This window comes from Sturnus vulgaris, chromosome 1 (assembly GCF_052056855.1).
Source record: "Sturnus vulgaris isolate bStuVul1 chromosome 1, bStuVul1.hap1, whole genome shotgun sequence".
In the NCBI taxonomy this organism is placed as follows: domain Eukaryota; kingdom Metazoa; phylum Chordata; class Aves; order Passeriformes; family Sturnidae; genus Sturnus; species Sturnus vulgaris.
In genome coordinates this window covers 144,131,661-144,203,749 of record NC_142243.1, presented here as the reverse complement: position 1 = coordinate 144,203,749, position 72,089 = coordinate 144,131,661, and the positions used below count along the sequence as shown (strand labels likewise).

At 41.9% G+C, this 72,089-nt stretch overlaps 1 protein-coding gene and 1 long non-coding RNA gene across 2 annotated transcripts; one reads left to right on the top strand and one right to left on the bottom strand.

Annotated features, from left to right (window-relative positions):
* Positions 1–44,790: 44,790 nt before the first annotated feature.
* LOC148225570 (uncharacterized) lies at positions 44,791–45,381 on the bottom strand. The gene is made up of 2 exons (XR_015808446.1): positions 45,099–45,381; positions 44,791–44,938 (listed from the first exon to the last, which is right to left on the bottom strand). It is a non-coding gene; the product is annotated as an uncharacterized LOC148225570 (long non-coding RNA).
* HAS2 (hyaluronan synthase 2) lies at positions 44,829–64,288 on the top strand. Its single transcript, XM_014870126.2, has 4 exons — positions 44,829–44,968; positions 53,880–54,506; positions 59,052–59,153; positions 61,170–64,288. The coding sequence occupies exons 2-4, from the start codon at positions 53,880–53,882 to the stop codon at positions 62,100–62,102; spliced, it is 1,662 nt and encodes a 553-aa protein (XP_014725612.1). The 5' UTR covers positions 44,829–44,968; the 3' UTR covers positions 62,103–64,288.
* Positions 64,289–72,089: the final 7,801 nt, after the last annotated feature.

Below are 72,089 nucleotides of genomic sequence, written 5' to 3'. Positions count from 1 at the left end.
AAGGGAGCAAAGCACCTTGCTAACATCTACCTCTGTCACGGCTGGAGTGATTGGATAATTGGAGTGGAGAAGTAATTTGAAAACGGGCTGAAAGTTGGAAAACGATCAGAATATCCAAAAGGAAAACAAAGTTTGCATGTAGGCCTGGGATCATGGAGAAGGGAGAAAGTTTGAGGCCTTGGTGACGAGAATATAGGAGTGGAGAGGGAAGGTGATGTTGGAAGAGGCTGAGGAATGGGGATTCGAATGCACTGAGCAGAAAATGGTCCCTGACTGCTATGAGCAGGTAATGGTCACACTGCCAGCTCCTGAAGGGCAAAACTGAGCAGCCTCTCACTACAATAATTCCTTCCTAGGATCTTTCTTTTTCTTTGGATACTTGAACTCTGATGAATATGCTTTATTTCAAAGGCAGAGAATAACCTGAGCTCTGTATTAATCAAGATCATCAGGGAATTTCTGGCAGGATTATTTTTGCTTGGAAGAAATATTGACATTTATTCAGGGAATTTTTTTTCTACTGGGTTCAATCAAGAATTTCTTGTAGGCACTAGAGACAGGCCTGATATCACTTGCTGAGGATCTACCTCAGATGTATTCTCTTACATGGCAAATTCTGCAATATATATATATATATATATATATATACCTGCTTATATCTATCTAGCAAAACAAATTGGCAGCCTGTGGCAAGGTTCCTAAATAAAATTTTAAGATAGTTGTGTGATGCTCAAAATTATTTTTCCCTTTGCTATCTGAATAATTCGAGTTCAACCACTGCCTGGTTTCCTTCTAGACAACCAGTCAGAAATAGCCCAGGCTTCTTATGTGTCATCATGAATGAGCAAAAAGTCAGCAGCAGGCTAGGAAATTATTCACAAACCTTGAGTTATGGTCTCTTCCTCTCTGCTAAACCAGAGAATGATGAACTCAAGGGACCTTCTGCTTGCTGAGGATTGTACAGTGAATGCTGGTATGCTGTGTCTGGCTTGGTGGAATCCTCTGTAGAGCAGACACTGAGGATTTAAGAATCTTTGATTCACACTTCATTGGTGGTCACAAGTCAGTCTCCTAACTTGATATAAATGGTCTCCATAATTCCAGGTTATTAAGCCTATCAGGAAACAATGTTTTTGGTTGTTTTTTCTTGTGTATGTGGCTTGGTTTTTTTAAAAGGATTTGCTTTGATCATTAACCAGATGCTGGAATGTATTTGATTTAAAGTCTTCATGATAGCAAGGATTGATAATCTGAGTTTTCTTGCTTCTGTCAAGGATATTTCTAAGTCAGCAAGTTGTGTCTGCAAGCTGTTACCAGCTGGTGATAGCTCTCAATTTGCTATGGGAGGAACAGGACTTTGGCAGGCTTCCCCACAACATGGAAATGTAGTTATGTGGCAACAAGGATGTCAAGAAGTGTCTGTCCCTCTCCACTTGGTGTCGAGGACATCAGCCACTGTGGAGATGGGGAGTGGGGGGCAGGAAGAGCCAGGTACCTGGGGAAAGGGGAGAGGAGGTCAGCAGGGAAAAGGCTGGGGATGGGATGAGAAGGGTAATCAGGGAGGAGGACGAGGAGGATTCAAGTGCAGAGACAGATAGGAACTGATCACGGGAGAGAGTCAGGGGGGCAGGAAGAAAGGAGCTCATTACCAAGATGCCAGAGGAGTCTGCCATCCTCCAGGCTCCATGAAGGGCTGAATCTCAGCTGAAGAGCACCTCCCAGAAAAGGAACAGATCCTCTGCTCTTACCTTCTGACATGAACAGGGTTCCCTAAAGTCCACAGATTATTTTACTTACTGGTAAAAAAATGAGGCCAGATTCTGTCTCTGACTCCTCTACACAGCAACACAGAGAGCTGGCTCCAGGCCACCCATAAAGTTCCATCAACAGTGAGCCATAAAATTATACCAACTCAAGATGCAGGCTCCACATCTTGCTCTCATGATGATACACCATTGTGGACATTTGCAAAAAATTTATTTGGTGGCTGCAGAATTAGCTGTGCATGCTGAGATCACATACATTGGTCACTGAGATAAAAGTAGTGGAAGGAACAATGAGAAACCATGATTTCTTGAAGTCCATTGTGCAGAATGAGTTTCTCTCAACATCAAGAAAGAAGCAATACAAATTCATTAGTTTAAAGTGGGGAACCCTAAAATTTCATAGCAGAAGAAGCTTTCTATTGATACTGCAATTGTAACATGATGCAAGAGAGTCGATATCCCTGGCAGGTAATAAATAAAAGGACCTCTTGATAAAAGTTTTCTTTGGTGACTCTGAATGATGTTACAGCTCTGGCCTCACTGTCAGCAGCAAAACACCTTCCCAGTGCTTTGTAAATGGCAAATCTTAACTCCCTTTTGGATACTATTAGAGAACAGATTTACCTTTTGCTAATTTGCAGATTGTCTGCACATCTTTGTCCATGTTGTCCAATCCAGTTCCACTCTAATCCTCCCTTGGTGATATTTCACAAAAGTCTTAGTCTGATCATGTCCTAGTATCCAATTCAATTTGGGAGACGTTGCTTTTCAGACTTCCCCTACATTACAAAATGTTTTAAACATTATGTTTGGAAAATATTTAGAAGCATTTCTCCTTTCCTACCAAATAACTTCACAATTAATATAGCTTTTGTTTTCTTTTAAATCAACAATAGAGTTTCTGCAGGTAAAATACCACTGGTGGAATGAAAACCATCTCATGCTACAGGCAGAGAAAATTTTAATAATTTATTGCTTGATACACTTGTGTGGTGCACAGAAGATAAAGACAAGAAAATCCCAAACTTGCTGTTTTAGGTTTAATCTGGTATGTGACTACAGTTATCTAAGGGGAAAGAGCAAGGAGCTGTAGAAAGAATGAATTGAAGTGGAGAAAAAAGGAGAAAAGGAGCTATAAAACCTTTTGCAATCTACAGAGAGAAGTGCTGGCTAAAAGCACACAGGAGGCCTTTCAGGCCAGCTCCCAAATTCCTCCTTCTTTGAACATTTTGTAAACAGATGTGGAATCCTCAGCACAGCAAGGGGTGATGGATGAGAAGCACTGAAGGCCATGAGTGGTTTAGGAGCCAACAGCCCCTTTAAAGAAAGGATCTAGGCAGCCAGAAGAAGGCAAGCCTGAATTTTTAACAGATTTAGATATCACCTGGTAGAACACAACAATGTATAAATCCGATGAGCCAATGCCAAGGGGAATTCCCAGTGCTATGTACCCTGGCTCCACTCTATCTGACTCTGGGGAGTGCATGGGGAGAATTCAATACCTGTAGAGGGATCTGTTGGGGCCTGGCCAACTGTGCTGGGAACTACTGAACTAGCCACAAGCTAAACACAGTGAGCCAAGGGCTTCATTTTACACCCAGCCCAAAGCACTGCTGCAGCAGCCAGCCCTGGGTCCTGCCCTGCTCTCGGAGTCTGATGCTACAAACCTGTGTATGCCACTGTCATCCCTCCTCTTGCTACCAGTTTGTCTCCTCCAACCTCTCAGGAAGATGTCAAGTCTTCAAGAGCTGACAGGAATACTGAGACAGGCTCATTCACTGCATGTCAGAAATCCAGGCAACCAAAATCTTATGCTTAAGATGCCTGTTTTTCTTGCTGTTTCTTTTTTTGACATCTTCAAGCTATTCCAGACATTTGACCAGTCACGCAGATGAAAACAAACAAAAAATAATCAAAGCAACCCAAAGACCTGTTCAAAGTAGTTTGCAGGCGAAGGTTTGGGTAATACAGTTGCTGTTGCTAATTCTTTATTTTCCTCTCATCAAAAGCAAGTATGTTCTTTATCTTCCCAATGCCATCAAAGCAACTGAGATAAGAAGGAAGAACCACTCTTTACCTTCATACACATCACAGTGAGCTCACAGTATTGCTTACAGTCTGTGGAGTCAAAGGGATCTATGAAAAAAGATCTCTACCCCAAGCAGGTATCAACAGAGTTTAGACTTGTCAGACATGGAGATTTTGGGGGAGGAGGAGACAATATTATTCACTTTGGAACTCTATTAAATTTGAAAGCATTTATATTATACCAGCAGGCCTATATCTGTTAAAAAGAGAACTTGAGGCCAGGCAACATACATGGATAAAACCCTTGCTTAGAGTAATATGTTGACAGAAAACTTCATCATTTTGGTATAGTTCATTTTGTTCTGTAATATGCTAGGCCAATATAAACAATTTGCCACCAGTAGAATTGCCTGTTCCCTTGAGTATCTTCTGTGTTGCTGTTTCAATTATACCACTGTAGTTAAAGTGGCAAAACTATCAAATGCAGACAAGCCTCTTTAGAGGAAACTCCAACTGCCTGCCAAATAGGGATTTGTATTGCTCAAATAAACTCCACACAGACAAAATATTCAAAGGCTTCCAGTCAATAAACGTCAATGATATTAGTTCATAGACTGCCAGCCAGTGTGGGCCAGCTGTGCAGGGGCAGTCAGGGGCTCAAATAAGGAGGTGCAGTAAGTGGAGTCAGCAAAACTGCCTAACCAGTGCAGGAGGCAAAGTGCCACCAGCTGTCCCCAAGTGTGTGCTGTTACACACCTGACTACCTTTGTACCCCTCCCCTAAGAGCATGGATTTCAACAGACTATGCCAATGCTCTGGTAAAAGCAATTTACCACCCTAATCCTCACAATTGAAAGTATTCTGAAGTAAAATACAAACATTATTTGAAGGTTTCTAACACTAACCAATTAAAATTTGTATTCATTTAAATTTCTAATCCATTTAAAATTTCTCATCAACAAAAATGCTTGGGTATCAACAGAAGGGCCATACCAAGCCAGGGAAGGTTTAACAAAAGGATATGACTCAGCTTAGGTCAAGTCTGGACTCTCCCATCCAGCTCCCACCTCCTGCTCCCATCTCCAGGCCTTGCATGTGCTCCTCTCTTCCACACTGAACCATCTGCAAGGCAAGTCTGAGAGTCAGCCTGGGAGGTCCTGTCAGGACACAGAATCTGTGCAAACACTTCAGTGCAAGCTGCAATTTCAGGTTGGGAAGGGCACCTCAGCTGAGTAAAACACAGAGGATTAGGAGCCAGGCTTAAATTAACACAGAGCTGCAGGCTGCTGTCCTGTGGCAAATGTTGCACAGACTGGCATATCCTGATGCTTGAAGCAGCTGAAGAGAACGAAGCAATAAAGCATTAAGTTTTGTGTGGGATGGACTAGGTATCCCCTCAGGGATCCTTCCAATCCTACTCAAGGATTCTCCACTGTGAGAAGTAAATGCTGGCACACACAAAACAAACCCTGGGCTGTATTTGCTGGCAGAGTCTGAGCAATCCTGTTCCCTTCTGTGTAACAGCTCATGCAGTCCTGACAGCAGCACTGTGGTTCTCAGGTCCCAGATGTAACCCAGCATTAGAGGTCACAGTAAGCTTTAAACATTGAAGGATCAAAACAAAACCTTGACTTGAGGTTTATTGGTTTTTTTAGAAGGTATTCTCACTGGAGAGGTGGATCCCAAGGGCAATTTTTTCTCATATATTATGTTGTGCATTTTCTTGGGGAAGGGGACCCAGACTGAGATAGTTCTAAAAAGATGTTCTCATTTTTATCCTCATCTGATGTTTTTTTATTTGCCAATTCCCCAGAAAATTCTGTGGTCTGAGGAAAATCCTGGCCTCTCTTCAGTAATGGATTTGGAATTACTGAAGATCTGCTGGGAGATTTTTGAAGTACACTGATTGAAATGTTCTTTGTGGTAATGGTTTAGCAAGAGTATAGCTTTACCTTTGCTGCACAGCTCTGAAATAGAACAGACTCATTCTTCTGCTACAATCTCCTCATAAAGCTGGCATCAGGCTCTTGAGATAAAACACAGAAAATACTTTTTCATGAAATCATTCTATGTTGCAGGCTTGCATGTCACATTAGTCACATTAATATTTCATGTTGTAACAGATTTAGAATTTTGATGCAAATCTCATCATTACCTCGTACAGCAACCTCAGGTGGAGTGATTCAAATTCTGTTCACTTGAGGCTGGGTTGCAAGAGATTGTTCTGGAATTATCTGCTCTGGTCATTCTGTGTGCTGTAGGGGCAAACTATAGCCAATGTCAAAAAATTCCCCTAAATGCAACCAAGTGTAGGTATCAGACCCTGAAATATTTCATCGTTTCACCCATTTCTGTTCCAAGTGGAATCTACTCCATGATATTACAGACACTGCTCTTCTGGGGCTCCACTGTGTCTCTCCTATTTTTCCCACTCTTTCCATTTCTATTTGTCACACTCTCTTTAATTGCCATTCATTGAAAAGCCTAACAAGCAGATTTGATTTAAGCAAGTTTTGTGGAGTGATAATTTCTGGTGGGTTTTTTTGGTGCTAATTTTTAATATTTTGCTTTGCTTTAAAATAAATTTTTCAAATTATTACATTTTCACCTTTTTACTATAGTTTTTAGGCACATATTTTTGTCTGATTAACTCCAAGTCTTTTAATAACATAATTGCAAGTCTGATTTTAAATAATTTGCAGTATTAAACAGTTAAGGACATCAGTTATATGAGAAATGGAAGTACTCAGGGGACTCAAATGACTTCTCTTGAAAGAAGATTTGGGGCTAAATTGGAACACTTCTGCATCCCACATATCTGTAATATTTGATGACCCACAATTTTAATCAGGTTAGGGAGAACATGGGCCTTATCTATGAGTGACAGAGAATATTTTCCTCAGACGCACCAGTGGCAAATTTTAAACCACACTCAGTAACACAGAAGACGTTTTAAAACATAATTTTAAGTAGAGACTTCATCCTACTTACCCTTTGGCAATTAAATTAGGAATTTGAGAATTCTATGGAGAAAAGGAACCCATGTCTCCAGGTAGCACTTTGGCCATTTAAAATCCAAATCACCCACTGGAGATGCCCATATTTCTTAGTGGAGCACTCTGCTGCCCACAGCAGCCTATCCACTTGGAAATACAATGACATGATAGACTTGCACCAACAAGAAATAAATAGTTTTCTTTTTTGATACAATATTGTCCTCTTTTTGTATAGTAGTAAGGACAACAAAGTCATTTTGTCAGATATGTATTCTGTTTACTTCAGGTTTACTTCAGACTGCATATTATCATTCAACAAATGATATTACAACAACAGTTGGAAGAGCTTTAAAGTTTGGGGTTCTTTTTCTTCAGGGATTTCCAGGGATTCCTCAATGAGACCTTTTACATTAATTCCTTCTAAACAGAAGTCAATGCTGCACCTTTGGGAATATTCTTCATGTCAGAATGAGAAAATACCTACCAAAAAGATATATCCTTCTGGGAACACCGTGATACTAATGGAAAAGTGCTTTCTTGCAGGAGGCCAGAGCCTAGTGTGCCAGGGTTCTGTTCTCCAGTCTACCAGAAAAACTGGTGTGACCATCTGTGCTTAATATATTCAGTCTTGGAAACACACAGATAACTGACCATTACTGAAGGCTTTGACTCGAACCTATGATGTTTCAATTACTCTTGTGTAAAGTGTAACTAACAACACTTCTCTACATAAGAAGGGTGTTTTAAGTAGTTCCATTCCTAAGGAGAAAGGGCAGCAACATTTAAGTCAAGGAATCACTCATTGCATTGTGATTGCGATATTATGACTCCATAGCTGACAGACATAATAAAGATCTACATGAAATTTGACTGTGCCTGCCAACATTCATTCAAGTTGAAAGTGAGTTGCAGTAGCATTATCTGAATAATCAAATACTTATTCTTTGGCATTAAAACCCACTGTGACTTAAAAATATATGTTTTTCTCAAGACCACCAAGAGAGCAGGATCTGCATGAGGGCTAATTACTGATCTCTGACACACACAATTGTGCAACAGCATCTCAGCAAGGTTAGCCAAACCTCATGCTTTTATATGTTTCAAACAGTGCCAGAGATTCCTCTTCCAAGTCCAAGTTTGGCCTCCTCTTTATTTTACAATAATTCTGTGCTTGGGAATCTGAACAAAGGCCACCAGAAACTTGAAATCCAGAAATGAAGTCCAGAGTAAACAGCAGACCAGAGTCAAGCTCACTCACACTGGCCTGTAGCTGGAACAGACGTGTCATCTCATTTGCAAGAGTCCAGACCACTGCAGATGCTCTTACTTCTTTATTGCAGGTTTTAGGTATGGGTATGCCTTTCAGGATTGTTTTAGAACCAAGATCATACCCATGATTATTGAAGGAGTTTCTAAGAGACTGAGAATTGAACACTTTCTTCTCATAGAAAAGTCTTTCTTTCTGTGAAATGCAACTTGCAGAAAAGCTGGCATATAATATTACAAAAAAGTCAGTGAAATGTCCTCTGTCCATTATAAGATTCTCTACCTACCTACTCCCTTTCCTTTTCTTTATCCTCTCTCGAAAATTACATAATTTAAATCACTGATCCTTTCTGGAAAGTTTTGACACATTTTATCAGATGAGTCAGGCCTTTCACTGCACTTTCACTGCAGACTGACACTGAGGGATCCTCTGCCTTACAAATGAGCCAATTCAGTGAACTCATTCAGTGAATTCTTACAATTCAGTGTAAGATCTTGTCAGGGCAAAGCACATTATGTTTGCATCAAACACTCTTCCTCACAGGCACTTCCAACTTTCCCACCATTCCCATCACAGCAGATACATTTAGCATCTCCTCCCTAGAAGCTGTTTGTTAAGAAAATAAGTATTTTCTTTTTTTCCAGAGGGTTTTGAATGGCCTTGTCCTACTGAATGCATTGCAATGGTCACACTACTAGAAGAACAGAGGTTACTTCCTTTTGCACTTCAACATCTCATAGCTTATGGTCTGTTGATAAGAAAGGTATCTCTTTCCTCTGCCTGAAGCAGCCATGGGATTTATTTTCAGCCTAGGGACAGAAGTGGCTATAAGGAACTTGACATAGCCAAGAGGTTATTTGCATCTGGGTTTTTTTGCTGCTTGTTTGTACAGGGTGAACATATGAACCTACCACCTTTGTATCACAAATCCTGAAAGAACGTTCACCTTTTCCTCTTTCCTCAAAGGAAAAAGTGGTTGTAACAATTAACTTATGTAAAATAATGACTATATTTGTAGACAAGATCACATTTTCATCAGTGTAAAGGGCTTTGAAGCTGACATGAGAAGAACCTAACTGAATGCATAACACTATTGCTGTATATTAATGCATCACCTTTGCTGAGTAAAAGTTTTATTCCTTACCTGCACCAATGCTACTGGTCAGGAAACAAGCTAAATGGCAAATGTTTTCCAACAGCAATTCCAAGGTAATATGTGTCCATCTATCTTTGCAGAACATTTTGGGCAACATCAACATGATGGCAGTAGAAGAAAAAACATCAACTGATAGGCTTAGCTGAGACTGAGAAAGAAAAGCTCCAAATCTCTGCCAAAAGCAGAGCATTTTGTGACTGCAGTTCACAAAATATTGCCAGGTGTTCTAAAACTATTGCATTTTGACACAACTAAAAAATATAATGGAGCTGAACTTAAATTAGGACTGGTATTCCTTCATGTTTGCTTAGGAAAAAGAGAGAAAGCTGTTCAGAGCATTTGTATCAAGTCAGTGTGACAGAAAATTGAGTTTGACTAAGAGAAATGGCCACAAAAGTCATTGCTGACAGCAGGTACTTTTGTATTGTTCTACATCCTTTCTTTTTTTCAAACTGTACTCCTAAAGAATGGACATTTTCCTATTTGTCTGAAAAATCCCTTATTTTGATTAAATATCCCTGCAAATTAAGACACACCTTCACATACTCACTACATCAGCTTTCACATACTTAGCTCTTACAACTATTCTTTGTAGAAACATTCATAACTTTCTGTCTCTAGTACTCCTCCCACTGTAGTGAGCTGAACTGATTCTATACACGTTTGGCTCTCACTGATTGGTTTAGCAGCCCAATTAGTACCAGTTAGCCCAAACCTGAATTCTGAAATCCTCATCCACAACCTCCAAGTACTTCTATGAGGAGATGCCAGGTCTTTCTTTGGTTGCTCTTCCCCATCAGTGGCCCTTTCCTCTATCAGTCAGGTGTGGGAGCCACATGCTTGGGTGATGTCTGCACATTTTTGGACAACCTTAGCACTAAGCCTAGCATTCCCTCATGACACCTGTCTGGTGTCATGACACAATACCTGGACTGGTTGCCCACAAATTTCTGATTTCACAGAATTCCACATACTCTGGCAGGACTCTCTATAGATGTAGGAGTCTTTCCTAAAACTATCATGATGATTAGCAGAGAATATGAGAAAGAAGTCTTGTCATTCAACTTTGTAAATACTTTTGTTACTACTAAGAGGAGCTTCAAATGTAGAAGTCGCTCTGCCTGCAGCTCTGTCAGGACAGTGTAACACTGCTGTTATGTTTTCCAGCACAGCACAGGTACTGCAGCAATGCACCAGTGAGCCAGACACCTTAAATACAGTACCCAGAACCTTGCCCCAGAACTAACTGGAAGGAAAACAGGGTAGCCCACCAGTGGCAGCCACTGCAATTGTACTGTTGTGTTGTCAAGATTTCCCTGGGTCAGGTGAGCAGTGGTCTGCTCCATTGCATGCCACTGAAAGGGATGGGAAACCCGAGGTGGGGAAAGGCTGGGATAGCTGCAGCATGAGGCTGCTCTCTCAAAGACTCTGGAGAGCAGCACTACCAACAAGTACTGGTGAATATATGATTAGCTATTTACTGAAGCTATGTGAAATACTTTCCAGGCTGGTCCTACAAAAACAGATGGGAATATACCATAATGGGAAAGATATTAATTTCATTTAATTAATTCAGTTCACTGAAACAGACAGAGCCCATGAGGAAAGACTGCAGAAACAGCCTGTGCCATCCTGTGGGCTCCTTAGCACAGGTCCACAATCGCTGAACCCTCTAACTCTTCTCTCTGATCTCTATGGATTAAACAAAGCTCATCAAAAGATGAAAGCATCCAGAGGCCCGTGACAAGGACAGAGCTGAAAAGAGGCCACAGCGGGTTCATGAACCCTGTTTGTGTCTGCATGGTAGCATGAAGAGGAAATCAGCTGTCACACTGAGACAAGTAAAAACCCTTATTTCACTCTGGCTTTCCATTTCCAGAATATGGGTAGTACTGCTCATAACGACTCTCCCTTAGCTTTGCCCTGGATTAAGCCAGGCAGCTGCATACATTACATCATTATCCACAGAAAAGCAAGATTCTCCATGTTCTAATAATATATTTTTAATAAATCCACCAATCCCTCACCAAAGGACCTAAGCAAAGATCTGACGAATAAGAAGACTTATTTCCACAAGACTGACTCACATGGTGGTATGCCTTTTCAGAGAGGGCAAAATGTTCAGACATGAACTAATAAAGCAATTCCTGAAACTAGTAGGACATGCCTATGTGGTCCTGGGCTCATGAGGACACTGGATATGGGTGGAGATCAGCAACAAACCAGGGGTGAAGGGACGGGAGAAGGTGGGTAGAGGAGAAATGTCTCGGTGACAAGGCAGGAGACGAAATTCAGTTGCAGAAAGACAAAAGAAAGAGCAGAGCCCTTGCCTCTCCATCATTCTTCCTACATTTCTGATTATATTTATCACTGAAATATCCAGCTGACAGCATGACAGGAAAATCCATCCAGTTAACTCACGGATCTCTGTGACTTGTCACCCAAGGGTTATGTCTGCACTTTTCGAAGGTGTCACTTGAGTTCCTGATGCCAAGCCCCAGAGCCTCTGCCAGCATCATCAACACTTCCAGGTAGATGGGGGCTGGAAAAGCTTGGCAGCTCAGCTGAGTGTGCCTGCTGAGGTGAAACATGCAAGGTTCAGGAGCAGTAGGGATCTCGCTTTATCCCAGCTGCAAATGGTTGGAGAAAATGTATCTCTTTCCTTTGTAGTTCTATAAACACATGAGAACAACTGGACATACTCACAAATTTTCCTCTCTCACCTCCAAGTTCAGACTCACCCCACTTCCAGCAGACTGGCTTCCATGAACTGAAATAGTGATGACAACTTGGGGCTGAAAAACTTTGGGGTTTTTCTCATTACTAATCAGCCCCATCCATGGCACAAATTGTCTCGAGGAAGATCCCACATAGATTTCCTGCACAGCTGGTCAGCTAAGGCACAACAGTTCCCCAAATGTATCAACAGATGTGTCCTTGCAGGCGTACACATAACATCTTGGACATTAGTGTTTTGTCTTCAAGGAAGTAAATCTTCTTTTAACAGTCTTAGGTTGGATAAAAACAACTTTAAACTGGATTAAACTCTATTTTCTCTAGGAGGCAGCCTCATCAGCTCTGTAAGCAGTTAACTCATTCACTTCTGTGATGCCTTTTGGGCTAAGGTTTGTTATTTCTTTGTGCTGTTAATTAGCTGATAACAGTGGCAAGGAGCTGAGGGTGCCGAGGACTGCATTTCTCATGTATTTGTGAGAGATAAAGTCTGCACGGCTCTGCTGAGGCAGAACAATAAAGCCCCAGAGCAATTAGGGAAATCCGATCAGTCCCACGAATATAAGGTGCAAGACCTCCTTTTGTCCAGGGCTCTGGTAAGTGTTTCATGCCTTCATTCAAGAGAATCCAGTGGGGAAGCTGTCACCTCAAGAAAATGTTTATTAGTTGAGCTACTGATGTTATGCCTGAGTAACATCCCTATTATTCCCCCCTAAAGCAAAGGGACATAATTTGCTAAATTAGATCTATGGATTGGACTGCCAGCTCCTAGCAAACATTAACCAGCACCCAGGTTCCTCAGGCAGCATAGACTGCCTGGTTGCACTGGTTACAAGGCTGTTTCCATGACCTGACAAAGGTGAGCTTCACTTTTCCCAATAGCATAATCATATTTAAACAAATGCCTTGGGAGTGTTCAGATTCTAGGGCTGCAGTCTTCTTCCTCTCTGTTAAAAAATGTCTCAAGCTCTCAGGACAGAGTTCAACACCTTCCTGCAATCCACTCCGGGAAACCACCAGCATGTGGAATATCAAAAGGTGGTAGCCCAAGGTTTATTTGATCTCATCCAGCTCTTCAGGTGAAAGACTCATACTTCACAGCCCACTTTCTTGTGGTATTTAGTCATTAAAAGCAGACAATATTAGAGGATTTCTTCTTAAGTGTCTCCAATTCCCTCAGAAAGTTATCTCTGACGTTCAAATTTGAAAACTTACACAACTGTCTCATTCTAGTTCTTGGAAGTAAACCCTTGTGCATCACAGCTTTTGTGCAATATATACATGCTAAAGCAAAATTAATATCCTCTGTTTAGTCTGAATTCACTGGCTCAATGCCTAGAGTGACTAAGGAAAGAGACAAGCTTTTACAGAACAAAGCTGGAATTAATTTTGCTAGGGAAATGGACTGTGTTGAGAAAAAGACTGTGAGAGGTGGAGAACAATGGGACTCTCACTATCCAGAAGTCAAGAGTTGTCACATATAAACTGGAGTCTGGGAAACAGAGAGGACATAACATGCAATAGCTCAGAGAATAAAGGATCTGATCCAAACTCCTTGACTGCCACTGGAGGTTTATACATTTCTGAGAATGGGGCTCAGATAACATCTGTATACATTGAGTTTTTTACAGTTGCAGGGCCAAATTCTATTTTCATTCATCCTAGTGTTCAAACAGAATTAATCCATCAGAATATAGACAGATCCACACTTCTTACCGTGGGCCAGACAATGAGTGGCTCCCCTTCAATCTGTGTAGCTGTTCATACCCAAGAGGATGTTCCACCCCACCCATTCAGAGTGAAGGAGAAGAAAAAATTGCTTGATTTATCCATTAAGTCCCCAATATATATCTATTAAATGTTTTGATTATGATTTTGAAACATATAAATTCAGTTTGAGGATTTTCATGGCAGACATTTTAAGGCTGTAGTGAAGACAATCTCACTGTAAAGTAGGTCAATGCTGGCAAATAGCTTTTTGCTATAACTTCAGCAGCAAAAAAAATTCACATTCCCAGAACTGGAAAAATGTTTGAAAGAGATAGACTAATTAAGTGCTGCTAATATTTAAACAGCTTAGGGTTGAAATACTTTTGGGGTTTAATAATGAAAGAGAATAATGGATATTATGATTGAACTTGGGAACAGTTTAGCTTGAAGGAAAATGGTCTAGATTAGAGGGTGCTTATACCTGTCTTGGAACCAAAACTTAATCACTATTCCTATAGTAAATATTTCCATAAACTAATCACTCCAAAGTGGTGAGCTATGTTTCTTTGGAGTAAAAGAATGATATATGAAAACAGCAGCAATACAGAACAGCCCACCTACTGAGGGCAAACTGTTTTAGACACTACAGGCTACAAGACAATCTGTCTTGATGTTTCCATTTAGACAGACTGACTCAAGAGAATGTGATAATTATTTATTAACAAACTCTGTAGAATAAAGGGCTTTCTGCAGAAATTAATATAACTCATTGTTATATAATATAACATAGTTAACTCACTGACAAAAATGGACTGCTTGATTGCTCATAAATCGAACAGATTTAAATCTTGCTTTCCTGTGTGGCCATATCTTGTTGGAATCAGAGTGTTTTTAAGAGCAATAACAGTCAGCAATGATAGCTTGGGAATTTATAATTGAAAGAGTTTAAAAGTTTAGAAAATTGGTTAAAGACATCCCTCAACCCTTGAAAAAGTTGATAAACAAGACCACAGGTAATTTTATGGCTCAAAAAGGAAAGCAAATTTGAAGGAAAGGTTTAACCATTCATAACCAGTTTGAGCAGGTCATAAAATTTCACCCATCATTAAGCTTTGATATTGCAATTAATAAAACCACTGGGCACCAGATCTCAGTGTCAGTAAGACATTCCATGGATGCTGTTATGGGAAAACTGTTTCTAGGTCCCAAAATTATGATTTTCGGGTACTTTGTTGTTTGCTATCAGTAGTTTAAAATTATGTTTGTAGAGATGATAATATGTGAGGCCTAATTCTTTTCAGCACTATTTCATAAGTCTGTAATTACTGATTTATGTATTTGTTTCCCTCTTCTCCCCGCCCAAAAAAGTGCTGGTATTAAAGATTAACAAGCATTAATAAATCTCATTTCATTAATTTTCAGTTATCAATACAATGTGAACACTGATGAAGCAAAACTCTATATAAAGGTAGATTTACTTGGTAGTTTAATACTTCCCATTCCTTTTTAATGCCTTGGGAGGAGGCTTCAAGAGAAAAAATACTGCCATAGGAGATATATGCCCCCAAGGAAAAAACTGCAAGGTGAAAGATGGCAACTCAACAGCATCACTGATGCTGCTGTGGGTGGTAACTGCCAGGCCACCTTCAGGTGTCTTCTAGGGGGAAATGAGCACATTTATGGATGCTTGCTACTTTTACTTACCTGTCATGCATTATGCAATACTTCTTACTCCTAAATTGTGTAGATGCTGTTTGCAGAGTCTCCTGATGCAGAGTGAAGGTGGTTTGGACAGACATGACCCAACAAGCAGAGAGAGATGTCTGCTCCATACCCTGAAGTAAGTTTACTCAGTTAACAGAATATTATGGGCATGATGTGGTTTGTCTGTTTATTCACATGCATATGACTTGTTTCCTTGCATTTTACCAAACTATTTACAACTGACAGGCAACTTTGGGCAATTTATTTTTTTAATGAAATAGTGTGGGTAGTTTTGCCAGCTTTCTGACATTTTACTTACATTATAAAGCAATATATTCCTCATTTACTTGCTGAGCTTGTTCTAGAATGCAGTCAGTCTGTCTTTTCATGGGTAGTTTGCTGCCCTACCTGTTTCTGTTCTGCTGCATTCATCTTGGCATAGCTTGTTTCTTCAGTCTTTGCTTTCAGCACAAAAGCCAAAAGCTTGCTTGCATGTGAGGCTCATGGTCATTACTGTCATAGCGTTAACTTTTACCTTGAGTTCTTGCAAGAAGTCTGAGATCTGTTTCCATTTGCTGTAGTGCTTTGGCAGACAGTCTGTTTATTGCCATGACTAAAGTGTGCATACAGAATTCACTCCTAAAAGATTTACTGAACTCTCCAGATATACTTAATTCACTTGTTTTAAACATAAATTGAGTTCACATAAGTAAAGTGTCTCCAATCCATTTCTTGAAACTACCTAATTTCATTTAGCACCTTCAGACAGTCACACTCCATTGATTTAGATTTTTCTTCATCAAAGACTGTAGAACTGTCATTTTTTCCAGACATATTTTTTTATTATGATGATCATGATTATAGTAATTGATGAGAGAGTTTAGCAACTATAGTCTCACTTCAAATCCATTTTGTTCATCTCTGTGAAAGAATAAAAAAGGGAAGGTTATGATTCGTTAATAGCAGAAGCTAGATTAACTGAAAGGATTTTTGATCCAGCCATGACAGTTTAAGATATTGTGTGCATCGTCAGAGTAGTGGAAACTGCATGTTTGTGGATTGAGTTACAGCAAAAGAAAGGGGAATTAGGAACGAATTGTCATTTGTTCATGGGGATGAATAACATTAGCACATTGCTGTCAGCTCACTATGTCTTAGCTACAAGTATTGCACAAACATTTACTGCCAATAAGCTCATCTGCAGGAACCCATTAAACTGAGATAACAAGTTGTCTCAGGCTCATCTGCCTGCTCTGATGTGACATACCAATCTTGAGATAAATCTCAGTAGTATATACCATCATTTGTAAGCATTCAAATGCATTGCAGAGATCATCACCATACAAATGGAGCTCAGAAGCGTTTTTACTAGCTCTCAAGTCAAATAAAGATTTGAGTCAATGGAGTTTGCAATTTGAGCCCACAACATATATCCAACACTTTTTATATCTACATTAAAATATTAAAAGGAAACGCTGTGATGTGAACATGAACACAAATCTCAAGGGCCATATTTTACTAGTGGTGTCTTTTCAGTGATGTCTGAAGCATTTAGAAATTCTTCCCAGGCTGAGTCAACTTTGAAAGTAGGCCCAAAACCAAGAAGAAGACTGCCTGCCCTAACTCAAGAAAGGATAAGCAGGACTGTATTCACTAATGAAAGATGACAGCCATAGGTGGATACTAGAGATAACTGTGACCTTAATGATGGTCACTAACAGCCAGGGCACCCAACCTCCTTGTATGGGACTGAAAAGGAAAATTCTGAGCCAAAGCTGGGAAAAAGGAGTCAGAGTAGGGCTGCATTGCCTGCACAAGCAGTCTGAACTTGACAAGCTAGACAAGTGTAAAGTAATAGCAGTCCTGCATTTTGTTATGGCCCCAAACCAAAAAGGCTTCTGCAGAAAATAGCAAGGTTTGGGGAGCAAGGAGATAACCTTTCTGCCAGAGATGTGTTTAGACTTGGAGGTGGTCCTAATGCTGCTTTTGGAGTCATTTTGGTCAAGCAGTTTGTTTTTCCCAGGCCTCCCTCTTTCCCTGGACTGCTTTTTTAGAAGACAATGCAAAGCAAAAACAAACTGCAATTAAGTTCAGGTAACACTAAATGTCTGACCTGAATCCACAAACACAAGGGGTCTTTCAAGCTGAAGCTGGAAACTTCATCCCTATGTCAATGGTCTCAGTAATGCTTCGAATGCCAGCTGAGATCATCTAACAAAGTGAGACCACAGGTAATTGTGTAAAGAAAACAAGGTACCCTCAGGATGGAGTCGGGACTTTAACTCTGTGTGGTCTGGTTTCTATTAGTTTAAAAAAAAATTACAGTATTTCCTATGCTTATTGCAGGGTCCTGAAAGGATCGGTTATAACAAAATCTTTTCCTAGTTCGACAAACAGATTGTAATACCCAGCTTTGAAACCTGGAAAAGCTCCATCTTTCAGGTGTTAACTGTTCAAACAAAAGATCAGATCTTAAAAGGTGAGCTTATACTGTTCTATTTGCTGTAATTTGCATAGGTACAATGCAGGGGAGACTTTTCCTTATGCTACAGGAAACAAGGAGTTTACATCAAAGAGCACTGAAAGGTGTTCTGTAAGTTCACAGAGCAAGAAACCCCTTTGGTCTACATATCTGGATGGAAATCTCATGAAAACAGGCTCTTCCATAACATTTCCAGTCATTTCTAATCCCAGCTGGCTCAGAAACATCAGAGTGATAACATTTCTCAAGTTATTTCAGTAGCCCTGGTTTTGGTCAAACATGGGAAGCACGTAAACTTCACAAACAAACAGAAGTCTGACAGACAGAGGAAGCCTCAGAAGAAAGGCTTACTTCAGATTTAGTTCATCTATGGGTAAAATTTTTTGTAATATTAATAAAGATGCTTTGTACTTTCATCCCAGAATCATGGGATACCCCAAGGCCTTGTCTGTGCTTCAATTTTTAAACTATGCAATTCTGTAAACTCAGAGCTCCTTACTGCCATGGTTAAATCTACTTTTTCAGCTGCTCTACCTATGTGAGACATTTTGTCCTAACATAGATTATCTTGTTTCACTGAACTAAAAAAACTCTATCTGGAGTAGGCTGCTGTGGCTGGAGGAGAGAAATACTTCATCATACACATAACTTCCCACCAGAAGGAAAAGAATTAAAAGAAATAGCAAAAAAAATAGCTCCTCTCATCCTGGGCAGCTTCCCTTTTTTTTTTGTTTTGTTTTGTTTTGTTTTGTTTTGTTTTGTTTTCCTTTTGCTGTCGTTGTTGGTTTTGGTTTTGATTTTGGTAGGTTTTTTGCTGTGATCCTTTCTCAAACAGCAGTGCTATGGGAGGTGATTGCTTTCAGTTCTCTCTTTGTTATTTCCTAACTTTTACTAATTTTAAACTTTTTGAACCTTTGTAATCAATCCACTTGCTTCACAGTAGAGCCCATGAAGCCCTAAGAACTGAAGACACTGTCACTGTATTAAATGATCAATAAACTCTCTCTGTCTTGCTTTTTCAGAGAGTGGAGGTCAATATGGCAGATATTGTGACATTCAGCAGCAATCACACTGAAACATTAATATCACCTTTTCTACATTTTCACCCACCAGTTTGTGATTTCATTTGGCAATTACATTATTACAAAGGAAAACCGTGTGTCCAGCCCACATCAGTCCAGTCAAGACAGAAGACAATTGCTTACACAAAATAATCTTGACAGCTTGTGCTTCACAGCAGGTATCCTTGTACATTTAAAGAGAACAAATTGCAATCTGCAGGTCGATATCAAATTTGCCAATAATATTAGCAGTCTAAAGAAAGCTGAGATGTTTGCTACTGCTCAGCAGTATTGTTTGCCTGGCTCCTAGACTTCTCCTGTCTTAAGTAAAAGCAATGAAACACTGCCAGAAGGAAGAATGCCACACAGGCCTTCGAGGCACAAATATTCCACAACCAAGGAGGTTTGTTTGAAGCCTCTTCATGGAAGTACAGCAAGACAATGAAAAAGGAGAAACTCTGCTGACCTGTGAGCAGAGCAGGAGACTGGGTCTGTGGCTGAAGAAAGACTTCCCCTGAAAAACCCTTTTGTTCCCCCTTGGCCTCAGCAGAAATGGATGGATCTGACTTCTCAGCAGGGCACTGCCTTCTAGCCCATCATGTCACTTCTGAATCTTTCATTCTTCAAGACCATCATATGCATTTACACATTTATAAGTAATATACTTGGTACAAGGTTATTCCCCACTCTCATAAGTGAAAGCATTTTTTTGAGTTTTGGGCTTATTTCCCATTTAAGATGGCATCAGAGTCATCTGACTTTTGAATGGCTGAGGATTCCTCATAACAAAGACGGAGAAGCCAGAGTTTGGGAACTAGCAGCTATAGGCAGACCAAGTGCAAATAAAGGGATCTGAACCTATTAACAGTAAGTAAATTTTCTAGTGGTAGTTTGCTGTTAAAGTATAAACCATGAGCTGAGTAGTGCTTCTACAGCAGACACTTGAGCTCCAGGCATACCTTTCCACCTAGAAAACCCAAGCAAGAGAAGGAAACATGATCCCATTCCCCCTTGAGGTACCTGCTCACTCCAGAGAGGCTACAAGAGACCTCTGAAAGATCAGTGCCTTGGTGTCAGCCATAGATATCCTCTTCTTGTTGCATCTCACTCTGGTTTTGATCCAGACTCAGGCAGATTTCAGTAGTAGGATGGTCATTCTCAGCAGAATCATGCCTGAGCTCTACCCCTGCCCTGGGGCAGCTGGCTGGCCTCAGAGGCAGCCCTGGGCATTGGCAGCAGGCAGTGCTCCTGCTCCTGCTCACAGCCAGGCACAGCCCCATGTGCAGAGTCCTTCCCTTGCTGCCACTGCTGGCCCTGCTTTCTGCTGGCAGGGCTTGTGGCTGGCTCTTCCCACTGCCCAGGGCTGGTGCTGGCTGCCCTGCTAATTGCTCTTAGCTAGTTGTTCCAGCAAGGTTTGTTCCCAAGTAATCTTTCCCACCACCTATTTGCTGCTTTCCTTGTTGATTTCCTGGCTGCTGCCCTGGTTTGCATAGAGGCTCTCACAACAACCCCTGCAGTGATCCAACATGCAAAAGCCATCAAAACCAGAGGAAAACCCTTCAGGCTTTCATCCTCTGAAACCTAAAGACTGTCCAGCACCTTCTCTCCCCACTGTGAGGAATAGTACCATGTTTTCTACCTCTTTAAGATCTGATCGTTCATAAAAGAAATGGTCCCTAATACAGAAAAAAAAAACCAAATTATATTCTCCCTTCATCCTATTCCATTAGCCTCTTCCAGATTCATTCCTTTAACTTTTGAACAGATAACAACCAAGGGTACCTCTCTAATCAGGGTATATCCTCTACAATCAAATCAGCAGATTTATACTGACAGTGTCATTGCTAGCATTACTTTTGGTTACTTAGCTTCGATCAGTATTTTTATACTATTATGCTCTTCTCTAAATTATGTAATACTTTTCAGCACTGCAACATCCTTAAATAATGAGCATTATATGTGTGCAAAACATTACCAGAATTATACATTTCTCATTCAGGTAACAATTGAAGACTTTTTTCTAAGTGGGAGCTAAATTTATTTTGCAGATCCAAAACCAGATGCTTCCAGTGTGTAACTAAACCTTTTTTTTCATTCGAAGTTTTCAACCTTTTTCCAAAGTTACAAGTCACTAGAGAGTGGACTCTCCAGCTACTTCAGCTGAGTACCAAAACTTGTAATGGGATTGTCTTCTTTTATCTGGGAGAGAAAGAGAAAAACGGGCATAATTCTACATGGAATTTCACAATAGCTAAACTTTATGTCTAGACCACAAGAGGCAACAGAATGAATTACAAGAAAACTCTGGTAAGAGGCTAACAGTTTGCAGAAAACATGTACATCCCTTAACACTAACTAATCTGTCAGGCGTATCAAGGAAAATCAAAGCTTATTACAACACGTGCAAATAAGGAGTTGATAAAACTGTTGAACAGTGTTAGACACGGAACAGCCCACTGGGGAATTTCCATGAGAAACACATCCATTTGGTAACAACTCCCCATCAACAAAAACTTTTTGAAATCTGCCAGCTGGCCAGCTCTTAATCCATTTAGTGTGTGCTATACTCACATTTTAGCTACCATGGTGCTAAACCAAGTGACCAAGTGACTTTGCAGGAATATACCTATACTAAATCTGAATTGTTATGTTTATTAACATATATGTGATTTCCAGAAAAACCAAAATAGTAGAAAATCTTTTTTCCACAAAATCATTTATGGTGTGTTGAACCAGACTGGATGCCACATGCCCACCAAAGCTGCTCTGTCACTCCCCTGCAACAAGAGAACAGGAGAAAGTAAAACAAATATTACTGAGCTGAGATAAGGACCAGGAGATATCAGTCACCAAATACCATCACAGACATAACAGACTTGAATGGGGGAAATAAAGTTTAATTTATTACTAATCAAAATAAGAGCAGAAGGATGAGAAATGAAAAAAATCTTCCTCCCTCTCCTCCCTCCTTCTCAGCTCTACCTCCTCCCCCTCAGTGGCACAGGGAGACAGGGAATAAGGGTTACACGGCTCATCACAGGCTGTTTCTGCTGCTGCTCAGGGAGAGGAGTCCTTCCCCTGCTCCAGTGTGGGGTTCCTCCCACAGGAGACAGTTCTCATGAACCTCTCCAATGTGTGTCCGTCCCATGGGCTGCAGATCTTCATGAACTGCTCCAGTGTGGCTCCCTTTCCACAGGGTGCAGTCCTTCAGGAACAGACTGCTCCTGCATGGATCCCCCACGGGGTCACAAATCCTGCCACCAAACCTGCTCCAGTGTGGACCCTTCTGTCCAAGGGTCCCTGCCAGGAGCCCTTTTCCCACAACCCTCTTTTAGGCATCCACCTCTTCTGGCATGGACGGATCCCCCATGGGCTGCAGGTGGATCAGGGGGCACAGCTGCCTCACCATGTTCTGCACCAGGGGCTGCAGGGGAATCTCTGCTACAGCACCTGGAGCACCTCCAGCCCCTCCTTCTCCACTGACCTAGATCTCTGCAGGGCTGTTTCTCTCACATATTCTCACTCCAACCTTCTCTGGCTGTAACTACTTCTGTGCAATAACTTGTTATTTGCCTTCAAAAATATGTTATCACAGAGGCATTGCTACTATCACTGATGGGTTCAGCCTTGGTCAGTGGCACATCTGTCCTGGAGCTGGCTGGGATTGGCTCTGCTGGACATGGGGAAAACTTCTGGCAGCTTCTTAGAGAAGCCACCCCATACAGACCCGGCCACCAAACCTGGCCATGCAAAAGTAACACACATGGTGATTGGCACCAGTGTATGATACAATTCTTTACTTATTGATCCCGTTTCTGCTTTTGTTTTGCTTGGCAGTGGAAGTTCCCTGGGTTAAATTTCAAACTTTCAAAAAAATTAGAATTTCAAAATTTCAAGACAATAAAAACTCTTTTAAAAATGACAGAGAAGAAAAAAAGCATTGGAAGAATCTGTATATTAATCTTTATATTAATCCTCTTTACAGAGGATGCTCAATACCAACAACCACTCTTTGTTCAAGATGGCTTAACAGTAGGAAAATCAGTAATACTGTAGTCAGAGGGAAAGTTTTTTCACAGAAAGGGCAGGACAATCATGTGTCATCAGAGAGGTAAGTTGTGTTACTGTTTTGCTGGAGATAGTTCCATCACTCGTTATCCGTTCCAGTTTTGCTATAAATGGAACGATTTTTTTAGTATGATTCAGATTTTTAGATGTATGTTAAGATGATTTTTAACCTGTTCACAAAATGGTGTATTTTTCCATACATAAAGAAAACATATTCAGCACTGATTGAGTGTTAATTGTGAGACATGGTATGAGAGAAGGATATGAAAAGAGTTTATGATTATTTATCACATAATCACTGAATGTCCTGGGTTGAAAGGAACCTTACAGACCAGCCAGTCCATCCCCTCTGCCATGGGCAGGGATGCCAGCTGCTAGATCAGGTTGCTCAGGGCCCCATTCAAACTTGTCTTGAACACTTCCAGATATGGGACAATCCCAGCTTCTATGGGCAGTCTGTTCCAGTGTTTCACCACTCTGATAAAGAATTTCTTCCTAATACTTAATCTAACCCTGCCCTTTCTAGGTTTAAAATAGTTGCCCCTTGTCCTGCCACTGTTTTCCAACACAATAAAACCCCTCTCCTTTATTTTTCTAAACCCCCTTTAGGCCCTGTAAGGCTGCAATGGGGTCTCCCCAAGGCCTTTTCTTCTCCAGGCTGAACAATTCCAGCTTCCTCAGCACATCTTTGTAGGAGAGCTGCTCCATCCCTCACACATGGAGCTCCTGTGGGTGGTGGTGGTGTTGCTCTGGTTCCAAAGGCAAAACAGAATTCAGCTCTTGTCTGTTGTATGGTTGTGATCACCAAAGGTCACATCTTTACCCATCAAGCAAAAATGAGGTGTACTTGACAGATGGTTGTAGGTCACTGATAAAATCCATAAAAAATTAGGTATATGGATAATACAACATAAATCAAATACATTCCTTACAGTATGTAGCAACATAAACAAACTTCCCTTAAAGCCAACTATTTTTTTCTTCCTGGATATGATACTGATGCTGCTGTTATGAACAACTAACATGAGAGATTTTTTAAAAAAAAGATTTATGAAAATATGGTAAGAGTGGGAAACCTAAAACCCCTTACAGTCCATGTGATTTGATGTCTGAGTAGTGAATATATATTCATAGTGCTAGAGGATTATTGAGGGAAAATAGCCTGGCTTGTTAACACCTGATCAGAGGGATTCACATCAAACTGATAAAATAAAAAGGAGGCTCTTGTTAAAGTTCTGGAAGTTGATGGAGTGTTTTGTTACTGATAGTCACATTCTCAGCAAGACTAACAGTATTTGTACAGTCTGATAATAGGAGAAATTGGATACAAAATGTAATCATATCTTTAATGGGGGACTCAGGATGAGTTAGTGGAAGTTTTAACAGGCTGGGCAGGAAAATGTTGATTAGTAGCACTTATGTGACTTGGAAGGTTTTAGTTCTTACATTTAGGAAATAAAAACTTTGAAAATAGTTTAACAAAGATGTGGGGCTCACTGGAGCTATTATTGCTGCCTTTTCTTGTAGAAAATATTTAGGGGAGCACTGAGCAAGAATGGGCAGAGGAAGTGGAGTGAGCAGACCCAGGGAGCAGCCCAAAGCATTGCCAGCTCTGGTTCCCATCTGGACCTTGGAAAAGACACCGTGCTTGCCTTGCTCCTGGAGCCTCACTGGGACCCCAGGCACCATCCTGGATGTCAGAGCTGGGAAGCTCAGTGGTGACAATGATCACTACCACAGTGAACACCCAGCTAAAGAACACAGAAACACAGACATCTGGTGATACCTCAGCCATCTGGGCAGTTCAAGGAGACATGTTTCAGGTCATACTTTACTCAGAGGAAGGGAAAACCAGACAAAAGGCTACCAGCTCAGACTCCCAGTGGTACAGTCTCATTTACAGCACTGTGGCCTCTCTGGGAGCTTCTGTGTCCCATCCAGCTGGTCAGATCCACCTGGGGCACACTGAACACTTGCACAGAGCATGTTGGCTGGAGTGTGGGAGCTGGGAGTAGGATGGAGTGCCATATTGATGCCCTCCTTGGAGGAGGAGCCCTCCCTGGAGGGAGAGCTGCCTATATGCTGCCCAGCCCTGACCTCAACACAGATTTATAGATTTCCCACAGTCAAGAGAGGAATCCTTGTAATCTGGGAGAGTAGATATTTGGGAGGTGTGAGAAAGAACAGAAGATCCAGTACTGGGCTTGGAAGGTAACTTTGGGGGCTCCACATTCTCCTGTAAAATGTTGCCTCTGCACCAGAGAGGGGCAGGACTGTCTCCTCTTGTCTCTGGTGGCATGGTGTGGTTCATGTGTTTCACACAGCTGGACCCAGCTCATGAGCCCCACACAGCATCATCCAACCAGAGGAAAACTTTCAATGTTCCAGGGCAGCACACTTCTAGGTCTGGCCAGTCTGCTCTGCATCTTTCACTGGGCAAACTCTCCTCTGGGTGTGCTTAATCAACCCCTCAGCCATCCTGCAGCAGTGATAATAATGTTATTGTTGACTGACCACAAGAACTGTAATTGCTGTGTCAATTTAACACTTTGCAGATAAGGATGAGATCAAGATATTATGATAAGATATTAAAATCACTTGAGGTTGTTGAAGGGTATATATATATATATATATGTATGTATATGTATATGGAGAGAGAGGGAGGGGGAGAGTGAAAGAGAGAGATGTATGCCCATTTCAAAGACTGTCTAAATCAGTGGAGAGTTTCCTATTTAGCACCATTAGCTTTAGCTTAAACCCTGTGGGACTGACATTTAAAGGAGCAAACAACTGGGCAAGGACTCCAGAGACCAGTTGACCAGCTTACACAGTAGTTTTTTCCATTTGCTTCTTAATGACCTCAGACACCTCTCCCTATGACTCAGTTTCTCCATCTGCAAAGGGGGTAAACCTGACTTTCCTTGGAGAAGGAAGAAAATCTACAGAGAGAAAAGGTGAGATGAGCTGGGTATTCTTATTTGGAGAGAAGAAATTAAAAATAAAAGACGAGAAACTTAATCCATTTGAGTAAATGTGTTTCCTTCTGGTAAGGAAGTTGATCTCAGAAGAATTTGTTAGCTATTACCAGAAAATTTCTCAGCAGCAGCTGCAGAGATTAATAATCTGCAGCTACCCAGAACTCAAATCTATACTGTCTGTATCCAGAGGGTGCCACTATCAAATTCCTGTTAATCACTCAGTGCAATGGTGGTAGCTAAGGCTGATTCCCAGCCTCAGACCCTGCCCTTGGTGAACATAAAAAGCAAAACTCTCGTTGCTACTCCTTCAGGAAGCAGCTTGAGACAGGGCTCAGCTAGAAATCAAGCTGGAAAAAAGTCTGGGCTCTAATCTAATCAATGGAAACTCTCCTCACATCTACAAAGCCAGGGTTTAGCCCTGTATCCAAAAATAAATATCAAGGATTTTCCAGTGCATATCTGTGACTTTTTAAGAACGAGCCTGGATGAGCTTTCTCCAAGCAGCAGCAGCAGCAGCAGCAGCGGCGTCTCTGAGCCCTGTGTGAGATGTGCTCAGCAAGGCTGGAGCCCTGCACTGCCTCAGCCGAATCACAGAGCTGCTGACCTCAGAAGCTAGAAGAAGTATTTTAGAATATTTTTTAGCTATAGCCAAGCTGAGGGTTGCTTGGCTGGAGGGTGTTTTGGAAGATAGTGCAGCCACATGCTTTGAATAACTGAATTAGCTGAACCTCACATGTTCAATTATATTTCCATTGGTTTCTACAGCTACTGGGACAGTGCAGGGCAGGACAGGAGCTCCACTCCCAAAGCTGGAAATGCAGAGAAAGACACGGGATTCAACAATACCTCAGCTCTGCACAGTCCAGTAACAGGAGTCCTTTGGCACATGAATATTCCATTAAGCACATTTTTGGAATCAGGCTGATGGTCAGGGAGGGGTTTGTGTTTGCTTGACAGATTTACAATAGGATCTCATTGGTCTTCTGCTCTGTGTTTATCTGGCTCTAGCTTCTAGTTAAGCATTCAAAGCAATATCCTTGGGCTTTGACTGCATGAGAAACAAACCTGCTAAAGTGAAATGGCTAAAATTTGAATATTTTTCCTAGGGTTCCATGAATCCTTGGCGATAAGTAAGGAATTCTTGTCACTGAGAAAATATGGCCACTGAGGCTGGCGAAAGCATGAAAGTGAGTCTCCATGTGCTGCCACTAAATGCTGGAATTTGGGGTGATTTTTTCTGTCATGATAGAGGTGCAAAATACAGCTGTTTGTGTAAATTAGGACACATCTTAAAATACCTACAGCTCTGTGTTACCAGCACAGACAAAGTCCAGAGAAGGACACAGATCACTGAAAGTCAGTTGGGAGAAAAATGCAAATGGAAATTAAAAGCATCAGAAGGAAAGTGACAGTAGGGTTCAGGGAATTTCAGAGGAAGGGTGGGCATCCACGATGCAAGTCACCAGGGCTGACCTCAGACCATGAAAGAGAAAGATCATCACAGATGCCAGTAATGAAAGCAGCTGGGGATGTGACATAACACTGGCTTCCCAATACATCACTGACTAATTAAATGACCAATACCATAAAGATGATCTTTACCACAATAATCTACAAGTGTCTAAAGACTTCAAAGAAAGTAAACTCGTTTTGTAGATGACAAATATTAATGAATAACTCAGTTAAGAGCCTCATAACTCTCCACTCAAATTTAAAGCTATTTGCCACAAGTTACTCAATTAATTGCCCATGTGTATTGTGAAACTTACTCCTTATTTCAATAAGGAGATATTTTCTTCTCCAATTACAGCAGTAATAATCATGGCTTTGACTTCTTTATGGTGATGTTAATCACAAACAGTGGAGTACAAAGGAAACATACTCAATATATGTCAGTGAAAATAATGGTAAGATTTAGCTACTTTTTTGTTCTTGAAACAAATAAACACAAATGTAAAGATAACTGGTTTGGGGTCTTTTTTTGCATAAGGTTTTTACATTTTACATTTACATTTCATATCTTAAAAAAAACCCCAAAAAACAATGCCTATTAAAAAAAGTTAGTTTTTCCTGCCTTCTAGCCACAGCTGCAAACCACAGTACACATTACAAAAGTGCCTAATGTTGATACAATTGCTGATCACAGTTGTGTTGGTCATTTTAAGGAACCAGACCCATAACTTTGGTTAGGAGTCACTGAATCTGCCAATTCTAACAAATTCAGCCTTTGTCACATTATGCTGGAAGTGTGGCTCAGGAAGCCACCTCCATAACCTTGCTTATTCATTCATTTGGCTTTTATGAATGGAAACCAGAGATCTGGGGTATGGGTTATAGTGGGATGGTTTGGCTGTGGTTTGGTTTTATTCTGAACAGAATACTGCTTTTTCTACTGTGGATGTTTATGTGATTTTATATAGCCTAAATTCATTCAGATTAGGTCAGGGCATCCTGAATTTGTTAACTGACAAACATAAAATTACAGAGAGATTCAAGAACCACACTTTGGTATCCTTCCATGTGTATTTTGTGCAGATAAACATCACCTAAGCGAAGGACAACCAGCTTCCACAGAATTGCAATAAATTTTACTAAATACAGAAGCTGTGATTCTAACAGTCTGGCTTAATTAACGGAAAACTATGAATTTCCATGTTATTGTTCAGTTATTTATTTCCCCATTGTCAAGCATTCTATTTTTTTATTGTTGACATCTGAAATTGAACCCACATCTGTTTAGCAAAAGACAGCTACTTTCTTTCAAACTGTCTGTTTATGAGACTTTCACCCCATTGTGCAAGTTATAGTGTATTTCACACAAAAAGACAAGCTTTATACATTGGCCAGAAAAAAGAGCTATTCAGCTATATGAAGAGGCTTATCTAAAAAAATACAAATATTAATCCCTAACTAGACTGCTGCATAATCTGCTCTCCTTCACGTTATCTTCTGGTGAATTAGAATACACATTTACAGAGGGAGGCATCTTTCAGGTGATCTTCTCTTCCCTTTTCTTTGCTCTAACTCAAACTAGCCAGTGTTCAGCCCAGTCATTTTCACATGGGAAGCAGGAAACAAAGCAGAGATTTATCAGCTGTGCCCCACTGGCATTTGGGAACATCAGATATTTTATGTAATAATTATGTAGCATTTTAGCTAAACTGATTCTGTTCTTAATGAAGCAGATTTGGTTGCTGTGAAAGCCAACACTGAGGGTATGAAGGATAAGCTTCTTCTCATTTAGCTGCCTAAGAATTAGGCACTTCCTTTTAATGACCACTCCAGATTCCTCACAAAACAGTAATCCAAGCAACCTCAGGAAGGGATGAACAGTCATTGTCAGTGCCTATGTGCCTCTGTTGAAAAGTGAGAGAAGCTAAGTGACCATCTTGAGCTCAGTATCTAATACTTAAATACATAAAGCCAGCAGAAATGAACTCAAGCATGAAACGTATATGCAAAAAGTACTTAGCAGCTTTTAAAATGATAATTATATAAGCAGCACAAAAGGGATTTGACCAGATACAGATTAAAAGAAACTATCACTCTGCTATAAATCTGTATCTAAAAATCGTTAGAATTAAAAATCTAAGACAAGAAGTTAAAAATAAGTGTGGCACGTGTATATTTAGATATCTATAAAAAAGGTAAGGTTTTTTTTAAAATGTGTCTACTGGGCAGAGCCATATGGGCTCAAGGGGAGCTACTAGAATTTGGTGGTTTTGAAATGAAGCTATGTGTTGAAAGCTTTAAACTGACAGAGAAATCTTCTTTGTGTCATTAATTTTCTTACTATTGATTTTTTCCTAACATTTTTTTATTGTCCACAACGAAATTATCCATTTTGTTTACATTTTTATAATAGAATTAAAAGGCGGTATTCAGATGTCCTGAAATCTTGCCTCAGACGAGCCACACAGCCCAGGTGTTCAGGCTTACAATTGGACAGGCAATTCCTCAGCATCACTACACTGCCAAGGAGCCAAAATTCACCTTGCACTCACTTGCATATGCTCAGAAACACCCCAGCCTGCAGTGACCGTAACTTAATTTTACCTTTATTTATCTGCAGACTCTGAACTCTGCAGGAATCTGCAGGAGCACCTTGAACAAGTATGTGTGTCCTGAACACACCTAATAAATTCTGACAGCAAGGGTGGACATTACCTGGAGGCAGCTGGTGGAAGTGGGAATAGGCCCTGTCTCACCAACCCTTCGAGTAATACTGGAGCTTTCACTTGAAAATCTCAGAAATCATAATGGATGATTTTTATCTGCTTCAAGTCTCTGATGCAGAACAGCCCTCACAAGGAAGAACTCAAGCCACGTTAAACGTGTGTATCAGAGAATTAGAAATCATATAATGAGTAATCTTGAAAAGGAAAAGACAGCTAAGATCACCGTGTCCTACTTTCTGTGTGTGTCAGTGACAGCATTTATGGTCTGTGTGGAAATGGACTGATGTTAGAGACATTTTGCTGTGCCTGTGCAGAGCAAACAGGGCAAGAAGAGGATGAAGAAACACCTTCAGTGCTCTTTAGCTGCCAAGTGATTAAACACGGTAGATCTATCCCAGTAGGTGCTAGATTCCTGTCCTGAGAAGCAGCACTTACACCAGAGCAGCTTCTGAAAGTGTGAATCTGGAAATACCTTAGAAGATGGAGGCTACTGAGGAGCCTTTTGGTCTTATCGTGCAAACAGAGAATTGTCTGGAAAAACAGAAAGGAAAATTTTTCTGTTCTTGATACTGTTAAAGGCTTAGATCTCTTAAACCACAGCCAGGGACAGGAACCAGTCTAACTCGGGTGATAAAACTCTGCACTACAAGAAAAACGCCAAAACAACAAGAACCACATTCTTAAGACTAAAAATTAAAAATAAAATATAAAAGGGTAGACAGGGAGAGATATTTGCCACCTCCTAAGAAGATTTTTAAATCAAAGGGGGACACCGTGATTAGATTATGGCCCCAGAATGACAACAACTCAACTTTCTCTTTGAACTCAGAGAGGCTCCCAGGATGAAGTGGTGTTCAAAGACAATTCCTTTGCATGAATAATATGGGGGAGGGTTTAATTACCACCTCCTCTCATTCTTCATCTTCTCTAGCCAGAAAGCTCAGGTTTCAGCAGTTTTGTTTCTCACTGACACTGTGGCAGACTGGGGGAAGGGAGAGGAGGGTGGAAATACTACAAGGCTGGGAAAAAAGGGAAGCAGCCAGTGAGCTGTAGCAAAAAGAACAGAAAATAAAAGGGCACTGCCTCATTCATATATAAACCAGTTAAAAAAAAAAAAAAGAAAGAAAAGAAAAGGAAAGAAAAGAAAAGAAAGAAAGCACTATCCCATCGATATTATAAATCTCTGGAAAGGGTAGTGTCAGAAATCACAACTCCTGTGTGAAACAATCCTTTGTCTCAAAACTCATCTCACTCAAAAGTGTTACATTATCGCTGTAAGGGAGCCACAATGCATCTGAAACCTGGTTTCGCTCTGACTGTCAGCTTAAGTAGGGCTACAACAAATGCAGACCAAGAATGAGTAAATCCTAGTGTTTGCCTGTGTAAATAAAGACTGAATTCATGTTGCCTTTATGTTGTCACTTATCCCCATTTTAATAGATACAATATTAAGCACTGCTAATGTTATTGGCCAGTAACAGCAAACAAAGAGAGAAGTGTGAGTCTGTTTTAAACAGATTTCAAGTATTTTCAAATACAGTTGATCTGAGCTCATATAATATTCACAGCTTAGATCAAAGGTAAGAAACGCTCTTAATTAATACTAGTAACAGTTTACAATCAGCCATGCTATCACTTGCTTCTGCAGATCTCTTAAAATACCTGCAATAAGAGTGCCCTCTCTGGACAGAGGAGCAAGCCCTCCACACACAATGGGATCTGCTCTGTTTCCTTGCTCAGAACAGTAAGGATCTGGCTGTGTTTCCTTACTCAAAGCTCTCCCTGTGACACTCGGAGGAGCATCACCTCTGCAGTTCTGTGCCCAGCTCCTTTGCCAGCTGAGGACCTCTGCGATGCCGTGTCCCCAGCAGGGCCACACGCCCTTCCTGACGTGAACTTTTCCCCGCCAGCTCTGCTGTGAGTCAGTTGGAACCAATTACTGTGTTGTGCAAAGCTCACGTTAGGCAATAGCAGCTGTTCGAGGGAGCAGATTCCTCCCAGGTTGCTCCGTTTCCAGTGGTTTCTGACTAACTATCCTTGTCCGTGCCAGGTGTTGATGGGACGCCCACCATGAGGGAAAGGCTTCAATTGCTCTTCTCCATCCTGTCTTGGGTGGGGAGCAGAAAGGTGAAAGGGAACAGAGCAGGCAGCTAAGAGTGCACTTGGCTGGGTCCACCCAGCCCAAGGACACCTGGAACCAGGAGGAAAGGATCATCTCATGCCTGATGTCTGAATTTCCAAATAGATTCAGCCTAGAGTGTGAAAACCACTCTCAGGAGCTTGGTCTGAGCGCAGGTTTTCACATTCCATCTTCTCCTGAGCTAAATAGCAATGGGCTTTCCTAGAAAAGTGCTCCAGCAGCTTGGCCTGTTGAGCAGAGGTCATATGAAGACTCAGAATATGGACATAGAAAGTTTTGGCCAAGCATAAAGTGCTGGAGCCCATTCACACTGTGGGGAGGTGCTCCCCCAAACCTCTAGGACTTACCTAGCAACCTGCATGGGCCAAGTCAGAGGCAGCCCCACAGGTGCTCATATAGTCAAGAAACATGAGCAGAAAGAGAATTGACACTTAAACTTGGTCTCAGGGGTATTTATATATACCCTGTAGAGATCCTGTGAGCCCGTTTTGCGGTGTGCACAAAGCCTAACCCTGCAAACACAAGGTGATGCTTGTGTGATTATCCCCCATCAAGAGGGTGAGAGGGAAATGAGGAATATTCAGTGGGGCTCCTGGTTTCTGTAGGAAGACAGAAAGCAAGAAAAAATATTTTAAAAAACGCTCTTAGATTTTGCTTCAATGAACTATTCCTCTCTGTTTCTGAGAAAGAACTAGAGATGAGCAAGTGTAACGTGTCACCACGAACTAGCTCTAAGCACCTCCACACCTTGGGAAATTTTGTTCCTGACTTCATTTACCAAAACAATGTCCATTTGCTGAGGGGTTTGATAAGCCACCCAAAAGATGATGAAACAAATGACAGCAGCTGAGACGGGAGTTCCCTTTAGCAGACACATGATAAGGATTCAGAGCACTGTGCAGCCCTGCCCTCCCTGCTGCAGCCAGCTCGAGCAGCCCACACAACTGCTGAGCTGCTTTGGGGAAGACCAGCTCCTGGAAGAGAGAAGATAAAGAAGAGACGTGGACAGATCATCCAAGATTAATGATGGAAAAAAGTGAAAATACTTGTAAGAGGAAGCTTTCACTATGCTAGAATCATTATTAATCGCCTGCAACTCCCTGTGACTAAGAGTTGTTAAACTTCATTGGCATTTAAAAATGTAGATATTCCATTACACAGGGAAAAAACAGCTAAGATATTGGGATATGAAAGGGGAATTAACTGCAATGGGCACTTCTAATTCATTTTTTAAGAGTAGTTTTTCAAAAGAGTGGTTTTTTACCTTGTCTCTTTAATGTCTGGCAAGTTGTTTTTACCTCCTCAATTTTAACTTTTTTTCTAATTTGGCAGTGTTTTTTAACTCTGATGCCAGTTTCTATAAAATTAATAAGAGTGATAGAGAAATTTCCAAAATATTAAGGTATTTTGAGCACTGGCTGAAAGAGTGTCCAAAAGATGACTAAAATAAATTTCCTAACTGAAATCAGCAGAGCCACAACCTTAGTAGACATCACAGAAGCAAAACTTGATAGGAAGCAAGTCTTGATGGTCACAGCATCATTTGCTTTCATAAAAAATTGTATTTATCTTTTTCACTTTTTTGTGACCTTTTCTCTTCAGGGTCTTCTCAGGTAAATCTAATGTAATGTCTTTGTCTTTCATTGTTTTGCACAGCACACCATCTTTTGCACAACATGAATCTGAAATATTTGTGCAAAGAAAGTCTGGCATTCAGGTTTCCCATCTGTTCAGCTATAAATGGAGACCATGGAGACAAGTCTTTTACCTAAGAGGGATGACATCACAGTAAGCACTACCAGGCTGCTTATACAGCTCATATTCCAACCTCAGGTATTCCCAACAGATCTCAGACCACTCTGTTTTTGAGGGCAGAATGGGCACTGGAGCTGTAGAGGGCTGATAAGTCACCAACACATGGAAAAACACTTGCAACTCTTTTGGCAATGGACAAAAAAATGAGTGGGGCAAAGGACTGAAACCTCCCTCTGAGGCCACAACACCCACACATGAGTTACCATCACTCTGAGCCTCCTCAGTTCTCAGGTGCACCTGTAAACTCCCTTTGAACATGCAGGTGGGGATTTCTGACGTCTTTGGTAGCTGCAGTAGGAAAGATGTGATTCTGCCTCCTGAATCTTCACGATTGCCATAGGCTTGCACTATTTGTGTGAAATGGAGAACAGGGGCATAAATTCACCTCTTACAAGGCAAACAGTGACAGTTCATTGAAACACATGGCCCTTTACTTCCTCTAGAAGAGAAAGGCTAGAGCAGCTAAGCAAACTTAAAGGCAGGATGCAAGATAAAGGCAGCTTTGAGAAGGAGTTGAGGTTTTGGTTTTCCATTGTTCCATTCTAAAAATAAAAATCAAACCTCAGGAAGGGGTGAGGTGGTACTCTGTTTTTACGGACTGTGAGTGTTGGTGCACAGATGCTATTGAAGTATCCCAAGCTAAGGCCTGGACTCGAGCTCGAGTCCCTCAGGAATGGCTTTGTACTTTTGAGGAAGCAGTAAAAATGTCACAGGTCTCTTCAATGACTAGTGTTCACCTGCCTTCACAAATCACCTCAATACTTTCACCCACTTTTCTTGAATAAAAGACACAATCAACGTGCCTGTATTTTTATTTGTTATGAGTAATTCTAACTAAAGGATGCATACAAATTCCTGCTGTCCTGTGTACCAGGAGAGAGAAGGCCTTGGTACATCCATCAGCTGGGGACACCAGAGGGTGAACCTAGGAAAAAGCCACCAGCTGCTGTTCCAGAGCACTAGGAGGAGGCAGGCTGTAGGTTCAAAGGACCCAGCAGATGTGTCTAGAAGAGAAGTGGGGAAAGAAATTCTGGTAGCTGTCACCATTGTTGGACCAGAATGCAAAGGGCATTGGCAAAATTTTCTCTTGTTCTTTTGAGAACAGAGATTTATGAGAAGGTGTTTCCTAATTTAGTTCTGCTTTTCCCAAGATCTCTCTGTCTCCACTCAGGATGGGACTCCTTCCAGCAAGGAGTACAACTTACAAAAATGAAGAAAACCCCTGATCTTCAAAGGGCTGCAGAACATTGCCATAATGCTGTCATAGCAAGGACATAGCTCCATCTATACAGGCAAGATCAAACAGAATCCTGCAGAGTCAGGGTGCTATTGCATTACAATATGATTCCTCCCCATGACATATTTGGCCAAAAGCCAGGCAATTAAATAGGTCTGCTAGAGTGAATGGACTTGGGGTCTTAGACAGCAGTTGGAGATTTATGCTGCTGCTTTTGCAGAAATCAAATCAAGACGCTGTTCCCCAGCATTACAGGCTTACCCAGACATCTGCAGCCCAATGGTGTGAAATCCGTGCCTTGTGTGTCATCACAGTTGCTAAATATCTTGTGTTTTTCTTTCCGAAAATGTGTTCATTGAATTAATTGTTAATAATAATTGATATCAGTTAATACTAATCTTCAGAAAATGTGGGAAGGAAAATCCTTTGAGAATATCCCTAGGTGAGCCCGTCAAGGGATCATGCTGTGCTCTCATTTTCTAATGTAACTGCCTTTTCAATGATAGCTTGAAGTGGCATAGATCTTTTCAGTGGCACTTTGCTGCTAAGGTGTTTTAATGAAAGGCAATCAGCAGGACATAGAAGTACTGAGCAATGCTACAAAATCCAGAGATTTTTGTGAAGAGATTTTATCTTTCTTTGTACATCTACACCCTTGATTTTGGTCTTGAAGTCATGGATATACTTAATATTCCTTGCAATATGCAGGACAAATCCATCAGTACTGTGGATTAGAGAGCAGAGAGTGAGAGAAATGAACCTTTTAAAGCTTGGTGACTCTAGTAGGACTAGCAGAGGGACCGAGACCCTTAATGCATCTACATTAAAGGGGCTTGTGTCTGCTGTAATCTGTTTGCTTCATGCATGTCGGATTGTACATGCCAGAATTTATGGTGCATACTCATCTGAGTCACAGAATATGATAAGCTCAAACCCATTGCAAAAAAAAAACCCAAAATTGCTCAAGGCATTTGCACAAAAAATATAGATAAGCATGGTCTGAATGAGTGTGTTTGATTGGGTCAACTGATAGGTTGCAAGATCTTAAGCTGTTGTAACATGATTCCCAGCAATCATATGCCTAATATGTTATAATGTCTGTGTTTATTTTAGTAAATGAAAATAATTAGAGTCTATCCACTGTTTCTGAAGGATCATGTTAAGGGTCATGTTTGGGTTCTCATGACCAGACTGGAGCCTGAAGCTCATCCTCCCTGGTTTGGGGCAGTAGGACAGTAGGGACAGCCTGGTCTGCTATCAGATGAACATATTAAAAAAAAAAAAATCTTTCTTGACCTCAGAAAGCTAAAACCTCTGCAAGTGGCATTAAATGTTGTGGGAGAACAACAGGCCTCTCTAGAAGGTACTTTCAGACAAGGGACTTTTTAAATGTTAAGTCCAGAAGGACCCAGAGTTTCAGACAGATAGGTGATAGAGGATGACATGTTTTACCACTGGTCACAGAATATGAGTGTTTGCAAAATCGATGTTAAAATAATGGTTTAATGGTGGACTTGGCAGTGCTGGGTTAACAGATGGGCTTAGACATCCTTTCCAACCTAAATGATTCTATTTATTTATTATGCTAAATTGTGTGTTTTGCCTGCACAGTCCATTGTGTAATAAAATCAGTAGTGTCACCTATGTTTAACATCTAGAAACAGGCACATGACAGGAGCACCAGAGTTACTTTAACAGTCAGATCACTGTGTGTCCTCCAGCACAGTGAGGAAAATCCACTCACTGAAACACAGGAAGATGCAATGGGGGGATGTCTCTTTAGCCTCTCAACTCCTTTAAGAGTCAGTCCACATCATAACACAACTGCTTTTAATTACTTCAGGAAGATGCTTCTTTCTGGAAAGATCTTGGGAAAACCATCCAGTCTTTACAGCACTCCACTCCTGCCAGGGATGCTGTTCCCTGCCTGGGGGTAAGAGGCACAGTGGCTGCCTGTAGCAGCAGTGGGGACAGTGGGTAGCAAGGCTCACAGCTCTCCCTGACAGATGTACATGGTGTTCACATGTCTTCTCATGACATTGCTTCCATGCTGGTATCTACCTGGACAATTTCCACTTCCCAGCAGCAGAAAGACTTTCCACTACAAAGGCCAGGGAGCTGATGTCACTTCAGAGCACAGCGAGCAGCAGCAGGAAAAGCTGAACTCTATGTCAGGGCACATTAATACTCCCAGACAGATCTCTGTCAATTCACAGGTAGCTCTGATGTGTCACCTACTCCCGTGGCTTTGGTCAGGGAAAGACCTCATTGTCAAGGTTTCAGTCTGACAACAGGCATAAAGCTGTGCCTGAGATCTGCCCTCAAAACCAGAACAGAAAACATTTCCAGTGAAAGAGCAGAAGAGCCAGTGGAATCAGCAGGCTCTGCAGACTGTCCCTGCTTACGTGTGCTTTGTTATCAGTACATACATTCAAAAGTACATTTGTCAAAGGGCTGTGGCACAGTTGCCTGTGCAAATCAAATCCTAGTGGAAAGCCAGAAAAGTGTTTGCCTGTGATGAGATCTCACCTGCTTTGTGTGAAAGCTGCTGGAGGTCATTAGTACTCTCTGATACTTGTTATTTTTAAGCAGTTCTGCTCTCTTCAGGTTCATTTCCTGCTCCACAATGCAACACTGCCAGACATTTGCACACATTCTGGACGCTTTGGGTAACATGGAGCAAAAATCTTCAGCTACTAACTGCCTGACCATTTAATAACCTAAACAGCTCAGCTGTTGTATGCTGCAAACCAGTATTCAACCCACACCATATGCCAAGAAAATCCATGAAGGACAGAGCTCCACAAAATGGAACCTGCACACTTCCTAAAGCATAAGTGTATATGACAAGCAAGAAAGACACCCTTCCTTGGTAAACTGTGTGTGTCACAGCCAAACTTCCACACAGCCATGCTGCTCAGCAGCCAGCTGGGAGGTGCACAGCAGCACACAAAGTGTTAGTTTCACTCTTGATTTTTAGCTACTTTTGATGAAAAATGTGTCATTAACTGAGAATTGATGCTCTGATGTGGGATTTCCAGAGAAAGGAATAAGAGATACATGTCGGCTCTGATTTTTGGTGAATTCTCATACAACGTGGGCAGAAAATGGGCCTCTACCTTGTGTGAGTGCAGCTGCATTCCTTGAGGTCTCCTGGGGTAGTTGTACTCAGAGGCCTGCAGGATGGTGACCCATCCCTCATGGAGCTGGTGATTGTAGGGAGGGATTATCAACTTAGTCATATTCACCTTCCTAGCACTGATCTGCAATATGTATTCATGGGAAGTAAGCAAGAGACCCCGTAATTATTTAGGTATAGTGGCAACTTTGATTGAACTGTTTGGTAAGTACCAGCAACAGATAAAAGAGCATCCTAAAAATTAATAAAAGGGGTGTCCTATGCCCCTGCCTAAATCTCATACACTCTAGGAAAGCCTCATTCACTCTTTTTTTATTTCAGTTAATGAAAATTTCATTCCAAAGGAAATTTAAAGTCAATGAAAATTTGTATTTCATGTAAATTGTTTTTAAATTTTATTGTTGTTGTTGTTGTCATTATAAAAAAATGACAAGTGCTTACCTTAGAGGTCCCTGTGTCTTGGTTCCCATGTGGTGGCCAGGAATTGCACTGCCACTATTGGCATCACTATTGGGAGGACAGCTGCAACCACCAGGCTGTCAGAGGCCAGGGCAATGCTGCAAGCAGGCTCTGACTGGCTTCACCACTTCAGTGCTCTGCCCAGGAAGAAGGGAGATTAATAAAGGCAACTACCTCCAACCAGTTGTGGAGGCTTCTAAAAACCACTATGCTGGCATGTGTGAAACCCATTACTCATTCCAGTTTCTCCATCTGACGGTGTCTGGGAATGCAGAGGAGTATTTCCCCATCTTGTGAACAGCCCAATGGAGATGAGAGCCTGGGCATTCTTCCAGGGGGAACCTGGTCCCCTTCAGGGGTAGTCAGACTCTCCAGACTGGTCAAGGTCAGCCCTGCCAGGAGCTTGGCAGCAGTGAAATTGTGTGGATTAACATGTGCCAACCTTGAGCAGCCTGGCTCTGGTCAGTCTAATTCACTAGCAGAAGTCATTGTGTATAGAACTACCTTTAATTGCATGTGCTCTTTGTTTCATGTGGTGTTATCTGTGGACCCAAAGAATATAATGCTCCTACTTTAACATTGAGACACTCTAAACTAGACTCTCACTACTGTCACATTAGACTATAGGCATGTGATTAACTAATTTCTTTTAAATTAGACTTCACAAAAGAAACCTCTAACTGACCTGCTTTTCCTTCTGCTCCATGCTGGTTGCACATTAAAGCCCATTACTTCAAACTATCCTGACAGGCATTTTTGCTGACAGTCACAGGCCATTCTAGCCAAGAGTTCTGGACACATCCAAATGTGCATGACTTGTTTCTAGTCTGAACCTGTCTGCTATTAACTTCTAACTTGCTTCAACTTATGGCTTTCTCTGTTATATTAAAAAGAAACTGTTGGAAAGTTTCAATTTTGCAAGAGTGATTTAATTTTAGAGACCAATGGTTTTCTCTGGACCCTGTAAATCTTTGCATATAAATAACCTTGGATTTAAATTCCCAGAACACTGAAAGCCTCTAAAATGTCACTATATATGGTGAAAGCAACCACAGTGTTAGGTCTGTCTGCACCCAGTCTTCATAAGCCTTAAACTGCCCATGATATTTATACTAACATCTGCAAGTGGATTCTCAGTTACCATAAAATCTTAATTTAGGGCATGATTCTGCTTTCACTTACACCCATATGAGAGTTACAGAAACTCTCCCACTTCCAGCAGAATTTGCTACATGTGAAAATAGGTGTGGAACACATCTGACATCAGTCTGGTTGTCGATAGCTCCATGGAGTTTAGAGGTGGGAGGAACTGCTAGATCACTTTGTCTGACCTGCCTGTTATGGAAATCCATTCATTATTCTTGTACTGGGCCAAATAAATTTCACTGAACTAAAAGGTAGCTTCCAAAAAAGCATTCAGAGGATTTCAAAACACAAGAATCCACCACTCTCTTTCATTGTTCAGATAACTGTTTAAAGAAAGCTTGCAATATATTAAATGTGCCTTCGGTCTAGCATGAATACACCTACCTTCCAGTTTTAGCTTTTCACTGTTACATGACAAAGATCATTATTTTCTCTCATTTTCTTACTTGAAGACAACTATGCATTGCAAAGAGTCTGCTTCTGGCTTCTCTTTTTGATAAACCCTACACAACAGCTATCTGCAGTAAGAGTGTGTGTAAATCCTTACCTTAGAGACAATGCAAGATAAGAGCCTTCAGAAGACGGCTCAGCCACCTCAGCGTCACTGGGGGACCAGATCCTGCTGCCTGCCAGCACTGCCTGCTCGTTTCCACTCGAGAGCAGCCTGTAGGAAATGGCCACCGTGCTCTGCCTGTGCCTTCGGCACAGGTCACTGAAGAAAGAGATCAGGGAAGCACGGCAAACTCTGCCGGTCCAAGCATGTGAGTACGCTGGGGGTGAGTATTCACATACTTAAGGGTGACAGGAAAGAAGAGAGAGGAAAAATGCACGTGGAGCCATTCCCTCCGGGTAAAAGTGAGTACAACAATAGTTGCTGAAGAGTGGCTTACATGCCATCAACTCATCCACTAATTTACTCTGCAGTAACCAATTTATTTAACCACAGCCTATGCTAATCTCCCCCAAAATATATCTTGTCTGACCTCCCTCAAACAAACCCATTGTCTCATTAGAAGATTAAGTCAAGTTAGTTCATTAAGATTATTCTCCTGTGGCTGGTGACAATCTATTCCTGTGGACAGTGACAGCCAAGAACTCCCTTCTCCTCACTACTTGTGACTATAAATCACAATTAGGAGACAGGATTGTTTGATAATGGTAACCATGTAGACATAACATATAAATGTATATGTGATATACTTCTAATGAAACACATCTACATCTGGTTTCTATACCACTGTGTGGATTGGCATTAATCATATCTTCCTACTTTTAATTCCTTCCTGGTAGGCAAACTGAACTTCCCGACCTACGTTATCCCACTTGCCCTGACAGTGTGATCACACATGAGCTATGGCTGAGAAGGAAATAGCTATAGACATGAGAGACTCACCATTCCCATTATGTCATTTTCTAAAGCAAAGTTTTGGTGTCATTTAAGTGGTGTTATTGAGGCATAAAGATTTGTGCCTCATCTACTGTCTCTTGATCCCTGTTCAAACCTAAGGAGCATGCCAATGGGATACTGTGTATTTCCAGAGTAATGTACATTCATCAGTAGAGGAGACATGCAGTCTTCAAATGTAACTATTAAAAGGTGGAATTAAAAAACAAACAAACAAACCCCCAAAACAAAGAAACAAACAAAAAAGCTATTTCATTTATAATAAATGCTCACTTGAAAACATTAATCTGTAACATTTAGTTATTAACCAAATCAAACAAATCCACCCTCCTCCTCAAATCTCATTTCAGAAATTATCCTACATGTGAAGTCCCCTGAATCAAGACAAGGCCACCAAGTGCCCAAGGAACACAAATGAGGCTGGCAGCAACAGTTTCCCAAGGCACAGTGTTGAGAGTAGCCACGGATGGATGGACTAGGAACACCTGTGTTAATCCTCTCTTGCCTCTGACAGTGCCAGAGAAAGTCTGATGCCAGGAAATCACACCTTAGGACTCACACAGACATCAAGCTTGCTGAGGTAGCCCCTTGCCTGGCTAAATTACAAACATTCAGTATTTATCAGGAACTGGAGTGATAGGACAAGGAGCAATAGGTACAAAGTGAAAGAGGGGAAATTTAGGTTACTTATTAGGAAGAAATTTTTCACTGTGAGGGTGGTGAGGCACTGGAACAGGCTGCTCATGGAGATTGTGGATACCACGACCCTGTCAATGTTCAAAGCCAGGTTGGATGGGGCTCTGAGCAACCTGGTCTAGTGGAAGGTGTCCCTGCCCACATTAGGGCAGGCTGGGACTAGATGATCTTTAAAGTCCGTTCCAACCCTGAACATTCTGTGACTCTGTGATCATGTTATAAGCCTGGCTTACACCAGATACTTGGCTAGTAGGGTGGCTCCTGTGGAGAGGGGGATCAAGTAGCCCTCTTGACACCCTTCTGCCCTCTGCCCCTGTTTGCAGCAGACAGTGCCATATGTCCCTTGCCTGATGACAGAGGTGCACAGAGCTCTGTATCTAAAGGTTTTGTGACATAGATTTGGCAGTGGTTGCAGTATGGGAATGGAGCTGCCATGAGAGGAAGGTCTGAGAAGAATACCTGAAAGCCCTTGTTAAGTCATGCTGTACTTTTAAGGACACTCTAAACCATCAAAAGCCAGATTGTTGCCAAAGCAGCTGTTTTGCTTTCATGAAGCCCAAATTATATCTTACTTTATTGCTGCTCCCTCTCCCCCAACAACTAATTTCTAACCTAGGACAGTTCTCCTGACATAGGAAAAGGGACGGTGAGGAGGAGACTGAAACAGTTGCTTTCCCTGGCAATGCCAGGTTAAAACTGCCCACAAAACTCTGGCTTAAACTGTCATCAGATTTGTTATTCGAGGCAGATTGATGGTTCAAGGATCTCGGCTTCACTGCGCGTCCTAAAGCCACTCTCCCCGTGGCAGTGACTGAACACACCTGTAAATGTAACCACTTCCCCAAAGTAGGTACTCAAAAAATCTCCAGCCTAGATGACCGCCGACTTTAAACCATTTATTACACACGAGAAGCCCCCAGAGTGCTCTGGAGTTTTCCCACACCAGAAGGTAAGAGGGGCGATAACTCGGCGAAGAGTCATCTCCGGATTTCCCAACGGTGTCTGGATACGGTTCCTTTTGTGGGCTCGACGCCCCAAAGCGGCGACCTCTGCGGTCCTTGAGCAAACAGCGCGGGGGAAGGGGAAGCTGATGCCGCCATCCTCCCCCACGGGTCCCCGGCAGGGCACGGCGGACGCGGCAGCGCCAGCCCGGCCCGGTCGGCCCCACTCGGTCCCGTTCCGGCCCCACTCGGTCCCGCTCTGGCCCCGTTCGGCCCCGCTCCGGCCCCGCTCGGCCCCGCTCCGGCCCCGCTCGGCCCCGCTCGGCCCCGCTCCGGCCCCGCTCGGCCCCGCTCCGGCCCCGCTCGGCCCCGCTCCGGCCCCGCTCGGCCCCGCTCGGCCCCGTTCGGCCCCGCTCCGGCCCCGCTCGGCCCCGCTCCGGCCCCGCGGCTCCCCGGGCTCCGCCGCCTCAACAGCGCCACCCAGTGCTCTGCTCTGTCCGTCGCGGAAGAAGCGGGGACTCGGAGCGGGGAAAGCCTCCCTGCAGGCAGAGCGAGCACCGGGAGCGAGGGAAAGCGGCAATGGAGTGTGCCGCGAGCTGCTGGTGCCTCTGGCTAACCGGGAACCATCGACAGAATTAACACTTCTGATTTATAACGAGACAAAACAAGCAAAAAAACACCACCCCAAAACCAAAACAATCCAGTACACCGAAACAAAGCCCACACGACAATTTTCCAGTTTTTAAATGGCCTAACGTGTTTCCCGGCTTGTTTTAACACAAGAAGAATGGGTATGAATACCAGTGTGAGCTTCCTTGGGTATTCACTACAACAAATCTTCCCGAGAGTGAACGGGTAAAGCAGGGTTGAAAACGGCGAAGTTCATCCATTCATAGACGTAATTCCCTTATTAATAAAAACCAGCAGCAGCAAAAACTGTCCCAGCCGAATAGTGGCTGTGGGAGGGACGAATCCCACACCCCAAGCCCAAGGATGCAGGGAATGGGGAAGGTGGGGGGTTCCCCCAACTGCGGGGCACGAAGAGGAAACCAGTTGGTGGCAACATATGTGTATTGTATTTCTCTGAAAAAATTTGCAACTTGGCTAATTAAATTCCTGGCGCTGAACTGGTCCTTGGCTGAGATCATGGCAATTGGGAGGGTTGGGTTTTTTTTTTTTCCTCCTTACAGGAGTTCCCTCCTTCTTCCCATCCTCCGCCTATTAAAACAAGTCAAGTCTCCCTTGTTAAAAGACCCCATAACGTGGAAGAGGCAGAAAAGCAGCAGCAGCAGCAGGAAAGAAAAAGACGTCTGGAAAATATTACCCGTTTGCTGCTGCTGCTGCTGAGAAACCTCATTGAAACAGTTATTCGGGCAGCAAGGTATCACCAAAGAGACTTTATCTGATGCTGATCTCTCAAACTTTCAGACGCTGCCTTGCAACTTCTCCAGGCTCCTGGCTAGCCGGGTTTGAAATAAGATCTTCAGCTTCGACCACGAGAAACTAACTCCTAATTTATTATTCCTAACTTTTTATTATTATTATTATTATTATTATTATTACTATTATTTGGGGAAAAAAATCCCACAACTTTGAGCTAGAAACTGAAGCAGAGAAAGACAAATACAAGATTAATTGTGAAAACACGTGGGAGAAAATGAGTAGGACTGAATAGCCTTACACGATTTTTTTATTATTTTCATTTTTAATTATTTTTATTTCTGAGCGTCTCAATAAGTTCCTGAAAAGTGCGATTTGTTCTTTTACCTCAAACTTGGACACTATTCAGCGGGAGCAACGGTACGTGAGACCACACAGTTGGCTGGAGCCCCTCTATGACCAAAGGACAGAAGGACAAACAAGGTAGGTGATTTATGATTATGCTTCTGTCAGCTCAAGAGCAGAAGACCCCCTCCTCCCATCCCCACTATTCAAGGGAGGAAAGCTGGAACAGATTCCCCAAAATACGAGTGGGGCTGGGGGAGGATCTTACCGGCTCCTACGCTACACCTATTTCAGCAATGAATAAGACCGTCGTGAGGATGAATGAGGTTTTCAGCTTCAACCCCTCCTCCGTGTAATCCGTTTAAGACATTGCTGAGCTTCAAGATCTGGGGGAAAAAAACCAAACTCAAAAAACCCCAAACGCCCCATAAACCCTCTGAAATTAGAATAAAATCGAGCAGAGGCTGGGCAGCCGCTCCGCTGATGGCAGCGGGGAAGGCGAGACCCGCTCAGAGCCCAGTCCGGATTCTCTCCGGCCGCCCCTCGCCTTTGCATCCAGGGCCGGGCGGGGACGCGACAGGAGCGGAGGGCGGGCGGGGACTGAGGGAAGGGGAAGGCAGGCGAGGCGGCGGCCGCGGGGCTGCCGTCCCGCCTCGGACAGCGCTGCCGAGCCGCCCGGGCGCCGCGCAGCGCGGGGAGGGGAGGGCAGGGCGGCTTCCCGAGGGAGGGCCGGGAGCCGAGGCCTGGGGCGGGGGCTGCCCGGAGCTCCCCGCGCCGCACGCCCGCGCCGGGCCCGCCCCGGCCGAGGGAGGGCCGGCCAGGACCGCGGCGGCGGGGGGCGATGGCAGCGGCAGCGCAGCCGGGCCCGGGTCGCTGCCGCGGGCGGGGCCCGTGACGCGCCCGCGCGGGGATCCCCGGCCCCGCCCGGTGACGCCGCCGCTCCGCCCCGTTGGCCGCGGCGCCGGGCCGGGGTTCCCCCGCTCCGGCTGCAGCCCGCGGCCAGAGCGGGGCCCGGCTCCTCCTGACTGGCTGCAGAGCCAGCTGTCCGCAGCACTGCCCGCTGTCTGGAGCATTGCCCGCTGCCCGCAGCAGCCCGGCCCGGCACCTCCTGGAGCCGCGGTTCGTGTCTCTCGGACACGGCCGAGGGCAGCTCCTCACAGCCCCGCCAGACTCCGTAGGACGCTGGCAGAAGGGGGCATTGGCCCTTGGGAGAGAATTTACCCCATTTCCCGGCCCCGAGAGGACCCCACTGTAGTACAGCACTCCTGATGGGCATTGTCTTAGTCTAGAGAAGACGGAGAGGGGATCTCGTTAATGCGTATGAATATCCCAAAGCTGGATGCCAAGAGGATGGTGCCAGACTCTTTTCATTTGGTGCCCAGAGACAGGAGGAGGAGCAATGGCCTTAGAAAAGTTTCACCTCAACAGGAGGAAGAACTGCACATTGAGGATGGCAGAGCACCAAACAGGCTGTCCAGGGAGGTCGTGGAGTCTCCGTCTCTGGAGACATTCCAAACCCACCTGGCTACGTTCTTGTGTCACCTGCTCTAGGTGACCATACCTGGGCAGGGGAGTTGGACTCCACGATCTTCACATGTCCCTTCTAACCCTAAGGGTTTTGTGATTCTGCAGGGCTGCAGTGACCCCACATCTCTTAGGGCACAGCTGCTTCTCCATGTTTCACTCATCTTCACAGTCTTCTGCATTTGGGATAATTTTTCTGTTGGCGCCCATGCACTTACTTGAAAGCACACACTGTGTGTAACATGGGTGCCCTGGGGGCTCTTCTGAGGACAAGATAAGGGTAATAAATCTTTCTTACCCTGCATCCAAGTACAGAAAAACCTGGGTCAAGGTTTCCCCAGTAGGAAGAGCAGCTCTATTGGATTCAGTGGAGTTTTCCAGGCAAGTTTGCTAGGAAAAAACTCCAGTCTTCGTATTTGTGGCATGAAGTATTTCCTTCATTTTTTTGCTATTCAAGATTAGTGTATAGAACAGCAAGGTATTCCTCCATTCAGTGTAGTGGGACTTAGTAAAACAAGGTATGACCTGTGCTTTATAAATAAATTCCAAGATAATAAGCTGTGTACCCCAGATAATTATTTGCTAGATTAAGGCATGAAATAGGTTTGTGTCAAAAGCATCCATGGACTTCATAACCAGCAACCAAAAAACATTTCGAAACTAGATTTTCATTTAACCACAATCCAAAATATCTGAGTACAAATATGATTTACTTGTTGTTTTTTTTCTTGGAGCATTTGTCTGGGGATTTCTTGGTTGCTTTTCTTTTTTTCTTTTTTTTTTTTTTTTTTTTTTTTTTTTTTTGTTAATTTAACAACTAGTGTATTATTGTGTACCTTAGGGTCAAATCCAACCTGCAGCCATTGAATTCATTCCAAGTTGGTTACTCAAACATGTAAGAGATTAAATTTGGGCAGTTTAGTGGAAAACATATACTGAACAAATAGGAGATTCTTGATTTGCTGATCAAAGCCTGTGCATATAGATAGAGTTTGCCATCATCGGTAATCCTGTTCTTTACTTTTAATTTAACCTCAGAATTAACTTAAGTCTTATGTAAGCCCTTTCCAGAAGATCAATAGCATAACAAAATCTGGAAGTTATAAATAACCAAAAGTTCCAGATATGGTAATTGTGCTGCAATAAAGGTGTACAGATGTAGAATAACTTTTCACTTTCCTCTCTGAAGGCTGTAGAATAGAAGAGGGAGTCTGGACAGCTGTCTTATGCTTGTGATTAATATGTACCTAGAATCATTTGTACTCTAATGACATATGACTTGATTTGCCACCAAAATAAGGCTAATAATGAATCTAAATATTGTCTGAGAAACTGTAAGCCTCGAACCCCATGTGCTCCTAGAGAGTGTGTGTTCAGGCCCAGATACAGTGTGTGCAGGCACTCACTCGTGCACTCTGACACACTCGTGCCATTGAAGCAGCTGCTCTGTGGCAGCCAGCACTATTACTCTCATGACTAAGTGGGTATTAAGGCTTATAAAGATTACATTCTTCCTATGGTTGTGTGCAAAGCAGCCCTTGGTGGCTGTATGCACTTAAAGCCGTGTGTGCTGGCTTTTAGGGTGCCCACTTCACTGATCTCAGGCATCCTGCTGAGTTAGAGTTGTATGTTTGTTACAGGCAAATCCCCACAGACTATACCTTCAGCTGAATATAGACAAGGAAAATAGCAAGGGGTGTGTTGGTGTTTCTTGGAGTTTATTGACTAAAAATGGTTATATGGAACTAGAGAACAGGTGGATCTCATATAGCAATAAAAACAGTAACCTAAGCCTTTTGAAGGGTTTTATAGGGCTCCAAAAATATCTTGCGTGATCACGATTCCCATTTTACAGGTGAAGAAGCTGTGACAGAGAGAGGTGAATTCACTTATCTAAGGTCACCCAACAGGTGTATGACAACACTAGGAAGCAAATTCAAATTGTCTAAGCCCTGATCCACTCTTAGATTCCCTAATGTAAGAAATGCAGTGGTTAAACATTGACATATTCAACAACCTTCACAAGGGGGGTTAATCTCCATAATAAATTTGTCAAAAATATACTTATATCTTGAGTGTCAGAAATAGCAGCTTTTCAGAGAAAGATTTTTTTATGCCTTTACTACAGAACTGCATGATAAATTATCCACTGATTTCCTTCTTCAGCAAGATACCTAAGTGCACACTTATCTTTAATGACACACATGCTTTGCTGAATTCAAAGCCTCAGCACTAAGGTTCAATAGATATTCAAGAATTCAGCTTCCATACAGGCATATAAAAATGAGATGTTTTCAAAGATTTTCTGTGCTCAGCATTTCTGGTTTCCACAAAGGTTCCAAACAAATCTGATCTGCAGATCTAATATGTGAGGTTGATTTGTATTATAAATTTATTTTCAATGAGGACGTGCTATTGAAGCTGCTGCTACAAGTGCTCCCCCTTCAAAGAAATTGGTTGAGTTTCTATTGCAAAGCAGTAACTGGACACCCAAATTGGATTCCTCTTGAATGAAACTAATTGCAAGGTGTACCTCTGGAGGATGCTTTTCAGTTGTTCAGTCCATTGGGTCTGACTACACTTAGTTCAGAGTACAGCACAAAAATGTGTAGAGGGTGGAGCTAGGCCTAGCACCAGGTGTTTCTCTTTGCAGATCTGTTCATGTAGTATAGCACTATTTGCTGATGTGACCACAGCCCTCGATGTCTAGATAGAGGCACAGCTCTTTGTAACCTTTAAAAGTGAAGGAGACTGTGGTGGGTCAGCCTTGCTGGCTGCATGGTGCCCTCCTACCTGCTCCATCACTCTCCTCCTCAGCAGGATGTAGATGCAGAAAATAAGAGGGCAAAACACCTGGTATGTTGAGATAAAGGCAACTTAATAAAGCAAAGGCTGTGCATGAAGCAAAGGGAAACAAAATATTTATCCTCTACTTTTCATCAGCAGGTGATGTTCAGCCACTTCCCAGGAAGTAGGGCTTCAGTACTGAAAAACAAATATCATAACAAACACTTCCCCCTCCTCCTTTCAGCTTTTGTATCTGAGCAGATGTCATATGGTATGGAATATTCTTTTGGTCAGTTTGGGTCAGCTGTCCTGGTTATGTTCCCTCTTAGGACCTTACTCACCATAGCATATTAGTGTTGGAGAGACATCCTGGATGCTGTGGGAGCACTCTCAGCAGTAGCCAAAACACTGCTGTGTTATCAGTACCTTCCCAGCTACCAATACAAAGTAGAGCATTTGGAGGGCTATGGGAAAAAATAATCCCATCTCAGCCAGGCCCAGTACTGGGACAAAATGAGTAAATTTGTGATCGAACATTTATTACTGCCTCCTGGATAGATATTGGCTTTTGCAACTTATTGTTAGGTGTTTTCTATATGTCTTCAGATGTTTGGAATTAATAAGTGCTAATTCTTTCAAACAGCCTTCCAAATCATTACATGTTAGGTACAAACTTTCTGTGTCTCCCTATCTCACTTTTTAATCTTCTGAGGAAAAGCTACCCAGAATTATTGTGTGGCAATGTCTGAGTGTTGCACGTGAGAGGAGATTTCTGCAAGAGATGATGTAGAGAGATGCATCCCATGTGTTGCAAGTAAACCTGACTTCAGTTTGACCTCCATCAATTTGACCCCTGTCACTGGTTCCATGTCCTGTATCAATAGATACCAGGCACCACCTGATTGCTTCCTTTGTCCTCATAGCAGCTACACAACAGAGGGTGCAGAATTGAACAGGCTGCAGATAATATTGATATCTTCTGGCGCCAGTCCATGTTGGTTTTCAGGATATCTATTTGCCACTATTCAGTATTAGTAACAAAATAAGCTTTTTCTTTCTCTTTGCCTCTTGACATCGTAAAGGGATGAACTATCTTCAGACCCTGTTACTCTCAGAGATGCACGAACACTGATTAATAGCCATGTGGATGAACTTTGCCACAGGATTTTGGAGGAGGAAAAATTGGTACTTTACCATGGAGGTCACCAGCGCTCTTTGCTATGTAAAGACCCAGTTCAAAACAAGACATAAGAACCTGCGGAATTTCAGTCAAGTGTCTAGATCTTATAAAAGTTAGATCTATGTACCATAACTACAGTAAATGCTAGCCTAAATATTTTTCAGAATAGAGGAAATGAAGCATATTTTGCTATGTTCTTCTAATTCAAGATCTAAGGCATTATTCAGCCTTAGAAAGGAGTGTGATCTCTAGTGCTACAGTTAATACCCCCAATCATTAGATGTACTGTGTAGGTATCAGTCATTTGTTAACCTGATGTTTTTCATGAAAGCATTGTTAGAATACTGCAACTTTTACTTATGCCAGTTGTTAATAATAATAATAATGTAGATAGGGTAAATTCACCTTCATCACAAAGGAGAAAAACTCCTTTTGTATATGTATTTGGCTTTATCAGGATGTCAGGAGACACAATATCTAACAGTTCAGTGGGTGGACTCTGATGTCAAGTACATGCAAGGGTTCATTTCTTGGTCATGCTTTTCTGTAGAAGCCTCCAAAGGAAGGTACTCCTTGCCTGCTACTGTACAGTCACTACAAGGCACGTATATACTTGGCACTGCTTTGTGAATCAAAATGTGTGACTGAATCAGCAGCAGCCTACACAGCATTAGCATTTGGCATATGGCTTTGACATTTCAGTTCTACTAGATGGGCTGATGAGTACTGCTCAGCTCCATCCCTGAGAGGAAAGAGCTGCAATGTCATGACAACAAATTGCTTAGTGGTAGACTTTGAAGGATCTACATACACTCACCTTGTGCATGCAAACCTTGAGATCTGCTTGCTAGAGGCTGTGTAAAACTCATACTGGGTTCAGCACCACAGGGTTAGGTGAAGGTGCCTGCAAGGGATTTAGATGCCCAAATTGCAGCATAGAATTAGTATATTTCACTGTGTCAGGCCAGGCTAGATGTTCATAACAGCACGGTCTGATCTGAAAGTCTGATGCAGCTGCTACTTAGCCTCAGTATTTGACTCAGCAGCTCATTTTTGGTCCCAGACTTGTACAAGCATAATTTCCTTTTAACTTCTTGGCTTAATTATTGGATATGGGTGGAGAGTTTTTGGCTTCTTTGCTATTGTTTGGGCATGTTAAAGTTGATAAAGATCATTTCTGCTGGGCAAGCTATCAATACCTCCTGTTAAATCTTGAGACTATCGAGCAACTTTTCAAGTTTCCCTTAGATTCAGTCAATTAAAAGACTATACATGAAACTCTCAATTGCACATACAAAGAGGAAAGTCTCTTTGATGAAAGCCAGGAATTTAGATCAAAACACTGTTTATTTTCCTAAGGTTCACAGTGAAAGGAAAGAAGAAATGTTTTATTAACACCAGAAATTAATTTCTTTATCTTAAAAGACTGGATTTTTGCAATGGAGAGGATCTGTTCTGTAATGACAAAATCAGAGGATTTTGTGGGTTTTTTACCTTTTGTGCAGAAGCACTTCATAGGTAGAGCAAAACAATAGCAAATTAATGTAAAATATGCCTGCTACAGTATATAGGTATTCAAATGTAGCCACTCCAGATGTTAATGTAAATCCTGTTTATTTCAGCCATATAATTCTTAATGTAAGCAGACTTTAGGACCCCAAATGGGAAAGCAGAGTACAAGTGCACCATTAATGAGACATTTACCTTGATGTTTTTGACATTTTGCATGCTTGAGGGATTAGTAAACACACGGCCTATTTTACTTTGAGGTAATCTAGAGGGGATCCATTACTTAATCTGCTTTCTAAAGCAAGTCTGTTTTGGGCACTGAGTTTCAATTCACCTATAGTGGTGGTTAGTGTAAGTTGTCTTTTATTAGGCATCTTTATGACCCCTGCTGTGAAAGATTTTCAGACAGGCCAGGACAGGGAGGGTCTCTTTTGCTGGTGGATGATTACAGCACCTGTCAGAGCCCAGCCTTAAGTATTTAAGGAAGTCCTAGAGAGAGGGTTCGATTTCTTTAACAGTGCCTCCAAATATACATTTAAGAGGCTTCCTCCTGTCTTGAAATTTAAGACCCTAAATAGCCAGTGGAAAAAGACAGAGTCTTTGTAACCTCAAACTTCATGCTTGCCTAGTTTATTTTTATGTTGTAAGTGATTCTACGTTGACTTGTTTGTTCCAAGCCTGTAACTTTTCAGACATGTATATATAGTTGATGACAGCTATTCTGCTGCATCTTGGTAGTAATTTTTCAAGGAAGAGTTAATAACATATATGATGTAAGGAAGTCCTGTTCCAACTTCAGCTTTGGCCAACAGATGGTGAAACAAACATGAGCAGCAGATGAGTGAGATGATAACAGCAGGGAAAATATGCATAATGCAAAAAACCCCACAAATTTTAAATCCATTACTCTGAGAGAACCGAATTCAGCAAAATATTCAAGCATGAGCTTTATTGACTTACAACACACTTGCTGGGTTAGCCTTAAACAGACAGAATCGGTTTTATGTCCTTCACAAAAAAGGCTTCTATTGACAGAAAATGTTGTCATTCTTACAATTCTTACAATTCTGAGAAAGCTATTGCATAAAGTGGGTAATACAATGGTTAGAATAGGTATGTAAGTACCAATAGACTCCACCTGCCTGCCTGCCCAAACTGTTTATTTGTTTCGAGAATGCCAGAGCACCCTCCATGCCAGGCAATTGCTCCATAGCCCAGAGTTTAGGTTAGAAGATTTTACAGCCAGGTAACCTAAATATGTACAAGTGGTAAGAATCAGCTGATGTCCTAGCAAATTTCTAAGTCCAGGGTGGAGTGTTGGCTCTGTTAAATTTATGCATATTTTTGCCACAGACTTAATCTCAGTTAAGCTTTAGCCCCTATATACACATGCTCACGTGTGCATGTATCTATATACACAACTATATGAATAATACATTTTTGCAATGGTATTGAGAAGACCTTTTAAAGCAGATGTCTGATTATATAAATATAAATTATAAATATAGTCAGACATCTGTTTGAAAAATTATAAATACATTCAGGCATCTGTTTTAAGAATGTCTTTCCAATATTTTTGCAAACATAACTAAGCGACAGAAAAAATTCAGGGTGGGATGCAGTCATGACATGGATGGGGGATGAGGAGGGGCTGCCCAGACTTTCAGCTGTTCTGCTCTCCTGTGACCGTATGAAGTGAACAGTGGCCCAAAAGCCCCTTCTCCAACCTTCTCAGAATAATATGACAGAGTGTCTTATCCAACCAGCCCAGGGTGCCAAAATAAGATCCTGACACAGACAGCACATTCTGTGAGGGCAAATAGCAGAAAACATCTCTGCTGCATTAAGTCTGTTTGCAGTATTTCCTCTGTGTAAAGTGCGATCCAAAGAGATGTTCATTTGAGCAAGGGGATGCAGTGAGACTGTGAACCAAAAGCTCAGGGTGTACCTGTTGATGCTGAGATCTGTGTTGCAGCCACGTGCACCCCCTTATGATGTCTTATATCAGCAAGTGGTGGCTCTGCTAATGGTTTCCCTGCTTCTTTGCAGATGTATTGTGAGAGGTTTATATGTATCCTGAGAATACTTGGAACCACACTCTTCGGGGTATCCCTCCTGCTGGGAATCACCGCTGCTTACATTGTGGGCTACCAGTTCATCCAAACAGACAATTACTACTTCTCCTTTGGACTCTATGGTGCTATCCTGCTATCACATCTCATCATCCAAAGCCTGTTTGCCTACCTAGAGCACAGGAAAATGAAACGGTCACTAGAGACTCCAATCAAACTGAACAAAACAGTTGCCCTTTGCATTGCTGCCTATCAAGAAGATCCTGACTACTTAAGAAAATGTTTACTTTCTGTAAAAAGATTGACCTACCCTGGAATTAAAGTTGTTATGGTCATTGATGGGAACTCAGAAGACGACGTTTACATGATGGACATTTTCACTGAAATCATGGGTAGGGACAGTTGTGCCACTTATATCTGGAGTAATAACTTCCATGACAAAGGTCCGGGTGAGACAGAGGAGTCTCACAGAGAGAGCATGCAACACGTATCTCAGCTCGTCCTGTCCAACAAAAGTGTTTGCATCATGCAGAAATGGGGTGGAAAAAGAGAAGTAATGTACACAGCATTCAAAGCACTGGGGAGAAGTGTGGATTATGTACAGGTAGGTATTAGAGCACCAGGTCAGTGCCAATTCAAACACACTTTGAAAGAAAGCAGCTTTTGTATATTTTGTGCAGCATGTTAGAGGCCATCCTAGTCCCTGATGAACACAGTGCTCCTTTCAGTCTATTTGGAAACAGCTTGACCGTTAAAAGGGTATTTTGCTACCTTTTAAAATGGCCAGTCTATCTGTGACTGTTTTAAATCTGTGCACCAGCTACTGGAGAAATCTGAAATCCTTCCCCTGCCTTCAGTACTGCCCCCTCATCCAAATGGTTTTGCTTCAGACAAAGCCAGTGACCTCCTGAAAGCCCCATCTCTGCTCATGTAGGGGAAGGTCTTGGATAAGGCTTTATTTTGTGTGTTTATTTGCAGCCCCATATACGAGCAGACAGACAGGTATTTGGTCTCACTAGGGAATATCTTGGGGAAGTGGTGAAGTCTGTAAAAAAGATGGGGATATATTTTAAAGGCTTTGAAGACCATGTGGAATATTCAATAAAAGGGTCAAATGTGTAGATTTGAAAGAAAATTTCTTCAGCTAAAGCCTGAAGGAGCTTTTGCTTCATCACTTACAGCTGCATTACCTCACTCACTGCAACTTGGCCTTTAAGGCCCTTATGACACACTACTCACTTAAAAATGAATTAGGCTGGGTTCTCTCTCCCTGTTTCCAAAGCAGCAGAGGCACATTTCTTTCCAGCTGCCTTGGATCCCCTGAAAGATAGTCTGTTTTTGTCTTACTTACATGGAAGCACTCCTTGCTCCTGCAAACAGCCCTGCTGACTGTGGGAAGGGGAAGGGGTCATTTGTGGAGGAAGGCGGGTGGGATCAGATACTCTGGCTGACACTGAGGACTCTTCTTTAGAAATCTCGGGCAAGAAGGCTCATTTGACTAATCCCACTGAATAGGAGATGATTTTCCTAATGAACCACCCTCAGTTCTTCCCAGCTTCTCCCACACTCAGAGCATCCAGCAGGCTCCTGCAGTGGAGCAGCAGTTCCCCATGAGGTGCTCTGTGCTGGCTCAGGGCAGCTGCATGGCTGAGCCACATGTGTTTCTGGGGCTTGTGCCCAGCCCTGTGTGTGTGTGTGCACACTCTGCACTGCACAGCATCCACGTGCAGTGTCCCAGGGACCTGGAGAGGCTGCCAGGAGCTCGGCTGAGAGAAGCGAAATTTCAGTGTACAGGAGGGGCAGAAACTGAAGAGTGCCAGGAACCACTCTGTTATTGGAGCTAGGAGAGTAAGGCCAAGATTTAAAACCCATCCTCTACCACTTCCCAAACTGAAACTGATTTATTCTTTCAAAACAATGGGCTTAAGCTCTCCATTGTCTGCGCTTTGGTTTTGTGCTGTGAGGAACTGTGACGGGATAAAAATTATGTTCTTTGTTAGCATGGGTTTATAATCACTTTGCACAGACATACCAGATTGCAAAGAAAGAAGGCAGAGAGGAAGCAGATTAATTGCAAGTTTCCTCCCACAATTCAGCTCTTGTATTTTTCAGGGAACCTGGAAAAAGTATTTCTATTTCAACAGTCATAGCATAAACTCAGAAAATAGAAGAGATATTTCTGTTCAGTTAACACTCGTGATCTGGCTCAGAAATTCTCATGAATTTGTCAGGGACTGTAGTGCTGCTGTGAGCACAGTCTGCAGTAGTGACTGATGCCACCGTCACATCAACAGTCACCTCTGTAGTAGAAATGCAGCCCCTTGGTGGCCCTGGCTACTGCAGAGTCATAAAAAAATGCAGCTAAAATGTGGCTCTGTTTTATGAATGAATAAAGGTTGAGATATTTCAAATGGTCCTTTGGAGTGACCGAGGGTAAATTACTTTAAACCAAAAATTACAAATATTACTTTTAGCCGAATATTTCAAGCGCTAAGCAATCTGCATCAGTTATTAAGCACTTTAAAAAGTGGCCAGACAGCACCACTGCTCACCCCCAAAAATGCAGGCCTTACCGTTCTTAGAAGACACCCTGAATTATGAACAGGCAATCATAAATAGTCAGACCAGTGCAGATAACGAGCTGTTACTCATTAGTGGTGTCTCATTAAGTACTGAAAACTGCTGTGAAGGCTTGTTTCCATCCTAGAAGAGTTTATGAGTGTGCAAGTGATCATGGAGGAGTTAAACTGGCAGGTATTATCAGTGCAGAGTTGTGAGATAACCAGGGTACAATTCATCTTGGCTAGATGAAAGTGCCTGTGGGGACAGTCCAGTGCAGTCTGAACTCAGAGCAGCTTGGATAAATTGTCACTGCCTACAGCAAGTAAAAGAACAACTCCCTTAAGGTCAGCTGTCCCTTTCATGTAACTCTGTGATCCAAGGCAGTGATGTTTGGGTCACTCGGCCCTTATGTGGAGTGATGGCAAATTGTCTTTTGGGCTGTCCAAGGCACACCCTGGTTAGGCAGGCGTCAGTGTTTATTTGGGCTCCTAAGTATCTGTGTTTCTCTGGGTGTGTCCTCTGTTCACCTGCAAAAACCTCTTCCAGATGGAAAATGATGGCTTGTTAGATTTGTCCCAGAAACCCAGACATACCCACTGTGCTGGCACCCCATGTGCTGGACATGTCATGCTACTTTGTTTAAAATTTCAGTGTTTTGAGGATTCCTCATCTCTAATATATTAGTGGTGTGGCTCATGGGCAGGCCTTTATGACATATGTAAATACATATGATGGGGTGGAAGTACACAAGTGACAGGTGCTGGAGGGAAAGCAGAGAGGCTGGGAGGCAGCTGATCCCAGCCCACCATGCATGGTCACAAGAAATGGCTTGCCTGTCACTGCCTGAGCACACTGAGAATTTAGCAAACTATGGATTCCTTGTGCAAAACACTCAGCAACAGCTTTGTCCAGGAAGACCCAGGTAAAAGTACAGGCATTGTTTCCGCTCTTCAGGAGAACTGTTTTGCTCCCTATCACCCAGTGCTGCCACAGATGACAGCTTTCCACTAAAGCTGGAGTCACGCCTTGACCAGGTTACAAAGATGCTGTGGGATGAGGCCATTGAGGAGAGGAGATGGATGCATCAAGTTAGTGGGAGCTGGAGATGCTTGTGGCTTTTCTCCTGACAGAGCTATGAGAGCTTGCATCACCTTTCTCCTCTTGGCCCCCTCTGAGTGAGCATGGAGGGGAGCATGTTGGCAGAGTCCCAGCTGCATCCCAAGCTATGCAGTCCAACTTTCCTGGGGACCCTCTCCTCTTGAGTCTGGTCCAGAGCAGAGCCCCAGTGCTCTCCTCCCCCTTCACAGAGCAGACATAAAGGTTACCTCTCCTACCTCTCCCCGGGAGTGAGAGGGCTTAGGTTGAATTGAAAGTTTGCATGAAAAGGCATACCCATTACCCATTATGAATAGGATACCCATTACCCATTATGAATAGGATACCCATTACAAAGCCTCAGCAGAATCTGTCTTAATATGCTGTTTATGCAGAGCTACTGACTTGCTCCTACTGACTCCGAAGTCACAGGAATGCAATGTGGGGGCAAACTGGAGGCAGAATGAGAATTCGAAGGGTGGTATTCAGCTGGTCAGAGGGGTGTTTCTGGGACAGTCTCTTCTCCTGTTCTGGGTGTCTGTGAAATGAGTTCACACATGCAGCAACTGCAACAAGGAGACACCCTCTTGTTTTAAACAGGCTGCAGCCCAAGTCATTTTCCTCAGAGCAAACGAAAGCAATGCCAGCTGTCTCAGACCAGCCAGCCTGTCTGAGCCCTCCTCCTACTCTCCAGGGGAAAGCCAATTTCCTAATGTACACAGTGTTTAGTTGACTAGGAGTGTTTGTGTAGCTGAAATGCCTTGTGTGTCATCTACTTCTGCCTTGGTCTTTTGGAGTACTGAACTTCAGGACTCACGCCTTCTGGCCTTACATATTTTTTTATAAGAATGCCAGAGAAAAATAGCTAATAATTTCTCTACATCAAATGTCAAATCCCTGCACTACTAATAACACATCATGCATCTAAAATTAAAAATGAGTTTGTTCTGAAATACAAGATACGTATTTTACATGAGTTGCTAAAGCCTTCTCTGAGTGAAAGAACTATAAGGTTTCTTCCCAGACTCCTACTTGATTTTTTTTATGTTTAATAATAAGTGCCTGGGATTTAACTCCTTGCTCCTTCCTTCATATAGCAGTGGGAAACATTTGACCAGGTTGCTCCAACTGTGCAGCTGATGCAGGGAAATTCCCTGTCAGAGCACAACAGGAATCTGCTGCATGCCCACAAACACTGTCTTACTCTGCAGTGCCCCATATCTTACTCGAAGAAGCCAGTCCAGTGTGCCAGTAAAACAAATGGAGCTGATACAGAGGATTGTTTGTGTGCACAGCCTTAACAAGCTCTCTGTTTTGTGCAGCACTATGCCTTGCTGCCTGGTACAAGTGACCTTTAACAGAAATATCAGTGCAGACTTCAAAGTCAGATTTATTTGCATTCAGGAGTCATTATAGCCACTTGCATGATCTTTATTTTCTTCTGTAGTGTACTCCTTAACCCATTTTTGTTCTTGTTTTTTCTTACTTGTAGGTCTGTGATTCAGATACAATGCTTGATCCAGCCTCATCAGTGGAGATGGTAAAAGTTTTAGAAGAAGATCCAATGGTTGGAGGAGTGGGAGGTGATGTACAGGTGAGTATTTTCAGATTAACAGAGATGTTTCAGCAACTATTTGCATTGCAATAGATTTATCTGCCTGAAATAACATTAAATATAATTTATGTGTATATTCTATATGCATATATATAATGTGTGATGCCATTATAGATGCTCTTATCATATCTTAATCTTTTTGTTCATTGAATGGAAATTCTTCTTGGATGTGAGCACTGTATGGTTTTAACATCCATAGCAAGCGAACAAATAATATTCTGCCTCGTATATGTGAAAAGGGGGGCACTGGCATTATCAGGACTGTTGTGGCATCTTTGAGTCTCTGGGTATAGCTGCTTGCTCAAGGTACCAAAGAAAAGCTATAGGGGAGCAAGGAATTGACAACAAGTCTCCCAAAGCCATATCCAGCAACCTCAAGCACTTCAATTATACTACCACCAAGATTGTTAGAAATAAAAGAAATTTTGAAACGCTATGCACTATGCACTCTGTGTGTTGCTGGGTCTCCCATCTCTGTCAGGCAGGGCAATAGAAAACTTCAAGTCAGACCAGCTCCATGTGTGGTAAGATTTTCAGCATTACTGAGTTTGTCTGATTGCTACAGCAAAAGGGTGTTGGTTCCTTTTGACACAGCTACTTCTGCTGCCATTTATAAAGAGAAAGATGTATGAATATTTCAGTTGGCCTTAAGATCAGTCCCCTATACTCAGTTGGGCTTTTTATGTGAGACAGAGGAGAAAGAGCCATGTAAATGAACAAGAACTTGCTAATGAACATCCAAGTAGTCAGAAGTATGTCACACATGTGGCTCATAACTGCAGAAATTAGGATTTCCCCAGAAACCTGAATAACTTTGGAACTCTAGACTGACCACTAACCAGGCATACACAGTGTATGCCTCTGAAATTCCAGGCATCTGTGAGTATAAGTGAAGGGAGGCAGTACAGGTTCAGCTGTGACAGTGAAGGTTCATAAGCATCTGCATTGGGAAGAACATGTGTCCTCTGTGAGGAAAGGCAACAGAATGAAGGCTCTAGCCTTTTTTTTTTCCCCCAGTTCATTTTCCAGCATACACCAAATACATCTGAGCCAGGCTTGAGCCTATCCCCAAGCCCTGCTGCTTCTAATATGTTCTGGAATTAAAACTGACAGAAATTAGGAGACCATCAGAGGAAAAGACTATTTTTTTCTAGTTGCAGGGCAATGCTTTATACTTGTAGAAGGCCAAAGAGCCACACACTTCCCTGTCACATGCTCTGGCACAAGGTGTGTGTTGAGAACCTGGATGTGAAGCCACAGACTTGCATGTCTGCATGTGCTCATACATCTGCTGAGTGTTCAGACTGGTGTGCAGTTGGGTTGTGCAGAAGAAAAAGACTGAGACATTTATGTGGGCCTGAGGAAGACTCTACTGGAGTATCACCATATGTCTTGGGACAAGGTAACGGGCTGGTACTGCAGAGACAGAACAGGTAGTTCCTCAGAGGACCTAATGCTGGATATGGGGACACAGTCCAGGGTTAAACCTATAGGACCAGCCTTATCATACCAAAAATGTAGGGCAAAGACCATGTGCTCAGCTTTTTCTCATGCTCCAGCATAGTTTTGGGAGGGCTGGAAGGAGTTCTGTGAGTCCCAAAGATGTGCATGGGCAGAAAAGCAGCAGGAGGCCATGAACTCATCAGTTCCTCTTAGGAAAATCTAAATCCAGCAGGTCTTTAACTGGGGGCAAAAGGGAAAGCAGAATGACAGAAAATAAGGAAATTTATTGATGTAGAATTGGAAAGGTTGCAAGAAAAGAAGAACCTCTCAGTGAAATAGACATTTGAAGGTTTCATCTCAGCCTTCCTGTCAATAACCTGGCTGAAATGCTTGCATATCATGGGTTTGCCATGAGTTGGATGCAGGAGTGAGGTTCCTACCACTTTTCACCTAATGGTGCTCTAGTCTCAGCAAATTCCTTATTGATCCAGTGTGCACATTTTCTAAGAGCTCATCTAAAAGGAAAACTGTTTTTTTTTTTTTATTTTTCAGATTTTGAACAAATATGATTCCTGGATCTCCTTTCTGAGCAGTGTGAGATACTGGATGGCATTTAACATCGAAAGAGCCTGTCAATCCTACTTTGGCTGTGTACAGTGCATCAGTGGACCTCTGGGAATGTACAGAAACTCTTTACTCCATGAATTTGTGGAAGATTGGTACAATCAAGAGTTTATGGGCTCCCAGTGCAGCTTCGGAGATGACAGGCATCTAACTAACAGAGTGCTAAGTCTGGGCTATGCAACAAAATACACAGCTAGATCCAAGTGCCTCACAGAAACACCGATAGAGTATCTCAGGTGGCTGAATCAGCAGACCCGCTGGAGTAAATCCTACTTTAGAGAGTGGCTCTATAATGCCATGTGGTTCCACAAGCACCATTTGTGGATGACCTACGAAGCTGTAATCACTGGATTCTTTCCTTTCTTCCTTATTGCCACAGTAATTCAGCTCTTCTACAGGGGAAAAATCTGGAACATCCTCCTTTTCCTGTTGACAGTTCAGTTAGTTGGCCTGATAAAGTCTTCCTTTGCCAGCTTCCTTAGGGGCAACATTGTCATGGTTTTCATGTCACTCTACTCAGTGTTGTACATGTCAAGTTTACTGCCAGCAAAGATGTTTGCAATTGCCACGATAAACAAAGCAGGGTGGGGCACGTCAGGAAGGAAAACCATTGTAGTTAATTTTATAGGACTCATTCCAGTCTCCATTTGGTTTACAATCCTCCTAGGTGGCGTAATTTTCACTATTTACAAGGAATCAAAAAAGCCATTTTCTGAGTCAAAACAGACAGTTCTCATCATTGGCACAATACTCTATGCATGTTACTGGGTTTTGCTTTTGACTTTGTACATGGTTCTTATCAACAAATGTGGCAGGCGGAAGAAAGAGCAACAACACTACGACATGGTGCTAGACGTATGATGTTTCCGTGGGAAGTTACCCAGAGTTGTAAAGCAACCCAACGACCTTGTAGTATCTGTGGCATCAGACATATGTTGCCAAGGGAAATGGATCACTGCTGCTGGGAATAGGACACTTGTATTCCTCTGGGTTCATTTTCATCCTGCCAAAGTAAGGAGAACAGAAAAAAAAAAGAAAAAAAAAAGAAAAAAAGAAAAAGTAAAAAAAGATTTTTTTGTTTCCAAGGGGGAAGGACACAAACCACACAGTTACGACCTGTTCACAAGAAAAGGGGAGAACTTCTGTGTTTATGCACTTTTTTTTATTGTGCATATGCCTGACAGTGTTATGTTCTATATACCTCACTGGTCATGCTTATGTGTGTGGACAGAAAGAAAGGGAGTTTGGAGAATCAAGAAAAGGACTGTACAACCCCTTGCAACCTAATTTATGAACTTCTCTTTTTTTATAGTTCTTTTATAGGAAGGGTCTTTTGTTTTAGGCTGCCAAATGTAATGCCAAAGGTAAATTTTAAGAGGCCATTGGCTGAGCTGTATTTTTATATTATTGTATTATTTGTGTGTGTGTATTTTTAAGCCAACTTTTTTTTAAATCACATATTTTATATTTTACTATCTGCCAAAAAAAGCTGCCTCCCCAACATTTTGTTCTTTAGCCTTTTTAAATATATTTGGGGACAAAAAAACCATACATTCTCCCCCTAAATTTCTGCTGGAATGATATTGTTCTCAACAGAAAGAATAAAAAGTCTCTCTGCTTTTTTGCAACTAATGAACGGTTAATTCTGTGAAAAAGCATTTAAATGTGCTCTTTTAAGACATTTATTAGGAAAGGCCCAAAATTGTCACGTTTTGCATACAAGCATATTTGTGTATAAAAAAAGGCCAAAGGGGTAGATATGTGCAATTTGGGGTTTTTGTTTTGATAACATTGTAAAAGGGAAATTTGCTTCTCTGCTGAGAATTTAATATCCCTGGCATGCACAATAAACTAAGGCAAGGCAGACCTCCATGCCACTGGAAAAGACATTGCTATGGAAAGCCTCCCACTGATTTTATATGGGACCTGAGCAGTCAAAAACTTCTGACCTGGAAAAATCTTGGGCACATGAAACTGCTATTGAATTCACTGATGGTCCTAGTTGTTCATAATCTGCTAGTACCAAGTAAATAGTCCAGGTTTTTTGTCAAAAAAAAACCCCAACCACGGAAGGAAAAGCTTATCAACACTTTCAAAATGTGTGTGTTGTACTATAAAACTTCTGCAGAACCCTTCATACAGTTTACAGGAAATAAACACATCACCTTCTCTGACATCCAGTGTAATACAGACCCCAATACTGAGCCCAATAATTTGTTTTTGACTACAGCATATCTACCAGAAAAGAAGCCAATTTTTTATCAGAAAACATCAAGCCTTAGCAAATGCATCACTTCCTTGGTGCCTAATAGTCAGTCTTGGACATTTATTTTGGACCATGGTTTTGGGAAGTAATATTCAAGACTAAATTCTGCAGTCCTTCACCAGCCAAAGGAATGTGGCATTGAGCCCTAATATACTTTATAAAGAGCAACAGAAAGACCAGCTGCCCTTTTTAGATTCTGGTATTAAAAGCACTGTGGTAAAGCAGAAATCAGCATATGATGCTTAAAGAACTTAGAAGCATTTTCAGCTTCTCTTTTTTATGCAGACATGAATAGATTCTGCTGTAGAATGAACTGCACACACACTACCTTATTGAGTGATTATCTTGAGGTACATGATTGCTTGAAAGTCATACTAATATTATGTTAATGATTGGAGAGTTGATTCATGTTGATTACAAAATAGAACAGTATTAAAAAAAGCAAGACAAACAATAAAAATCAAAAAAACTTGACTATACCTTTTAACTATTTATGATGTAAGTTAAAGCTTGGGTTAACATTCAAATGTCAAATAAATCTTCTCATTCTATAAAAAGATTGAATTAATTGCCTGTATTTATTCTAGCAATTATTCAATGTATTTCCAATATAGGTTGTATAGTATAATTGTTACTTTCATAAATAAAATATTTTTGATAAGAGTATGACTAATTCATGGTATTTCTCACCAGCACTTGTACTTTGAAGCCACAAATCTGCACGTTTGAAGGCTGTTGTTCTCATGTCACCAGCCTGATTTCCAAGTGGGATTTGCCATGGAGCACCTGTGGAGTGCAGTGCATGCCTGAGGTGGCTGGCGCTGGTCTCTGCTCTGAGAGGCAGCACACTCAGAGTCTCTGCCAGCAGCTGCTACATCAATCCACTCAAAACACTTCCTTCCCTTTTTCCTCAGCTTCCTGATTTACAAAACAGGAGTAGCAATCCAACTTCCTTTTGGGAAGCACTTTGAAGTTTATGGCAAAAGTACTTTAGTACTTTACATAGAAGCTGATGTTTTCCAGCCCTCCTGTCCACTGGAAATTATCACCCTCCATAGCCTGGGAAGCAGAGGGGGACAGGTCCATGGCCTTCTGCTCCTCATTAGTGCTGTTTGTCAAGCCTCCTTTACCATGGCACAGCTGAAGTGCAGCTGTTTATTTTCTGTCACTGAAGGTTATGGGCAGCAGCCACTGCTGCAGGGACACGGGGCAAAATGAAATCTCACAGAAAGCTGCCACTGCTCAGTTACTTAGGAGAGTTTCTCAGCCCTCGGTGTTTGTTAGCCTGTGTCTGTACATTGTGCTCAGTATTGAGTTCCCCAGTACAGGGACATCACTGATAAACTGCAGCAAGTTCTGTCCAGGTTGGTTTGGGCTGGAGTGGAGGGTCTGAGACACCTGGGCTGGTTGGCCTGGACAAGGGATGGCTTTGGCAGGAGGGCCCTAAGGTCACATCAAATATCTGTAGGGAGGTTTTCAAGAAAATGGTTCCAGGCTCTTCACAGTGCTGCTTGGTTTGACAACAAGAGACTGCAAGTTGAAAGGGGAGAGGTTCAAGGTTTAGGGTTCAGCCTAGATATGAATAGGGAATTCTGAAGACATCTAAGCAGGTTGCCAAGACAGTGCATTTTCCCTCCATCCTGAGGGAGCTTCAAGACTAAACTAGATAAAGTCCTGAGATGCCTGGTCTGACCTTGGAGCTGTCCCTGCTTTAAGCAAGGGGTTGGGGTAGAGATATGAACTCTCCTGTCATCCTTTCTAAAGCAGGTGCTGACAGCTCCCACCCGCACAGAGGCTCATTCCATCTCTGTTCCAAACACATCCATCCTGACCCCAGGCACAAATGGCTTAGCAGCAACTGGTACTGAGCACCCAAAAAATCAGAGCCCTTCCTGTGACTGGGTCACTCTCCTCAAGGTGTTTATGGCTGTTTAAAAAAAGATTTCAGCAGAAAAATAGCGTATGAAACAGTTCTTATTGAAAGTGTTCTCAAAAAAATAAAGATTTTTAATAACATTGCCTGATTTTCATTAATAGCAAATATATTTTTGAGATCCCTATCAAAAGAAGAAAACATGTTAAAGGAAATATTCATGGTCTATTTTGAACATTTTTAAAAACACAGATTTTTTTTTAGTCACCTCTTGATAGACAGATGGTGCTGAAAAAAGTCCCACAAATTATGAATTCTATATAAAAGTTTAAAAACAACCTTTCAAAAAAATGCCATGAATTGGCAATATCTCAAGTTATAAATCATTTCCATAGTAGACTCATTTGAGTTTGAGAGCATCTGTTTGCAGAGACCAGGTGTGATGCAAAACCTACAATAATCAGAGGTGCAGCAAGGAGGAAGGACCCCTCCTCTTCTGTCTGCTAATAAGCTTCATTTTGGCCAAGAATCAGGTTTCTTTCAATGGGAAATGCATGAATATTTAGCAGAACTTTTCTAGGAGGCAGAAAAATTCCTGTCAGACACATACTGCCAAACATGTCCTGATGCACAAGCTGTTGTGAATCTGTTAAAAAAATGGTCTGAACATTTTCTTTAGTTAAGATGTTAGAGTTAAGATGGTAAAGAGGAGATAAAACTACTGAAAGTTGTTGATGAGATTTGGTATTACTGAGGCTTTGTTGCAAATGCCACTTTTCTCTGGAGTTAACACAATCATTTTAAATAAAGTACATTTTCCCTACAACTTTTATTTAGTCTAAATTTGCTGCTTCAGCTTTAATTGGGATGGATGGATGGATGGATGGATGGATGGATGGATGGATGGATGGATGGATGGATGGATGGATGCGTGCCACAAATTGTTCCTGTTTCTTTCAGCTATGGAAGAAGCATGTTATACTTTTTAGAATAAATATTATACTTTCTATACTTGTCTCAGCCAAATAAATCCAACTTATTCTCCTAAAACAACCTTAAGATTTCTGTAAGTTACCAAACTGCCTAGAGGAAAATAACCTCGTAGATACATTGTCACTAAATAAAGGAGAGATCCAGGGCGTATTTCTGAGCTTTGGTACATGTAAATACAATCTGTGGCACGTTTTTGTCATAGACTAGACAGTTCTGCCCCAGAAAATGATGGACACAGGTGGGATTGATACATGGAGCAGGAGCTAGCCTGGTCTGGGAGATTGTGCAGTTTAGGTGTGATCCCTGTCATCAGATGATGACCAGATTGAAGAGAGTGCCTGGCTTTTTTTTACTAGATTAAATACAAGCTATCACTACCCCACTAAGAAGCAAAAGGCAGGTCAGCTCACTCCTGTACCAGACATCAAGTGGGATCTTATTCTCTCAAGAGATCTTTAGATGTCATTTAGTTCTGCAGTTTCCACACTTTTCTTTTTTCCACACATTTGCTAAGTCCTTTGGTCATGTGCAGGAAGCAAGAAAAAACACTAACCGGGGTCTAGGACCCATTGGATTAATACTTCCATTGCTTCTTTTACAGCATCCCTGCTGGGCTGACTGTCTTCTAGTACTTCAGTTTGTTCCAGTTGGACACACTCTGTAGAAATTATATGGTTATGACAGGACCTTTTTTTGACTGCTTCTCACAAATATCAGTGAGAACAGGAAGCATTAAGGGCTTGCTCATGATCAGTGCTACTTTATATAACCCAAAGGAGTAAAGTCTGGAACTTGACATCATTAGGCACATTATTAGAAATTACAAAACCCACAGAATGAGCATGTGAAAGAGTGACAGCTAGCAAGTGAATCACAGGAAATTAGATTATCTAAGTTCCTCTGCCCATAAAATTATTTATTTCATAGCCTTTATGAGTAAAAGTAACACTTATTTCTGTCTTGACCCTACAGCACTTTAAGTACATACTACATGCTACGAGGAACACTTAGTCATGAAGAATTGAGATGAATGTGGCTAAAAATAGATCAAGTGGGCAGCTTGCTCTAAATTAATTATGACATTCCGGCCTGTATCTGCTCCCTAAAATTGTTCTTAAGTTTTCCATACTGATCCTTTCTAATGAATATAGCTGGTAGGCTGAACCCACCCAGTGAGTTGATGCTGCAGATACCAGTGAATTCTGTCTGTGCTCATTCTTCTTTGCTTTCCTAAGAGTTGGTCCTGACCTGGATTCTGCCACCATCTATAGTACCTGGATAATCATGACATCACTGTGAGATGTATTAGGAGATAGCTCAGCATCGAAAGAGAAAGTCTGTGAAGATCATAGAAGAGGGCTCCTTCTTCAGAAAAGGAAACATTTTATAAAAGATATCCCACAGTTAGCACAGCCTTTCCCTAGATGCTGACTTTTGTAGATGCTCAGATTTGGTCAAATATATAAAAACATATGCACTCTGAAAGCCTTGTCTACACAAGGAAGTGTGATGTAATCAAAATCGTTGTGATTTTACTTATTGTAGTCTAAGTGTTATTATATTTCATTTGATTTATGTTTCTTGGGAAATTATGCTCACAACTGTAAAATTGAAACTTTTGTTTACTAGCTTGTACAAAGAAAACTTTACTTAAATTGTGGTAATAAATTGATTTAATCAAACTGGCAGAAAAACATGACACTTTTATGTCGACCTATGCCAGATCAGTCTCACAAGATTTACCATAAAATAAGCCAAGTGAATTTACAGCATTTTTTTTTACCATGAGGTCTGCCCTGGGCAAATCCTTGCTCTGCAGTAAGCATGAGGTAGCTTAAGCCTGCAGTGTCAGAGTCATTAGTTATATTGCATTGGCCACAGGGCATGAGAGGAAATATGGGCAGATAATGTATGATAATTAAGGCAGTGTAAACGCATGCCTTAGGCTATTCAAAGCTTTTAGATATGTATGTACCTTAAACTGCTCAGGACTGCTTTCTAGGTGAGCCAGGGGCCTGTGCCATGTGCACACAAAGACAACTGGGACTTATTAAGTGAATTTCAAAATTTCAAAATTTCACCCCGGTTATTTAAACTGTTGGAAAATTCCATTAAGAATGTGTTTTCAGAATAAGGGCAATTCTGATTTGACTTAGGAACACCTCCTCTTCTCCATATAATTTTTTTATTTTTTGACTTTAAGACAGTTTACTTCTTGCACACTAGAAATGCAACCAAAACGTGCTCACTTGATCACAAGTGTAGAATATGGGGTTGCCCTCCTGCAGGCACTGGAGAAGATGCTGGGGATACCACCTACTGCAAAGCAGAGGAAGCTGAGGTAGTGGCAGGTGTGCCTCTGGACACGCACTGTCTCTGCATGGGACTGCACAGGCCAGAACCAAAATACCTGCCTCCCACTGCCAGCACCCCCTGTGCTCAGGCTGAGCAAGAACAGGCTGCTGGCTGAAGGATGCATTATGCCCTTCGGAGGCAACTCCAGCATGACAGATGCACAGCTTGCATGTATGTTGTACCTGTGGTAGAACAGAACATGCTGTACGTGCAGCAAACCCAGATTAGCCAGGAACCACAGAAGTCGGGTGTGCAAGTCAGACATCTGGTCCTGGCAGCAGAGGAGGAATAAGAGGGATTTCATCACTAAAAGAAGCATAAATAAGCTGCAAATAAGCTAACTCACTGCATAGCACATCCCTTTGTGGCCAGATGAGCATTACTGTGGCTGCTCTGCCAGCTGGCATTGGCATATCAGTGTGTTACCACAGGGGGAAAAGAGCGTGAATTTACAGTGCCTTGTGCTGGGTGCAGCTGTCATGGTGCATGGTCTTCCCTCTTGGCCCACTGGAAGCAGTTTACTCTTTTCCTGACAGACTGTTTTATACATATTGCAAGATGACAGCATGATCACAGCCTGTGATCCATTAATTTCAATCTTTATAATTATTAGTCTTTAATTCTAGTAATTAATTATTTGATGGTCATTTGGCTTAACACAGTTCCAGTTCTAAAACATGCTGTAATCAATTGAATTCATCCCGTGGAGAATGAATCAGTTGCCCACCCCTAGCAGGGTGTACTCCCAGGCAGCCTGACTGATCTCACATGGGTGTCTTTACCTGTTGGGGAGCCCATGTTGTCCTCAGCTTCCAGCTCAGTCCCTCTCCTGCTTTGTCACTGCTCTGATTGCTTCTTATGTTCTTAATTAAATTAAAGGAGTGAGAGGTTCTGGCCAAATTAATCATGGCTGGGAATCAACGTTCATATTTCTCTTGCAGCTTTGAAGTCTGTCTAATCTCTCCTGTTATCACTATAATATCTGAGATGTGATGAGGGCTTTGTAAGTACACAGATTAGACAGATTGCAAAATTAATGGGGACATATGGGCGTTTTTTCTCAGCCATTATTCTCTCTCTAATTGTGGTGGAAAGAATCTGTCAGCAGAAATGCACTCCTCATTAATACATTGCTGTAGCCTGTTGGTAAATGTTGGGGAGAGTGCTGGTCCCTGCAAGTGTGTTCTGCGCACACGATAGATCACTCCATACCCTTTATTTGTTTTGGTTTTTTTAAAAAAAACCCTAACCTGTGAATAAGTCATTTGAAAATATATCTGGCATTGACTTCAGCTTGCCAAGAACTGTGAGGAGTTTTCTGATCAACCCAATGTGGAAATAAAACAAAAAAGCTTATTATCTTTGTGGGTTTCTTCCTGTGAATTTTGGGTGATACTCTACGCTCTAACAAGCAAAGCCCCGGGAAACTCAGCATCATGGCAGGGGACACTCTGGTTTTCCAGCCACTTCCTCAAATCTATTTTGTTACTTGTCTATTTAAATCAGCTGAACCAGGAAGGTAAAAGCTAAAGTCTTAACCACCCATAGCAATTACACATGTTTCATAAGATTAGGCAGGAAACACTTCATAAATTCCAGTAGTTAACACTTGTTTTAATTGAATTGCTCCTGAAGCTTGAATGGAAATGGTATTTCTCTGCTCTGAAGGTTGCTTTTCCCAAAACACAGCTGCATAACAACAAACAGATGTTTTCTAAGGGAGATAAGGCAACATTTCCAATATAGGTAAAATGATGCCTCTGTTTTGTACATTTATCATGTACTTCCACATCTAAAATAGTTGGAAAAAACCTTTGGTTTGATTCACCTACATTGAATCCCTTGGCATTAACAGAGGTTTAAAGAGATCATGCAATTAGCTTGAGTTTAATGCATATTAAATAATTTGATCTTGATTTGTCTTCTTGACCACAGGCAGAACAAGTTATCACAATGCAGGGACACGGTTTTCTAAGAAAAGCAGAAAAGGAGCTAATGGATCATTCCTAAGATCCATTTAGGCTGCAAAGCACGCTATGCTGTAGGACTATATCCTAGCAGAGCAGTTTTTACCTGTTTGTATGAAGTAAACTACTAAAATAACTTGCCCGGGAATATTGTGCTTTAGAAGACTTGCATCTAGACTGATGATAAATAGTTCATATCGATTTAGAAATAGGTGAGGCATGCAAGATGCTCCCACCTTTATACCTGTTCCTATAGAGATTTTATGCTTTGCATCCTCACCTGCTTCAGCACTAGGTCAGCCAGGTTAATGCAAACCATGCTCATCAATGCTTATTCAGGTAAAATATTTGAATAGCATTATCTAGGCAAATATCAATCTCAGTCCCTTTTATGACCCCAGATGTGGAGGCAATAGCAGGAGCCAACAGCCAGGGTTATTTACTTCTTCCTAGAATTACAGCTCCATCAGAAAGCACTGTCTGTCTTTACCCTGATACAAGTAGACTGTAATCCAGCTGGCATCATCCTGTGCTGCTGCTGCCAAACTTCTGAGAGGGAGGGGCTGCATATTTTAAAAACCTTGTCTGCACATGTCAGTTTACTTAGTATATGTTAAGTCATTTATTTTAATCAAATAGATCAATGAAACTCTTGAGAGTTTATTCAGGCACACCTGTTTTGTTTTTTCTTTTAAGCCTATGTTATTTGGAATCAAAGCCAAAAATGCCATTCTTACACCACTGTAAGTCTGTTCAAGAGTAGAAGAGGCTTCCTCCATGGATTGTCCTATTATTATTATATTAATGCAGTAAAATTCAGACAGCAAAATTCAGACAAGCCACAACTCATTACAAACAGGAACATACAAATACTAAAATGCTAGAAGGAGCAGTCTTACATTACTTATATAAGAGCAGAATACTCTGGGAAAAGAGGTTCCAACCCACAACTCTGAGAGTCCTCAAAAACTGGTTGTTTTCAGAGGAGACTAGTTGAAAGAAGAGATCAGCAGCAGAGCCAAGCTTGTAACTTTTGCAATTTTGTTTATAACTTCCACCCATGAGCTAATTGCAAACTGAAGAGAACTGAAGAGAGCTTTTTTCCCAACTCTAATGGCTATAAGGTCACTGTTGAATTTCTTCATGTTAAATTCAACACTAATTTTGCTTTAGTATTTAGGAGAAAGGTAAGAAATTCTCCATTCAAGGAACTCTGAAGCCCAGTGAAATGCATTCCCATTTAACATACCTCTTTTAAAAATATGAGTCCTCAGAAATTGTTTTCCATTTAAAGTTCTGAGTATGTTTGTTAATTCTATACAGATTCTGTATATATAAGTGCTCAATTCAACTAGATCTCCTCCGATGGAATTCTAAGATTTCAAGACCATTTA

Excerpts from the sequence above, each read along its gene's own strand:
- HAS2 (XM_014870126.2), top strand. The coding sequence starts at position 53,880 with ATGTATTGTGAGAGGTTTATATGTATCCTGAGAATACTTGGAACCACA. Across the intron at positions 54,507-59,051 it reads GAAGTGTGGATTATGTACAG|GTCTGTGATTCAGATACAAT; the intron begins GTAGGTATTAGA and ends TCTTACTTGTAG. Across the intron at positions 59,154-61,169 it reads GAGTGGGAGGTGATGTACAG|ATTTTGAACAAATATGATTC; the intron begins GTGAGTATTTTC and ends TTTATTTTTCAG.